This window comes from Peromyscus leucopus, chromosome X (assembly GCF_004664715.2).
Source record: "Peromyscus leucopus breed LL Stock chromosome X, UCI_PerLeu_2.1, whole genome shotgun sequence".
NCBI lineage: Eukaryota > Metazoa > Chordata > Mammalia > Rodentia > Cricetidae > Peromyscus > Peromyscus leucopus.
In genome coordinates, this window is record NC_051083.1 from 11,795,619 (window position 1) to 11,853,776 (window position 58,158).

The following is a 58,158-nucleotide window of genomic DNA, read 5'->3' on the forward strand; positions in this document are numbered from 1 at the left end:
TCTTTCTTTCCAGATTAATATAGTATTTTGCTGCAAGTCATCTCATGTGAGCTGAGGAGAGAGGGAGGCTCTACAGAACCTGTTTTCCAAATTTAGAATACGAGGTGGAAGGAGTGGAGGGGGTCAGAAGGGAGAAGAAACGTGACAATCTCCTCCACTCTGTTTTCTTTTCTTCTTTTCTTTCTCTCATTCTTTTTTTTCCTTCTTTCTTTCATTCCTTCTTTCTTTCTCTCTTTCTCCTCTCTCTCTTTCTGGGGGGGGGCTGGCCTTGAACTCACAGAGATCCGCTTGCCTCTGCTTCCCAAGTGCTGGGATTAAAGGGGTGCGCCACCACTGCCTGACATCCATCCACTCAGTTATAGCACCACAGAGTTATACGTGCAGCCCCTAAAACAGAACTCATTCTGTGTTGTGAAACAAGTAAATCTAGGAGAACTCAAATCAAATGGATTCTTTTTTTTTTTTTTTTTTGGAGAGAGTCTCATGTATCCAAACTGTACTCAAACTCACTGTGTAGGGCAGACAATGACAATGAACTCTGATCCTCCCGAGCTGACCTCCCGAGTGCTGGCATTACAGGTGGCAGGCATCACATTTGTTTTATGGTGTGCTGAGGACTGAACCTGAGGCTGGCTTTGTGCATGCCAGGCAAATGCTCTACCCACTGAGAAATATCCATACCAGCCCAAAATGTATTCTTTATCTACAAGATAAACTAAAAATCAATGGTGTATCTAGAAACCCTCAAGTAGTTATAAATTAAGCTGCACATGTTAAATAATTCATAGGTTACAAAGAAATTGACTGGATATGGTGGCTCATACCGTAGTAGGTCATCCCAATCCTTTGGAGGGTGAGACAGTACAATCACTGTGAGTTTTGAGGCCAGCCTAAGCTATACAGTGAGTTTTAGGCCAGCCTGCGCTATAGTTGAGACACTCTCAAAGAGACAGAGCAAGAATATTGGGTTTATCTTTTGGTTTTTATTACTAGAGATAGCATTCAAGGCCTTACATGTAGTCAGCAAGCACTCAATCTTAGGAAACATTTTGGATTTAATGAAGACAAAAATGTAGTCTACTGAAAATTGCAGGATGCAGTTCAGTGCTGTGCTTTTTTAAATGATTACATTAGAAAAGAAGGAAGGTCGCAATTCAATGACCTTAGCTTCTGTCCAGAAGAGTTTTATGTCAACTTGACACAAGCTAGCGTCATCAGAGAGGAGGGGAACTCAGTTGAGAAAAATGCCTCTCAAGAATGGGTTGTAGGCAAGCCTGGAAGGCATTTTCTTAATTACTGATTAATGGACCCAGCTCATTGTGGGTGGTGCCATCCCTGGGCTGGTGGTCCTGGGTTCCTATCAGAAAGGAGGTTGAGCAAGCCATGGGGAGCAAGCCAGTAAACAGCGCCCTTCCAGGGCCTCTGCATCCATACCTGCCTTGTTCAAATTCCTGTCCTGCCTTTCCTCGGTGGTGGACTACAAGCTGTAAGCTGAAATAAGCCCGCTCTTCCTCAAGTTGCTTTCAACCATGGTGTTTATCACAGCAGTAGAAAGCAAACGAAGACAGCTACTGTGCTGATTAGAAACGGGAATAGAATAAGCCCAAAGCAAGGAGAAGGAAATAATAAAGACAGAAATCGATGACATGGGAACAGAAAGGCAAGAGAGAAAAGCAGCGTGAAAGCAAAAGCTAGCTCTCTGAAAGGATCAATAAAACTGAGGAAACTAACCACATGGAGAGAGAGAGAGAGAGAGAGAGAGAGAGAGAGAGAGAGAGAGAGAGAGAGAGAGAAATGACCAACAGCATAAGGAGTAGCCTCCACAGAGCTCCTGCAGAGGAGTGTATTGCAGACAACTCTGTGGAAGCCACAGACCACCCAAGACATCGAAGTAGTCTAACAGGTGTCTAACAGCTACATTGAAGTTGTTAAAAAAAAAAAAAACCTTCCCATTAAGAAAACGAAACACTGGCTGGGCTGGCAGTGGCACATGCCTTTAATCCCAGCACTCAGGAGGCAGAGGCAGGCGGATCTCTGTGAGTTCAAGGCCAGCCTGGGCTACAGATCGAGATCCAGGACAGCAGGAGTGTTACACAGAGAAACCCTGTCTCCAGAAACCAACAAAACAAAACATAAATTGGGAATGTAAGACACACCCAAACTCGATGTACAAGGGAGGTAGGGTAAGAGGATCAAAGTTCAAGGTCATTCTTGGCTACATATCTAGTTCAAGGCCAGCCTGGGATATGTAGGACCCTGCTTTGAATGAATGAATGTTATATACATAAATAAGAAAAAAATACCACCAACAAAAAATACTGTTTAGAGAATGAAAAATGCTAGGCATATAGTTCAGTGGTAGAGTACTTGACCAGCATGCATGAGGTCCTAGGTTTAACCCCCAGCAAGGATTCTAAGCATGTTGTTGTGTGCCTATAATCCCAGCACTCAGGAGACTAAGGCAGGAGGATTGCTAAAAGTTCTAGAATGCCTGAGCTACATAGCAAACCCTATCTCAAAAAGAGAGAAAGTCTGGGTGGTGGCAACACTTTTAGTCCCAGCACTCAGGAGGCAGAAGCAGGTAGGTCTCTGTGAGTTCGAAGTCAGCCTGGTCCAGAACAGCCAGGACTACACAGAGAAACCCTGTCCCAGAAAAAAAGAAAGAGGAAAAAAACTAAGCTATAGGCAGTGAGTAAAGATGTACAAATTGTGTGTCTAGAAAAAAACTTTCATTCAGAATATATATATATATATATATATATATATATATATTATGTGCATTAGTGTTTTATCTGCATGTATGTCTATGTGAGGGTATTGGGTACCCTGGAACTGGAGTTACAGTTGTGAGCTGCCATGTGGGTGCTGGGAATTGAACCCATGTCCTCTGGAAGAGCAGTTGGTGCTTGTTGCGGTAATGCCCGAGTTACCGATACCCATTCACCATGTCCGAGCGAGGGGCTGTGGATTAGAAAATAAAGACAAGAGACAGCAGTCATTTGCCACGGCAGAAATGCCGAATGCCGTTTATTGAAAGAGGGAGGAAACCTTAAGTACAGGCTTACAGCACAATGGAGGAACCCCAGAGGGCAGAAGTTCGCTACTGAACATTTTTGCATCTAAGCTGTTTACACCAAATGCAGGATACAGGAACAAAGAACCTCCGGAGATCTCTCTGGAGGTGAGAAGGAAACAGGCAGGGAATCTAAATAGGGAGGACATCTGGTCAAGGTCAGCAAGCAAGGCGGCAGCCACTCACAGTGGGGGGCCGGGGCCCACAGGTGCTCTTAATTGCTGAGCCATCTCTCCAGCACCCCCCAATATATATACATATATATTTAAATATATATAAATATAAAATATGTAAATATAAATATAGTAAAAATGATATAGATAAAACCCACCAATTTTAAAAAGAGGAGTTGTTTTTGTTTTGTTTTGTTAATCAGGGTTTTACTCTGTAGGCCTACACTGGCCTAGAACTCATTATGAATCCAGACTGGCCTGAAACTCTTGGTGGTCCTCTCACCTCAGCCTCCCAAGGCATGTACCACCACAAGCAGTTCACAAACTTTTTTTTATACTGAGGACTGAACCTAAGGCCTCGTACTTACTAGGTCAGCAGCCTCTTGATGAATTCCAGACCCAGCCCTACAAGGCATGTGCGCGCTGGTACCATAAGAGGCCAGAAGAGGCTGTCAGATCCCCTAGAGGCAGAGGGTTATGAGCTGCCCAACATGGGTGCTGGAAACCGAACTTGAGTTTTCTGAACAGCAAGTGCTCTTAACCACTGAGCCGTCTCTCAAGGCCCTTCTCTTTAAGCCAAGGTCTTCTTAAATTGTCTAGGTGTAATTTGCAATCTCCTACTTTGACCCAGTAAGATTGTGGCACCAGGCCCAGTTGACTTTGGTAATTTCTTGTAACGTTAATGTTATAACCATGTGACCCAACCTAAGCTATCTTTACAGCCATGCTGAGGCTTGAACTCAGGGCCTTGCACATGCTAGGTGGATACTGTCACTGAGCTTCTGCCCCAGTGAGCATTTGTTTTGTTTCAGTTATGGTTTTTTGTTTCTCTTTTTTTGTCTTTTGACACAGGGTCTCTGTTGTTGGTTGTTTTTTACTCTTTTGGCTCTTTGGTGGGCCCTCCACCCAACTCCCAAATAAATCACACAGAGTCTTATTCTTTCTTATGAAAGCCAAATGTGGTAATGAACATCACTGGTAATTCCAGTATTAGGGAAGTAGAGACAGAAGGATCACCACAAGATTGAGGACAGCTTGTCTGTATTGAGGCCAGCTTGGACTACATAGTGAAACCTGTTGTAGAATATTAGTTGAAGATGTGTTACATTTGTTTATGCTCTGGAACATTTGTTTAATGATGCAAAGATGTGTGGCATTCTTTTATGTTGCATTTGTTTAACTCTGTGAAGCTGTGTTACTTTGTTTGTCTAAAATACCTGATGGTCTCATAAAGAGCTGAATGGCCAATAGCAGGGCAAGAGAAAGGATAGGCAGGGCTAGCAGGCAGAGAGAATAAATAAAAGGAGAAAAAGAGAGAAGAAGAAGGAATGAGAAAAGAGGCCAGCCGCACAGTCACACAGCCAAACAAAGAATAAGAAGGAAAGAAAAGATATACAGAGAAAAGGAAAAGCTCAGAGGCAAAGGATAGATGTTCACTACCACATTTGGCTTTCTGTATTTAAAAAACCAAACAACAAAAAGAAACTGGTACTATAGAGTTTGTTTAATTGGAACATGGAACATGCAACATGCCTAACTTTTCCTTGAGACAGCTCACTCTGACTTTTGGCCAGGTAACAGATTCAAGGTTGAGAACATCAAAGTAGCTGACTTGGTCCCAAGGTTGCTGGAGTATTCCAGGTGAGAGAGACGATGGGGGCCTCAGCTAAGGCTGCTTTGATGGGACAGGAAGAAAGGGTGGGTCTGAGGAAAGCTTAGGTAATGAATGGGTCAACCACAGTCAACCTTTAATCCCAGAGCTCAGGAGGCAGAAGCAGGCAGATCTCTGTGAGTTAAAGGCCAGCATTGTCTACATAGTGAGTTTCAGGCCAGCCAGAGGTATATAGTGAGACACTATCTCAAAACAAAATACCAAATTTTAAAAGGGCTGGGGATGTAGCTTAGCCAGTATAGTACTTACCTAGTGTATGTAAGGTCTTGGGTTCAAATGCCTGTGCTAGGAGGGGGAAAAAAGAAAAAGGGAAAGAAAAGAAAAAGAAGGCAGGAAGAAGTCCTCTTCAAGTAATTGAGCCGGGCTTGGTGGTGCTGAGCTGTAAACCTCAGCACTTGGGAGACAGGAGAATCAGAGGTTCAAACATCTAGCCACATAACAAAATTGAGGCTAGTGGACTACATGAGACCTGTCTCAAGAAACCGCACTGCCATACACCTTTAAACAACCATAATTCCTGATGTCAGGATGTTTGCAAGAACTAACAATTTCAGGGGCTGGAGAGATGGCCCAGTAGTTAAGAGCACTTACTGTTTGTTCTTCTTTAGAGGACTTGGGTTCAGTTCCCAGCACCCACATCATATTGCACACACACACACACACACACACACACACACACACACACACACACACACATTTTTGTTTGTGTTTATTTGTATTCTCAGAACAGAGTCTCACTATGTAGCTCTGGGTGTTCTAGAACTCACTATGTAGATCTGACTGCCTCTGCCTCTGAGTGCTGGAATTAAAGGCGTGCACTACTACACCCAGCTAAAAATAAATAAATCTTTAAAAAAAGAATTTAAATATCTAACTCATAGAGAAATTTTAAATGAAGAATGGTAACAGAAAACAAGCATATGGCTCATGCTTGTACTCCTAGAACTTGAGAGCCTGAAACAGGAAGATTAGTGAGTTCCAGGAGTCTGCAATTCCAGCACTCAGGAGACCAAGACAGTAGAATCGTGAGTTCCAGGCCACTGGGAACTATATAGCAAGACCTTATCTCAAACAATAAAAACCAATAAGTTAGAAAGAAAGAAAAGAAAAGAAAAAGAAAGAGAAAGAACAAGAAAAGAAAGGAGGGCAGAAGGGAGGGAAGAAAAAATGGCAGTAGTAGGAGAGCTGGGGTTGTGCTAAATGACAGAGCACACGTCTCCCCACACAGTCATGGGTTTAATCTCTAACAACAACAACAACAAAATAATATCGATGTTGCAGAGATGACTTAGCAGTTAAAAGCACATACTGACTTTGTAGAGGACCTACAAAGGAACTGAGTTCAGTTCCTAGCACCCACATCAGGCAGCTCACAGCTGCCTGTAACTCCAGCTCCAGGGGGGATCTAATGCCTCTGGTCTCCAAGAGCACCTGTGTAATTGTGGTTTTTTGTTTTTTTAATCTTCTTTTTCTCTTTTGGCTCTTACTCTTTGGGGAGCCTGCCACCCAGCTCCCAAATAAATACATGGAGGCTTATTCTTACTTATGAATGCCTGGCCTTAGCTTGGCTTGTTTCTAGCCAGCTTTTCTTAACTTAAATTATCCCATCCATCTTTTGCCTCTGGGCTTTTACCTTTCTCTATTCTATATATCTTTCTTTCCTTCTTACTCCATGGCTGGCTGTGTGGCTGGCCCCTGGAGTCCTTCTCTCCTCCTTTTCTTGCTCCTCAATCTTCTTTTGTCTTCTCTTTATTCTCTCTGCCTGTCTGCCTGCCTGCCCTGCCTATTATGTCTCCTACCTTGCTATTGGCCATTCAGCTCTTTATTATACCAATTAGGTGTTTTAGAAAGGCAAAGTAACACAGCTTCACAGAATTAAACAGATGCAACATAAAGGAATGCAACACATCTTTGCATCATTAAACAAACGTTCCACAGCATAAACAAATATATCTTTGACTAATATTCTACAACACACCTGCATTAGCATGCACCTACACCCCCACAAACACATACACATAATTTAAAATAAAATTTTTTAAATGGCAAGTGGCACTACTGGGAGGTGAGGCCTTGTTGGAGTAGGTGTGGCCTTGCTGGAGGAAGTTGTCACTGTGGAGGCGGGATTTGAGGTCTCATATATATACACAAGGTACTGCCTAGTGTCTCAGACCACTTCCTATTGCCTGCAAGTCAAGATGTAACCAGCATCATGTCTGCCTGTGTGCCGCCAAGTCGAGCCATTGATAATGGACTAAACCTCTGAAAATGTAAGCCACCCCATTAAATGTTTTCCTTTATAAGAGTTGCTGTGCTCATGGTGTCTCTTCACAGCAATAGAAACCCAAACTAAGACAGTAAGTTATCTTTTTTTTGTTATGTGTGTGTGTAGGCTTGAGTCTGACACTGGGATTCTTCCTCGATTGTTCTCCACCTTACTCATTGAGGAAAGGCCTTTCAATTGTACCTAGAGCTTGCTGATTGGCTGGTCTGGCTTGCCAGTTGGCTCCAGCCATGTCCATCTTCTGAGCTGGAGTGGAAGGTGAGTCACTGCACTCACACAGCATTTATATGGGTTCTTGGGATCTGAAAGGCAGTCTTGGTGCTCTTGGAAAAACTGCTTTAACTATGGGGTCATCTCTGCAACCAGTGATGGGTGTCTTTGAGTTTTGGTTTCCTTTTTTCTCAGTCCTCGGGTACCAGGACCTCATGTACGCTAGGCAAATGCTCTACCACGGAGCTACAGCCTCAGTCCTCTCTTTATTGCTAGTTTCCTAACTTTGAAACTAGATGTCACTAATTTGCCCAGGCTGGCCTTGAATTCACAGGTAGGCCTTGAATTTGCAATTCTCCTGCCTCAGCCTCCTAAGTTAGACCTAACAGACCAGGTTTTTTTTTTTTTTTTTTTTTTTTCAGTAGGGTTTCATTCTGTAGCCCAGGCTGGCCTATAATTGTGTCAATGCTCCTGCCTCAGATACCCAAGTGCTAAGATTATATACATGAACGACACCATTCCAGGCTTATTTTGGAGGGGGGGGGAAGACACTGAGACAGGGTCTCATGTAGCTCAAACTAGCAATTCCCTATGCAGCAGAGGACGATGAATTCCTGATCTTCTGGCAGCCATGTCTTAAGTGCTGGGATTACAGATGTGAGGCACTATGGCTTCTTTGAATCTTCATTGGCTGTTCCTGGCCTTTCCTCATAATGGGTTCTACCCTATCACAACAGTGTTCCGCTGCTGTTGCCAGATGTTGTCCGTATACCTGAGAGGACTGTGTGTACATGTCACACATGTTTTGTCTCAGTGTCTCCCCCCCCAAAAAATAAGCCTGGAATGGTGTCGTTCATGTTCCAGAACAGCCAGAGCTGTTACACAGAGAAACCCTGTCTTTAAAAAAAAAGAATGAAACTTGGCTCAACCCAATTTTATTATAACCGGGGCTGGACCAGGCCTTCTAGAGTCTGGCCCAGATCATTTTGCTTTAGTCATATTTAAGCACAGCACAATCTTGGAAAGAAGTATTCAGATAACAATTAACTCAGTCCCAAGTACACAATTAAAGACATGTTTACACTGAGATGCCTTACAAGGGACATCTGGCTTCTTTCACAAGAATGGGTACTGTTGACTCAGAGATAGTGCCCAAGGGTCTAGGGAGCTTGACTGAGGTAAACATAATGCCTGCCGGTGTCAGGATTGGCCTGGCCCTAACACAACAGAGAAGTCACCTAGGCTGTTGTAAACACAAGTGACCTCACTCCTAAGAGTGGCTTTATGGTCTAAAAACAATGGTCAAGATTTAGGGGGAAAGGTCTGGGAGAAGTAAAAACAAATTCTGGGAGATAAGGCAGAGCCTGTGTCAACAGAGAGCAAAGGCTGGCCAGGGTGTAAACTACACCCTTCTCAGCATTCCGGAAGAGCACCTTGGCGGCTCATCCCATTGAAGAGGTGAGCTGTGTGTTTAACACTTCCCCGGCTTCTCCAGGCCTTATCTGTGTGCACAAGGCTTTTCGCCCTCTACCTAAAGTCAGAATTGACTTTGTGTGAGTGTTTGCACACGTATGTGGAGGCCAGAGGTCAGCCACAGGTGTTGCTCTGAAAGAACTGTCCGCCTTGGGTGTTTTGAGACAAGGTCTCTCACTCCGCTTGGAACTTGCTGTTGTGGTAAGACTGGGCGTCCAGTGAGCCCAGGGGTCCTCCTGTCTCCACTTCCCTAGGGATGGGATTACAAACATATGTCACCATGCCTGGCTTTTTACATGGGTCCTGGTTCCTCACTCTAACATGGCAAGCATTTTACCCAATGAGCTATCCCCTGAGCCAAGTTTACAGTTTTAAAGACAGTTCTTATTTGCAAGGCATTTATCGTCTGGTGGGAAATAAACGTGAAACCATGCATTAGGGCAGATGATTGGGATTGCCTTCTCCCTTGAGTTATTGGTTCTTTTATGCACTAATTTTAATTTAGAGGAGACTGTCTATACCTTTGTATAGACGGGGGGGGGGGGGGGGGTCGTCAAGGGCAGGCCAGCGGATGTGGTCAAGATGCACAGGTGTTTCTTTTTCCATGTACCACGAAATTCAGGGGAAACGAGCTCAGCTGGGTACTGACTTCGCCGTGTGGTTGGTCAGGTGGGCACACACTCAGCTCTCCACCCTTCGGGCTCCGCATGTGGAAAGAGCGTGTTCTCGGGCTCGCAGACAGGCTCTCGCACTCCTGGCCATCAGACTTGATATTCTAGGTGGGAAAGAAAAAAAGTCAAGCCCACAGCCTTTCACGGGGCTTCGCTTAGGAGTCCGTAGCCTTCCTAGGGGCTCCCAGCTGCTTCTCATTACTTCAATCGGGAAACAGAGCCCCCAACTAAGGAGCTGAGTACCTCCAGGCGGCACATTGCCATCCGGAACTAAATAAGGGTTCTGTTGGGAAGGCAGAGGCAGCTGTTCCCACGGTCTGCGTTGAGGCTGCAGGGGGGGAAGAAGCGGTAGATGTGAGCAGTGTTCAGAAAAATGAGGAAAGCAGCTAGCGAGAGAGCCATGCCATGGGAAATCGTGGGAGGGGCTCTCTGCTTACACCCCGGTAGCATGGAAGGTGTGAGGGAAGGGAGAGTTAGTTTCTGTAACAATCTACTAGTATATGTCTATAGGAACCAGGGATCACCAAATGGCACTAAATAGATTATTTCACTGTAACTCCTTAATTTTTTTGGTGGTGGTTGTTGTTTTCAAGATAGGGTTTCTCTGTGTAGTTCAGTCCTGGCTGTCCTGGAACTCACAGAGATCCGCCTGCCTCTGCCTCCTCAGTCCCGGGATTAAAGGCGTGCGCCACCACCGCCCAGCTTAACTCTTTAACTCTTAATTGTTCCCAGATATTCTGACTTCTAGGAAAAGAAAGCAATGAGTCTGAAGGGTGCCAGTCCGTAGGGTATTGCTCTTTTGCTCACGGATGGAGATACTTTCACCTAAAGAAACAAAAAATGGCTTCGAGCTATAGGTCCTTTCAAGCAGGAAGACAGTAGGTGAGGATGGATGATGTTTGCAATATACGTGAGTTGAGGGAACCGAGAAAGACTTGTTTCCCTACCGTGTGCTGCATCCAGTGACCAGGAGAGCGGATACCCTCTGTGACCTATTCCTCCTCATATGCTGCAGTCAGTGGCCAAAGATCAATCCGCCTCAGCTTATGCTTAACTCCCATAGGCAAGGAGATGAATGTCTTTTTTTTTTTTCTTCATTTTTTGAGACAGGGTATCACCGTAGTCCAGGCTGGCATTGAGTTCATGGCAATCCTCCTGCCTCAGCTTACTGTACCACCACACCAGTAAATGTCTTTTCTTTAGCACTTTCTAGGTCCTTTATACTTAGGGTAGCTAGCCAGGAAGGTCAGGGACGTCTCTCTGGAAAGGTAGGTGCTAGAACTGAGTTCTGAATGAGGCTCTGGTTATGTGAAGAAAGGGTCTGGAAGGAAGACCGCTCTCAGCTGGGTTGAGGGACTGAAAGGAGCTTGGTGAACAGGCACACAGAGGATGTGGAAGTCTTGGAAGCCATGGTGGAGACAGAGCCAGCTAATGAGGCTGTTACAGTGCGTCACATGAAAGAGGAAGGGAAGTGGGCTTTTATAGCATTTTATAGCATTTTAGTAGTGGTGATGATCCAGGGGGCATATTTGGGAGTAGGACTTAGATTTTCAGGTAATAGAGGTAGAGAAAACACTGACTTTTAAGTCTCACCTGAGTGATTAAATGATGGTGCCATTAAACAAGATGAGGAAGAAGCCTAGAGAGGGCAGAGAAAGGGAGAATGTCCAAGGATCTGTTGCTATCCATCATCTTTCTTTGGTTTAAGTAGCAAGGAGTACCACATCCCTTGAATATTATAAAGGCTATTAAATGCTTAAATATATTAATACATTTTGGGACAGCCAGGGGTTGCGGCGCACGCCTTTAATCCCAGAGCATTCAGGAAGCAGAGGCAGGTGGATCTCTTCAAGTTCAAGGCCAGTTTGGTCTACAGAGTGAGTTCCAGGACAGGTAGAGGTATATAGAAAGACCCTGCTTCAAAAATAAGAAAGAAATTTTGGGACAAGAACCAATCATTTCTATAGAGACGGGTAAGTCAAATTCAGCCCCCATTCATAATTTTTTTAAAAACTGAAATATAGGGCCCAGAGAGATGGCTTGGTGGGTAAGAGTGTGGACTGCTCTTAGAGAGGAGCTGAGTTCAGTTTCTAGCCCTGGTCAGGTGGCTAGCTCACAACACATGTAGCTCCAGCTTCTGGGGAATCTGACACCCTCTTCTGGATGCCTTAGGTACCTGCACTCACATGCACATACCCACACATAAATGTACATGCATACACACAACTACAATTTTCTTCTTAACTAAATCTTTTTAATTCAAACTATCAACACACTAAGAACCTTAACATATTTGACATTAGTCTTGCGTCATGCTTAATGCAGAAATACTGGAAGAATTCACTAATATTATTTAACATTTTACTGGTGATAATAATAAAGATGAATAGAAAAGCATTAGAGAGGAGAAAATGAATTAGATACACTAACAAATACAATTAGAAAAAACAAGAGCAAATAAATTAGCGCTCCAATAGTGATAGCAAATGAAACTGCATCCTTTGCAGATGGTGTGAACATGGGAAATAACTGTGAACATGGAAAATCAAAGAAGTAACTGAGAAACTACTCTAAAGTGACAATTCAGTAAGGTATCTAAAAATAAAATATATATAATCAATAGATATTATATGTATAATCACTAATTACAAATATGATGGGCCAGGCAGTGGTGGAACACACCTTTAATCCCAGCACTCAGGAGGCAGAGGCAGGCAGATCTCTGAGTTCAAGGCCAGCCTGGTCTACAGAGTGAGTTCCAGGACAGCCAGGACTGTTACGCAAAGAAACCCTGTCTCAAAAAAAAAAAAAAATATGATGGAGGGATAGCTAAATAGCTCAGGAGGTTAAAGGTACTTGACCTGAATTTAATCCTCAGAACCCACTCACATAAAGGTGGAAAAAAAAAACATTCACACATTGTCCTGTGCCCTTACATTACTATGACGTGCATGAGTTCATGAACGCGCACGCACGCGCACACGCGCACGCGCACGCACACGCGCACACACAAACACACACACACACACACACACACACACACACAAACACACACACACAGAGAGAAAGATACCATGTACAAATACATACAATAATAATAATATACAAAATTTATACAAAAATTCTAAAAATATAAAATGGTGCTGAGTGTCATGGTGCATGTACATCTTTTTTTTTTTTTCTTTTTCTTTTTTTCTCTGTGTGGCCCTGGCTGTCCTAGAACTCACTTTGGAGACAAGGCTGGCCTCAAACTCAGAGACCTGCCTGGCTCTGCCTCCCAAGTGCTGAGATTAAAGGTGTGAAACATTAGACCCAGCATTATGGTGCACATCTTTAGTCACAGCACTTAGGAAGCAGAGGAACTCTCTTGAGTTCTAGGCCAGTCTGGTCTATATAGCAAGTTCCAAGGCAGCCAATGCTACACAGTAAGACCCTGTCTCTAAATAAATAAGTACTTTAAATATATAATGGAAGATACCCTAACTATAATACTAAGAAAATTCCCTAAGAATTATCTTTATAGAAAACACAATATATAGAAAGAATTTTTATGTGTGGGACAGTCTCTATCACTTTGCAGCCCAGGCTGGCCTCAAGCTCATAGTAATCCTACTGCCTCAGCCTCCCGAGTGCAGAGTACCATGCCTGGCTTTCAATGGATACACCTGTGTATACAAAGGTGTCATTCAGGGCAGTATTACAGTGACAGAAGAATATGGAATAAAAGAAAAATATGGATAATAACCTCTATGTCCATCAGTAGAGTATTGCATGACACACAATAAAATGTTCAGATCACACAACTGCAGAAAATTCTATGTAACTGATATACAAATATCTCCAATATGTGTTGTTTTGTTTTTTAAGATGGTCTCTCTATGTAGACCAAGCTGGCCTCAAACTCACAGAGATCTGCCTGCCTGTCTCCCGAGTGCTGGGATTAAAGGTGTGCGCCACCTCACTCAACATATGCTTTGTAGTATATTATCTTTTGTATAAAGTGGGAAAATAGATTCTCAGAAACCTCCATTTACATAGGGACACTGTCAGGGCTTCAAGTATCTAATCCTTGGTTACTGATTGGGGTGGGAGTGGGTATGTAGGGAGCAGATGGGAACAAGATGGAGGGAAGGGGGAAGCCAGGGCAATGTGAGCTCATGGAACTCTTGAGACAAGAACATGTCAATAAGGAAGTGTTTGTTCAGAGACAAGTGGTACTGGATGCCTCAGTAAGGCAAAAATTGTTGCTGTGGCTTCCACAAGAGCCACTTCAGTGGATGGTGGCAAGAAAGGCTGATTAGAATAAAAGAAAAATGAGAGGAGAGAAGTAGACTGCAAAGTTGAGGTTTTGCAGGAGTGGAGGAGGGTGGTGCAGAAAAATGGAGAGGCAGCTGGAGAGGGACATGAGGTCAAGAGGGCTTTGAGATGGGTGGAATAAGGGAGTGAGCAGGAAGAGGGAAGAACATGAACGATGCAGTAATGGAGGAGAAATGAACTGAGGTCAAGTTGGTCAGAAAGACACAAATAGATTTTTTGGCCGTACCCGGAAACACTCGCCATTCCCTCTCCGTCTGAGAGCACGGAAGAGGAGGAAAAGGGCAGGTAGCCCGAGAGATGCCACTCTCCGTTCACTTAAGGTCTTGTGTTTCCAAACAGGCGCTCATGTATCCCAGGTTAGTGCTGTGAACATCTAACTATAGAAAGCCGCGTTACGTTTGTTTCTGCTGCATTTGTTTAACTCTGTAAAGATGTGCTGCTGCTTCACCTTGTCTGCCTAAGAGACCTGATTGGTCTAATAAAAAGCTGAATGGTCAATAGCTAAGCAGTAGAGGGATAGGCAGGGTTGGCGGGCAGAGAGAATAACTAGGAGGAGGAATCTAGAGAAGCGGGAGGAGGAGGAGGAAAAGAGAAGAAGAGAATAACGGGGGGGGGGGGGGAGAGGAGGAGAGAGAGAGAGAGAGAGAGAGAGAGAGAGAGAGAGAGACACTCCCGGGGCCAGAAACCTGGCAGCCTCCAGCCAGTCAGACACTGGAGAAAGCAGCAAAGTAAGACATAGGGAAAGAAAGAAAAAAGGCCCCGAGGCAAAAGGTAGCTACACAAATGAGTTAAGTTAAAAGAGCTAGCCACAAACAAGCCTGAGCTAGGCTGAGCATTCATAACTAATAAGTCTCTGTGTCGTGATTGGCAAGCTGGTTGGTGGCCCAAAAGAAAAAGCCTGGTACACTACAACAATTGGCTATCTATGGATTTAAAAACCAAACCTTAAGGCTGTGGTTACTTGCTTTTAATCCCAGCACTTGGGAGAGAGAGGCAGATTTCTGAGAGTTGGAGGCCAGTCTGGCTCACATAATGAGTTCCAGGCCAGGCAGGGCTGCATAATAAAACCCTGTCTCAAGACAAAGAAACAACAACAGCAACAATAAGAATTCAATCTAAGCCTTCTACCATTTTAACAGATTCCAAATTGAGCTGGATGTGGTAACAAGCACTGTCGCTTTCAGTACTCAGGAGGCTGAGGCAGGAGAATGGTGCAACTTTCTTAAACCCACAGGGCTGGAGGACCCCCTTTTGCTGCCCCAGAACCAAAGTGAAAAGACTGGATGTGGCAGTGTTGTGCTGGGGACGGGGGTGGGCAGGGACCAAGAGGATCCTGCACTTTGCTAGCCAGCCAGTCTAACTGAATTGGCAAGTTCCAGGTTCACTGAGCCCCTGTCCAAGACATGGCTTGAGATAAAGGCCATTGCCCCCATAGCAGACAACCTGAGTTTGATTCCTGGACCTCCACAGAGTGGAAGGAGAATTTGTCCTCTGACCTCCACACATGCATAGTGGCTGGCATGCATGCGCGCACACACACCACACACACACACACACACACACACACACACACACACCAGAATAACTATAATTAAAAAAAAAAGTTGGCTGTTTTTTTTTTTTTTTTTTAAGACAGGGTTTCTCTGTGTAAACAGCCCTGGCTGTCCTGGAACTCATTTTGTAGCCTGGCCTCAAACTCACAAAGATCTGCCTTCCTCTGCCTCCCGAGTACTGGGATTAAAGGTGTGTGCCACCATGCCTGACTGATAAACTTTTTAAAGGTGGAGAGCAATTGAAAAAGACACCGGATGGTGAACTCTCGTCTCCACATGTGTATGGTTCATGCATGTGTACACACAATCACACACACCACACATATACAAAAGCACACATACACAGAGTAAATGGGGAAGGGCAAGCATAGACTTCAATATAAAATTACAAAGTTAGAGACTAAAAAAGAAACCAATCTTCATGACACAGGACTAGAGCTCTTAGATACGACTCGGAAAGCATTACCCATCTGATGAAATATGGACAAACTAGACTTCAGAAAACACCAGGTTTCCCCCACATAGATGCTGGGAACAAAGTCAGGTGTCCAGTCCAGGAATTGGCTCTGGCCTCTCTCACACTTTAAGGCACACACTCCTGGATTCTGAGTTCATACTCAGCACAATGAAGACAGCAGCTTTTATTTGCCAGTTAAAATTGGAAAGAAAGCCGGTGGTGGTTGCGGTGGCGGCGGCCGCGGCGGCCAGAGGTGCACACCTATAATCCCAGCACTCGGGAGGCAGAGGCAGGCGGATCTCTGTGAGTTCGAGGTTAACCTCATCCACAAAGTGAGTTCCACAACAGCCAGGGCTGTTACACAGAGAACCCCTGTCTCGAAAAAAGAACAAAACAAAAAAGTAGAAGTAGAGAGGAAGAAGTAGAAGAGGCAGCCAAGGTTGTTCTTTTACTAGCTAGGCAAATACTTTCAGACCCACATTACTAAGTAGTGAGCGTAAAAAGGACCCCTCTGAAACAATCTGATCAAGGATATTACGCTGAGTGAAAATCAGCCAAGCTCAAAAGGGCACATACTTCATTACGTAACAATTGTGAAATGACATTTTAAAGATGTTTAAACAAATGAGAGGATGCCAGAGGTTAGAGACAAGGAAGACGAGAGAGGAAGTAGGCAGATGTGGCTATAAATACAAGAGATACAGAACAAAAAAGATTGTGACATTTAGCAGTCTGTGGAGTCATACAAATGTACGTGTGGAAAACTACATAGAGCTCCACACACTCGTGCAGGTAACACGCACAAAAATGAAGCCAAGGGAATGTTAGGACAGGCTGCTCTGGAATCTTTCCAGGTACTTCTCTTACACTACAAAGTTGAGAACCAAAAGAGGGGAAATTAAGCTCTTTGTAATTGATGAACTAATCTGAATTCACAGCCTTCTCCAATGGGCCAGACAGCAGCAAGTCAATCAATGGACTGTGTCCTCAACCTGTGGGTCTTGACTCCTTAGGAGGGGTTGAACACTCTTTCACATGGGGTCGCATATCAGATACCCTGCATGTTGGATATTTGTTACAATTCCTAACAGCAGCAAAATTAGTTATGACGAAGTAATGAAAAGAATTTCATGGTTGGGGGTCACACCATGAGGAACTGTAGTAGAGGGTCACAGCATTGGGAAGGTTGAGAACCACTGCCCTAAATGAACCTCAGCACTTAAAGACTGTTACGATACTTGGGATGAGAGCGGAAGTTCATCCACACAACTCCAGCCAGGATAGATGTATCACAGTAGTCATGTCACATGCCCATAGAAGATCCTTTAAAAAAGGGAGGATTGAAGGATGGAGAGATGGCTCAGAGGTTCACATCACTGGCTGCTCTTCCAGAGGTCCTGAGTTCAATTCCCAGCACCCACATGGTGGCTCACAACCATCTGTAATGAGATCTGGTGCCGCCTTCTGGCATACAGGCATACATGCAGACAGAACACTGTATACATAATAAAGTTCAGGGGCGGGGGAAGAAATAGACCTTTAAAAGAAGGGTGTGGTGGGGGGAGGATTGGGGAAGTGACTATCCCCCAGAGGATAGTACTCCTCATCTACTAGTTAGTTGTTTCAGCTTCAGGACAATCAATAGTGCTAGTAACTGTCACACAAACTTTATATGCATCTTCACCTGGGGAAACCTTCAGAATTGGAATTAGTTACATGGCAGATAACTCCTCCATTAAAATTCTGGGGACATGTCAAGCTCACAAATTTTGGAATTTTTTTTTTTTATAGGTCACAAAATACCCTTTCCACAATATGCCGTGTACTGACCACAAACTGATATGAGGGCAAGACCTGAAAGTGTGCTTAATCAACCAAGATGAAACAAAGCCAACCCCTTATAGATCTGTATGTAACTGGCACTTCATAGGTGAATGACCACTATGAACATCATGGGGCCATTCAAAATCATTTGTGTAAAGGAAAAGGGAACCAGGCGCAATGTGTACTGTTTAAGCAGTTATTTTCAACATGTGAACACACAGCTTTTAGAAACACTTGGAGCCTTTCTTTCTGCCAGGCAATCTTGGAGGGCACTCTTGGTTGGGGGCTGTCTTATTCCTAAAGCAGGAAGATGGTGGCTGCAAAGACAGAAATGTCTGTAGCCCACCACCTCTAGACTCCAACTTGTTATGAAAATCATAAAGTACACAATGAGATACAGACACTAAAGACAGGGCAAAATGAAACTGATATCCTTGCCACTCTGAAGCAATCTGAACTAGAATAGTCATGCTGATCAAAACTAGTGTCCATCACTACAGTGCTAGCCTTGAATTGAGGACAATATACAAAAATACTCCAGTACGCACACCCAGGAGACTGAGTTTAAAAGCATCTCAGAATAGACTGGTGAAAAGTAAACCAGCAAAGATTTTAATAGAACTTGCTGGGGCTCGTTTAAGAAACAAACATGAGCATGGTGCTGCACACCTGTAACTCAAGCACTCAAAAAAGCTGAGGCCCCGGAGCTGGAGAGAGCTCAGCAGTTAGGAGCACAGGACAAGGGATCAAATCCCAACACCCACATGACAGCTCACAGCCACCTGTGACTCTAAGATCTGACCCCTCACATAGACACACATGCAAGCAAAACATCAATGGATACAAAATAAAAAGAGGCTGAAAATGTCCAGTGTTGGCTGGTGCAGCCTTTAATTCCAGCGCTTGAGGCAGAGGCCTAGTCTAGAGTTCTGTGACAGTCAGGGACACAGAAATACCCAGTCTGGGGGAAAAGGGGGAGCTGAGGCAGGATATTTTCAAGGTTAGCCATGAAGACTAAAAAAATGGTGGGGAGGGAACACTGAGACCTGAGAGCAACATATACTTAGAAACCATAGCAATGTAACACAAACATTCTAGAACGATTTTCTCAAGAATGCTGCTATACCAAGTATCTAGCTGTGCACAATAGAAAAGTAAGTTCTCAAAACTCACATAAAAAGCCCTTTATTCAACTTCAGTTCTCACATTAACTACAGTACTTCTCAATCCTAACCCTTCATACTACAAATTCATTTTCCTACCTACACAACTCAAAACTAGCTTAGGTTCACTACCTTGAAGTTTGAAGTATTTGGAAGCACTACCCAGAACCGTGTTTTTGGTAGACCAGCCTGCCTGTCCAGTGCTGGTAGGGATGCACCACTGTGCCTCACTCTGGAACCGTCTTTCCTTAGTGGCAAAACTCTGTATACTCGAGACTGGACTTGGGGCCAAATATTAACCTCTAACAGTACAGACATTTGAAAGCATTTTAACCAAGAAAATAGGGTTCAACTTTGCAGTTCAGACTCATACCTGCCCCAACTTAATAGCCTCTAACAATTGGACTGTAATGGATCTCGCCAAGTAGAGACTTAACCATGTTAGATGACTACACCTCTTACCTAACTCATCCCTGCACTGTTCAGCGACCTTTCCTATCAAATAATTTTTAAAAATGACTCACATTGGTGGCAGTAATTCTAGCACTTGGGAGAAGATTTCTGTGAATTAAGGCCAGCCTGGTCTAAGAGCTAGTTCTAGGGCAGCCAAGGGTACACAAACCCTGTCTTGAAATACAAAAAAAAAAAAAAAAAAAAAAAAAAAAAAAAAAATGTGTAATAGCACAGCACCATCAGTGGTGGTGCATACCTTTAATCCCAGCATTCAGGAGTTAAGAGGGAAGCTGACTCCAGGGATATATTAAGAAACCCCGTATCAAAAAACCAAAAACAAAAGTATGCTTAACAGATACACGCATCCCCTTCAACTTCCACTTATCACACACACACAAATCCCATCACCCAGTATTCCAACACTGCTTTATCAAATACACAGGGCAGCCCTTCTGTCTGCAAAGGCATTTTTAAAAAAAAGGACAACAATCAATGACACATTACAATTCAGGCAAGAGCACAACTTTATTTTCACCTCTAAAAGTAAACCACAATTGACAACAACAAAGGAGACTGTGCAGTTCAACTTTTTATTTTAATAAAACCAGAATATGCACAGCACATGCAGTGCTAGCATCTAAACTAATACAATAAGCAACTACTAAAGCTACAGTGACTTGAGGGTCAATCTTTACATTCAGCAAGTTTAAACTCATTCTTATTTTGAAACGTAACTGAAAATATTGCTTGCCGATATAACTTGCTCAAATGCTATTGCCGAATGTACAAGTCACTGAATATATGCCAATACAACGAAGATAACCACATGTTTGAGGATTGCAATGTGCCAGACATTCACTGAAAAAAAAAATACAACTAAACAAAACTCACACAACAAACATCTGAGAATCTGGACACTTTGTATCAGTGTTTTGATGTGTTTCATTAATATCTTAAGACAAGTGTATCAAAACCTTGGCATGATTTAGTTTCAAGTCGCCAATTTTGTTTTACTAACATCAGAAAGTTATGGCTACACCGCCAATGCCGGGTCTGCTTAATTTGACTTAAGAGTTTATTATGACTTAACATTAAAAGCTCACACTACCCCGAAATATATAATTTCACGCATACGGTGACATTCAACATTCAAGTGCCAGTGTTTTTGTACTGTCTTTTGGTCAAGTTTCTTTAAACTTTCAAAGAATCACTTTTAGGCTTACAAAAATAAATATTTGTCAAAATGTTCAATAAATATTACATAAAACTAGCAGCAAAAAGTATCTAGAAATCTGTCGTGTGCAAAGTTTTCTTCCCAACTATCATTCCCATGGTCCCAAATAAATTTTAGAATCTAGTCCCATCCCTTTCCTAGACAAGCTGCGTTCAACAATCTCCAAGAGACAAAATAAGATTGGAAGTTTAAGGACACGCACACAAGACATATATATAAAATTCTCTGAATGTGCAATAAAAGAAGTACTTTGTAAAAAGTTATGGGCAAAATGTACAAGGGCCTAAACCTAGACTAATTGAAATAGCACCATAACAAATGACCTCAATACTGTCAAGTGCACCTACTTAATAAAAGTTTTAGAACAAGGCACAATACACTTGAAAATCTATTGCACTTTAGGAAATTTTTGCCGTCTTCCTATGCCACTGTAAAAAGATTGAGCGTTTTGATCACTGCATTCTGGTCACAAAATTTGCCCAGAATTCCGAGTGGCATAGGCATTTTAGTGGTGGACAATGCTCATCTTTGGCCAGATTTAGCATAAACAGACTATAAATACAATGGAAACCTATGCAACTAAAACTGACTAAACTGCACTGTTGAGCAGAATTGACACCTTGTGCAGTTATGTACATATTTCCAACCTGTGTGATCTCAGATTTCAGTTTGTTACTCTTCTGGAGCCACTTTTTACAAAGTCTATAGTAAGCCAGTTTAACATCTCAACGCAGCTTGAACAGAGTAATGTGAATCGGCATTTAAAATAAAGCCTGCTGCATAATTCTTCCTGTTCATCCCCTCTTGACCAAAAAACATCAACACTAGCATGCGTTATTAGACCAAAAATCATCCAGAGCCCTAAGTGAGGGCTGGTCATTGCTGTGGTCAGCCATTCTACCATTTCAATTTCTTTTATGGCAGGCATTTAAAAAGTCTAAGTAGATGAATTCTCCTAAAAACCTATTTCAAGTTATCAGACCTTTAAACTTTCCCTGTAATAACATGCCCACATTTGGCTAGCTCATAGTTAACGATCTGCCTAAACATTGAAAGAGGAATTGCTGTATTTACTTGCATTAACTTTGAGAACAGTGCTTTGAATGTATGCATGTATTCATACATCACCTCATCATGACTGGAATGGCTTGTTTAAAGACTATTATCAGGTTCTAAATACCTATCCAGGATAGAGTGAGCAAATCAGAACTTTAACTTAATACGGTTTGCCACATTAGAAACTAATTCCATTAATATGCTTCAAGACGTTTGTTGTTTGTTTTCCCCCAATCTGCAAGTATTGAAAAGCCCCAATGCAGGCTACCACTTAAGTTTTTTCCTTATATTATTTATGGATGAATCGATGATTCCTGTTAAGTTGTATCACACCTGTGTGCCAAGGTTTGATTTTAGCCCAAGTTCAGTAAATTTATTTTGTCAAAAACAATTGGTATCTTGAGCATTACTGAGCCAACAGGACATCAAAATAAAAAGTTGTCTAAAGTTAAAGGCACAGTACATTAACAAACAAATGATCCTCAGTCACAAAATTATAAATGCAGTTTGGGATAGGGGTAGGCGGGAGGGGAGTTAATCCAAACTACAGCAATGAAGTCTTCAAACCACCTTCGAACAGGGCTGCTGATTGTTCCTTTCATCTTTACTTGTGACCTTGAGCTCCCTTAAAAAAAAAATTTCAGTGGAGAATCACAGCTGGTAATGTACTGCGAGTTCTTGAAGCTACACAAGGTATAGTCTGGCTAAGTTACATGTGGTTTCCATATTAGCTTGTTTGGCAGGGTGACCTACTGCAAAGCAGGCTCAGTTACCCCACCAGTCAACCCCCTGGGAGTTATAATTTCCTCCATATCCATCACTGTTGTAAAAGCCTCCATAGCCACCTAGTGAGAGAGTCAAAAAAAAAAGAAATTAGTTAAGATATCTTTTGTTAGCAACAATCATTTCCTTCAAAAGTCATGAAAAGCAATCTGTAGTGCTGCATCTCCCCTGAATGGTCTTAATTGTGTTTAAGATAGCCTTCCCAACCTCCCATGAGATTTCAAACAAACCTCACCTCCACCAAATCCTCTGCTGCTGCCATGGCCACCTCCACCACTGCGACTGCTGCTTGCACGGCTGCTGCTGAAGCTGGAGCTGCTGGCACCGCTGCTCTGTCGGTAGTCTCTGGCGCCAAAGCCTCCACTGAAGCGGCTGCTGCAAGGGACGGGGAGATTGGGGGGTCACAGAAAGGAAGGCAGGCAGGCAGGCAGGCGTTCCGCCCAACTCCTAAGAATCAACCTGCAACTCTCTCATTCACAAATCCCCCTCCAGCCATACGTTCCCAAGTGTTTTCAAAGGTGTAAGTAAGCATCGACGGGCTGACACTAGCTTATTTATTTTAAACAAATTTTAATAATAACACTGGGAAATAATACACCTCATCATCATGTACACATACACGTATCTCCATACATATACACCTTACCTCTTGGAACGTCCACGACTGCTCCCCTTGTAGTGGTGTTCAAAAGCCATGTTTTCTAACCAAGACGGCACTTCTTGTTTTGCTTCAACAAGCAGATCCAATAAATCCTTAGTAATATTTATGTTCCTTTCATTAAAGAATGAGGTGGCGAGACCTAGAACAGTTCCAAAAGGAAAAAATATAATAAAAGATCTTCCAGAAAGGTAGCGGCCCATTCTTATCAGATAAATAAAATAAACAAAAAACTACTATCAGCTATTTAACCAATATATATGGCCAGTCGGGTCTACACAATCACTGTTTCAAACCAACAAAAACTATAAACATTCTTTCCCATGCATATCACAAGGAAAAATAACAATCGGGATAGATGGTATCAAACACTTACCAAGGTTTCCTACACGCCCTGTACGGCCTATGCGATGTACATATTCTTCAATATCACTAGGCAGGTCAAAATTAATAACATGTTTCACATTTGAAATATCCAGTCCTCTTGCTGCTACCTGAAATATAACTTTTGTTATAATATGGCCCACTAAAATCAAGTATTTGGACACAATAAACTTGAGAATAAAAAATATACATAGCATTATACATACTGCTGTAGCCACTAGAATTGGGCTTTTTCCTGAGCGGAACTGGTGAAGGGCCTCTTCTCTATCTCTCTGAGAACGGTCTCCATGGATACTGGTACAAGCATATCCTTCATGATATAAGAAATCCTCCAGAGAGTCTGCACCCTTTTTGGTCTCCACAAACACTAGGGTCAGGGAATCCTTGCCTGAATTTGAAAATAAGGTGTTGATCACTATTAGTAACTTAGTACTTAAGACAATCAAATGGCCATTTGACAATGTTTTGGTGGATGGGGAGGAAATGATACAAAAGGATTCTTGTTACATTAGCAGTCTGGAGAGCCTGAACTGCTCCTGATCTCACCTGTTGCATTTAGGAGGTCAAGCAGAAACGACCGTTTATCCATTTCTTCCACCCAAACCACTTTCTGTGTGATGTTCTCTGAAGTAGACCCGACTCTTCCTACAGCCAGGAAAATGTACTCATCCAAGAAATCCCGGGCCAGCATCTGAGAAAAAAAGCCACTCTTTAATTCTGCAGTCTTATTACATGTATTTGTGGGTAAGTTCATGTCGAAAGAGGACAACTTGAGGGAATTGGTTGTCCTTTCTCATCCTGGGGGTTCCAGGTACTGAGTTCAGCTAGCGAACAATTTTACTCACTGAGCTGTTTTGCAAGCCCTCCCCAACTTTATTTTACCACTCCCCTCCCCAAATAAACCTGCATTTTTGGTCAAGTGTAGTGACATACCCCTTTAATCCTAGCACCAGGAGGGTCACAGGCCAGCCTGGTCTACATAACAAAACCCTCAAAATATCTATTGAAATAGGAAATCTTTAAGTAAGTGAAAATTGTTTAATAGTACCTGTATCTCCTTAGGAAAAGTAGCACTAAACATCATAGTGTGGCGGACACCTTTTGGAGGCATAGTATCTTGTTCAACTATTCTACGGATCTGAGGTTCAAACCCCATATCTAACATCCGGTCAGCTTCATCTAACACCAAGTATCTGTCATAAAAACATTTTGTTAAGATTTTGGGAGGGGAAAAAAAAAAAACAAGGTAATTTATGGCTTTATCTGTCAATTAACTTAAATGATATAATCAATGTAGTTAATGTTTAACACCGCATTTTAAAAAGTTATGTAGCAAACAAATGATTCTTGCTAAGGTTAAACCACTGAAGATCAAGAGTCAACTAGCTTACTTTTTAAATTATCTTTTTCCACTTCAGTGTGTACACACGTGTATATGGCACACAGAGGACAATCTGCAAGAGTAACTTTTCCTCCACCATGTTGGTTCTGGCAATTAAGTCATGAGGCTTGGCAGCAAGCACCTGCTGAACCATCTTGCTGGTCTCCGCTTTGGCCTTAGAACTAGTTACTAGCCTCTACTAAAACATTAGTTGCCTTTTCAACACTAATTGGAATGATGATGAATTAACTTTCTGTAAGCCACTTCTCATCAACCGTTATATGTATTTAGACAATGATAACAAATACATACTTGCAGAAGTCTAATCCAATCTTTCCCCTCTCCATCATGTCCACTAGACGTCCCGGAGTAGCTACTAACAAGTGGCACCCACGTTCTAAGTCTCGAATCTGTTGACCAATTTCAGCACCGCCATACACCACACAAGGACGAACTCTAGATCGGTATGAAAACTATAAACAAAGAAACTCCATCAAATTCAATGTCAAGATTTTTACATGGCCATAAAATATTTTATTAGAACCAATGGGAAAGCTATGAATTACAAAAATGCACTTACTTTTCTGGCTTCCTCATAGATCTGCACTGCCAATTCTCTCGTTGGTGCCAGTACCAAGGAGATGGGGTATTGTTTGCGGCGCCCGTATCTTCCATTTTCCTAATAAATAGACATGTTAGTCTGCTTTAACTTATCACATAAATTCATCTATAAAAATTTACATTACCTTTTGAAAAGAAAGTTTATTTTCTTTTGTAATTTATATACTATACCATAAAACTTCATTAGACTAGTCTTAAGCACCATTTGGGATGCTCAAGAGCTTCCTACAAGTTTAACAATAACTCAGTTTTTATAAAGAAACATTGTAATTGGACATATAGCTTGATGACAGAGCACGTGTTTAGCATACAAAATCCTATTCCCAGCATTGGGGAATTACCTTCATGGCTCTCAGAGCCTCTCCTGGGCCATCAGCATAAATCTGACTCAAGATGGGCAAGAGAAATGCTGCAGTTTTTCCAGAGCCTGTTAAGAGAAAGCACGTTCAGTTGACCACAGTAAAACCATGCTTACTACATCTGAATCAACACTGCGAGTTAATTAGTAGTTTTACTTTATGACCAAACCTCTCAAAAATTTCATGGAACCTCTTTAGCTGACTAAAACAAGAGTCAGGAAATTTAGGGACAAACCGTTATATTTTAAAAAGGATTCACAGAATGCAGACATAATTATGTATCATGTATGGCTTTGACACTACAAACAATAGAATTGACTGAGTACTGCCAAATGTTCATGGCACACAAGCCACCCACAAATACCTAGTATCTGCTTCTTTTCTTATCCAATGAGCTTACCTGTTTGGGCACAAGCCATCAAGTCTCTTTTCTCTTTGATAATAGGAATAGCATGCTTCTGCACTGGAGTTGGGCGAGTATAACGAGTAAGCTCAATGTTTCCCATAATAATCTCTCCCATCTCAACATCACTGAACTGTCAGGAAATTCAATGGCACAAAGTAAGCAGAAATGTTATCTGAAGGCACCCTGTTTTATACTAATACGTGAATGACAACAAACAGCAAAAGTGTAACTTCCCTACAATTACTTCAGTTGAGCTTCTAGACCTGACACATTTCCTATTCCAGGAAAACAGTGGTAACTAAACTCACCAATGTTTCCCTTTCCACAAACTAACGGATAGCTAGTCATCTTCTCTGCATTTTAAGAAAAGAAATACTTACACTTTCAATATGTGGAGGACAGTTGTTGCCTGTTGCTTCGACTGGAATGTCATCATATTTCTCAAAGTTAATCCCAGTATTGCCTCCAGAAAAGAGTTCCCTAAAATAAAGATTTAGTAAGTGCCCATGCAATCCCAGAGACAAAGACTTCCTCAAAATTGCATACTTCAAAAACTTACTGTTCCAAGCGTTCACTTGGCGGGAGTGGTTTTGACCAGTCATCTTCATCGGATTTGTCACACCAGCGACTGTTTCCACCTCTTTCAAATTTCCCAAAGCCACTTCTGTCTCCACGGCTGCCCATGCCGTCATAGTCTCCCCGTCCACGATCATCAAACCTGAGCATCAAAAGTAATAAATTAGAAACTTACCCATTATCAGATTGTATTACCACTCCAGACAAAAACTGCCTCATATGGAGATGTCAACAGTTCATTCAATTTGTTTTATTCTTAAAGATAAAGGTTAGTTACCAGATTGTATCATTTTTAAGTCAGTATATTCCTTTAGTCTTACAGCCATAGCCCAACTATGCCTTATACATTCTACCATTGAGAATTAAGGCTTTGCTGCCTTTTTCTGAAGAAAGAGTAGCAGTAGTAGATGTGGAGGGAAAGAGGGGAGGTAGAGGGTAAGGACTAGAAGAGGGGAGAGAAACTGCTCAAGATAGAAAAACAAAAAACAAAGATTTAAGGCTTTACTGGTATCACATGCCTTGAATTCCAGCACTCATGAGGCAGAAGCAGGCAGGTCTCTGAGTTCGAGGCCAGCCTGGTCTACAGAGTGATTCCAGGACAATCGGGGCTACACAGAGAAACACTGTCTCGAAAAGCAAAAATAATTATTAAAAGATTTAAAGTGGCATATAGCCCATGTCTTCAAAGTGTTAGTAGTAAAGATTTAAAGATAAGAAAAATACCCAAAACAACAATTGTTTAGGTTATACTATGAAGTCACTTTAAGTGATATTTCATGTGGCAGCCTTTTAAATAAGTTAGAAAAAAAAAAATCCTTACCTGAATAAAGATGTTTAGTTTTAGATCTATTTGTCAAAAATCTGGATACATGAGACTAACCACAGCACATGGGGTCAGCTCACCATACTTGTATAATCAAAAACATGAAGCATTTAAAAAAAACAAAACAAAAACATGCCATTAAGAGTTCAAAAGAGCTCAAGCAAATTAGGCCATTCAATAATATATGAAATTACTTTTTAAACAGACAATATAAAGCTAGAGAAATGGAAAAACTGATTTCATTTTTGGACTTGAACTCATGTATCTAAATTTTTATGTAATAGGTTTAATCTTGCAGCTAAGAAAATGGTAGTAAGTAGATAAAAACTCCCAACATCCACATTTACCCTGACAGTCAGGGGAAAGACATCAAATTAATGATCAATTCTTCAATGACTACTGTATACATGTAAAGTGATTTCACTCACCTTCCCCGTGATCCACTTCCACGGTCACCAAAGAAACTAGACTTCCCTCTTGAATCACCCCGGGATCCAAAACTGCTGTATGCATCCTTATCTTTACTAGAACTCCACCCTGAACTGTCTTTGTCGTAGAATCCTAAAAATAAAAACAAACCAACCACAACTCAAAAGAGTCCTAATAACACACGGACTCAATCTTTCTGAATTTGAAGGCTCATATCTGTGGTATCAGATACCAATATAAACATTCTAATGGTGGCACCAAAAAATAAAGTCTCCAATTCTCTCCACTTGAAAGTACTGTATAGCAGATCATGCAATCTGATACCATCTCTAAGAAGTCAGCAACTTTGCTTTTAGCAAAGTAACTATGGCACTCTCTTCTATCATATAACCATGTCTGAACTTCCACTCGCTTTACAAGTGTAAATGAATTTACAAAGAAACAGCCACCATAGTTTAACTAGCATTGTCAGATTACTTGGTTTAGTTATTTTTCAGTTCCAATAGCAAAAGTAGAACAATGCTTTGTACACATGAATCACTCCAGATGGTATCATTTTAGAGGTTTATTTACAAGCTTAACGATACCAACTCAAAAACCACCAACTCTCTTTCCTATGTGCTCCCAATAATGTCAAATGTAAATATTTAACTAAGTGGGAATCCCCAAGGACAGGTACGTTGAAGACAAGTAGGGTTGACTAGCTTCAATAACATCTTATTAGTCAGACATTTACAAGTTATTTCCTTCTGCCTGGTGCTTTTGCTAGCAATCAAGAATGTAATTGCTTCTGCAGATCTCTTCCAGTTGTAAAATTTAAGATCCTGCTTCTTCTAATTTCTTTCCACAATAGAGTTCTTGTTATTCCATATCAGACAATCACTCCCAAATCACTAGAATTTGCCTGATGGTTTAACTTATCATGCAGTAAGTCCATCTTCATTTAGTCATATATGCTAAGACAAAAACAACTTATTATTTCCATGTTGTTTGTATTACACAGCATGGCATTCATCTATTTTTTCAAATTAAAATCAAGATGTAACTAATTATAACAGATTAAGAGACTAATAAATCATATTTCCATGGTGTGACATCAGAGAAGGGTTTTCAAAGTTATTAAGTCCCAGTATTTTAAATGAATCCTGATAGAAATTTAGATTTCCCAAGCTGCTTTGTTTTCCCTAGGTTTTGACTAATTCCTAAATGAATCAAGAATTAGATTTACCCAAGTCCAAGTTTAGGACTCACCTTTAGTAGCTTCTCTGTTCCTTAAATGAGGAGGAATATAGCGCCCTTCTGAAAGAACATAAAATTAATAAAAATGCCAAATACCTTCACAGAAAAGCTTTCATCAAAATTTCTATTAAAAAAATAAAACAGTAAAACATTCCTAACAAATTTAAAGGGTTGGCGAGCAAGATCTGATTTTAAACCAGGCATATGCCTATAATCCTAGCTAAGGCAGGGCAGGAAGATCACCTCTAGTTTATTAAGGCCAGCCTAGCTACATAAGCTTTGTCCCAAAAGGGGGGGAAAAAATCACTTTAAACCTAGTAGTTAAGACTGGGCGTGGTGGTGTACGCCTTTAATCCCAGCAGAAGCAGGTAGATCTCTGAATGTGAGGCCAGCTTGATCTACATAGTGAATACCAGGATAGCCATGGCTTTGTAGCGGCCCAGTGTCAAAACAAATTGGGGGGGAGAGGTAGTGGGCACTAATAGTTAACTGGCTACTAGCAGCCTTTTAGCCTAATTTTCTTTGTATTTCTGGATTAAGTAGTTGAGAGATTTGTTAGGATGATGATTAAAAAAATTCTCAACCTAGCAAAAAAAAACATTAAATTTAAAACACTTAGTAGCAAGGTGAATTTGCACCAATGCTTACAAATATATTGTTAACTGGTTAGGAAGAAATGTGAACTGAAACATGGTCTGGGAAATCAAGCACAGAAATCCACCTCACTACTTCACCTAACCACAAGTACCAGACTCAAGAGAAACAGTATGCATATGTACATCTAAACATCACTGAGCAGGCACCCTGTACACACACGCATAAACTGTTTCCGCGCCAACTAATAGTCTTTTCGGCAGTGACAGAGATGGAACTTAGGGCCTTGCATATGCTAGTCAAGGGAGAACTTCATCACTGACCTACATACCTTATAACTTCTAGCCAGTGAAAGCACATTCTAATAGTGTTCATTAAATTTAACATTCAAGGACTATTAAGATATCAAGTCCTGATATTCAATATACCCATAAAATGTTTTACTTACTGCTTGCTGTACTTCCTCCAGTCTGATTATCTGAGGAGTTCAGGTCTAGGCCAGCAAACTAGAAGAAAATCAGATTGTTTTTAGTCTTCATGTTGAATGAAACACACTACAGAAGCTAATTGTGCCCTCTCCGTTTTCTGGTCTCATTCAAAGATGCCCCCATGGAGCCACAGCTATTAAGAAAATTCAGAATGTGACCAAAAAGCACATTTTTCTATAGTAAAAGCTCCTTATTTGACCATCTAAACTTAGACTGAATCTCAAAAATTTAGCCAGGCATGGGGGCACTTGTAATCCCAGTATCCAAACTGCATGATCTGCTATACAGTACTTTCAAGTGGAGAGAATTGGAGACTTTAGTTATTTTTGGTGCCACCATTAAAATGTTTATATTGGTATCTGATACCACAGATATGAGCCTTCAAATTCAGAATAATAGTAACTGCAGCTCCAGAGATCCACTGCTCTCTTCTGGCCTCCCAAGGACACCCTGGTGCAACATACATACAGGCAGGCATATATGCAAAATAAAAACACCTTTTTTTTTTTTTTAAAGTTTGTGGTCAGGTAGCCAAACAAAATGGTTTTAAAATAGGTGCTCCAAGCATGGTTCAGTTGGTAGAGTGTTCGCCCACATTGATGTATGTATGAAGCCCAGTTTTAATCCTAGTACCACATAAACCAAGTGTGATGGTTCATGCCTATAGTCCCAGTATCAGAAGTGGAGGCAGGTGGATCAGGACTTCAAAGCCATTCTCAACAATAGAGGGACTTCCAGGCTAGCCTGGGCTACGTAAGACCCTATCCAAAAACAAAAACAAAAAAAAAAAAAAAAAAAAAAAAAAAAAAAAAAACCACGTTAAATGGGTATAGGATTTATTTTAGTCATTTTACAATGTTTCTAAACTCCACCACCTTTCTATTTGGTATTACTTTAAACCTAAAAGCACACATAAAGACAAATATTCAAGCCATCCTTTAGTTCCTTTATTCTCAAATACAGCAAAAATATTAAATTGGATAGCACTGTATAAAAAACAAAATTTTGGCAATACACTCACCACAATGCTATGTTGGAGTAAAACTGAAATAATTCCTATTCTCCCATTTAACCGTAAGTTCACAGAACTAGTCATGAATAGTCTTCGATGTTCTTACTAAAAAACATTTAACTGACTTCAACTTTTCAAGTCTACCCATCTGTTTATTTTGGTAACTCAAAAGCTTCAAGATTCTACAAAAATGCTACATGCTATCTTCATGGGCTTTTAAAAAAGTTTTTAAAAATGTATTTGCATATGTGTGTATGTGTATGCCTGCTAGAGTTCTGGAGTGGGGGTGGACATCAAAATCACTATATAGATCAGGCTGGTCTTGAACTCAAGAGATCCTCCTGCCTATGCTAGCTCCTGGAGCTCCAACTCAGGTCATGAGGCTTGATGGCAGGGGTCTCTACGTGCTGAATCCTATTGTCAATGTAACTAACCTACTTAGGAGCATAAACCGCAAATGAAGAACGACACCCCCCCCAAAAAAAAAAACATTTGAAGGAAGTGTTAATTTATAAATTTGTGCTTAAAGTTCAGCAGTCACTGAAAACTGAAAGGGGATGCACTTTCCATTCGAGCTGTTTTTTAAATTTATCATTTGATAACATTAATCTAAGCAGCAACAAAATTTACAAATGCACAATTGGTACTCATTACAAACTTAGAACCTGAACGACCCGGAATTCCTAATCTATTACAAATTTATGAAAGGCTCTTGGAAATATAATCATTTAGATAAAAAAAATGTTAAAACTGGGGATTAATCTCTGCCCTTGACACCAGGAGGTGCTCTTTTTTTCCTTTTTAATCTATGCACCAATAAAGTTACAAGTGTTAGTGCAGCGGGTCACTGGCCCGAGGCTAAGAGGCAACGATAGATAGCACATCCTGATCTCTTCTGCCTCTAAACCTAGAAAGGGATTCTCTATTAAGGAAATCAGACAATAGGCCTGATCTACATCCCAATTTTACTTCAACGGCGGCAACAAGTCAAAGACAAAACTGTTGCCATATTCTGGGCATTCTGCCCCTATCTAGATGATCCCAAGTGGGCCGTCACTTTCAAGGCGCGCAGTCTTCCCCTGCGCCCAGGAAAGGCCGGTGTGCCGGGTTCGGGGCTACGCGGCCGGTGGTTCACCAAAAGCTGAGCAAGGGCCGGGCCGGGCGGCTCGCGTCACCGCCAAGCCCGGCGCCAGTGCGCACGCAGCGGCCCCGGCCTCCCTCCCTCCTCCCCCCCTTCCCCCCCGCCCAATCCGCCCTGAAATTTCTGCGTCACAAAACTTTCCACTCGGGAACCGCGGCCTCCCATGCCGCGACGCACCGGGCCCGCGGTGGGAAGAAACGCGGCTAAAATGCACAGGAGCCCGCTGGCGGGCAGGCCGCGGAGGGGGGGGGGGATGCGCCGCACAGCCAGCCTGCGTCACACAAAGGAGACGGCCGCCATTAGCCCGCGCTGAGCCCGGGCCCCCTCCCCCCCCGCGCGGCGCCCCTCCCCCGCGCGGCGCCCCCTCCCACATTCCAGCGCGGCGCGGCCACTTAGCTCACCCGCGCGCCGCCGCCGCCGCCGCCCGGGGTTAAAATGCACGGCCACCGGCGCCACGGAGGCCGAAAGCCCCCCGAAACCCGAGACCCAAAGGACCCACCTCCACCAGCCCGCCGCCACGCCGCGCAATCCCTCCCCCCCACCCCCTGCCGGTCACTAATCAACTCGGGTGCGCGCGCGCGCGCCCGAAAGAGCGCGCCCCCTCCCCCTCCGCTCGCCTGCGCACACACACAAAAGCCGCCATTGTGCTCGGGCCGGGGACAATACCGCGCGCCGAGCCGAGCCGGAGGGGCAAGGCGCACTAGCACTCCCCGCAGGCATCCAGTCCCTCCAGAGCCCCTAGAGAGTGCCACCCGGAGGCCCGAGACATCGGGGACACGGGAAGGAAAAAGCAGAACTTAGAGCTGCGCCACAAAGCAGGCTAGGTCGGGAGAGAAATTGATGCACTCAGCACTGCAACTCACCTGCTGGTCCAGCCCGAGCGCATTTTCCACTGCCACATGACTCATCCCTGAAGAGTACCGAGAACTCGGAGTCTTCCGCTGCTGAGCAAATGCTGCCTTTACCGCAAAGGCCCTCTCACGGGAGAACTGCGGCTTTGAAGAGCACCGCGCGGCCACCGATCTTATATACAAACTCCGAGGGCCGCTACGTCAGCACGTAAGACGTATGCCCGCCTCTTAGGAGGTTGTCCCCTGCTGTTAGGAGTTCTGCCTAGCTACGGCGCCCTCCTCCTCCTATTCCCGTGAGATTTCGTAGTCCGCCCAGTTACCCCTTCCTTGTCCGTACCTAGAGAAGCCCCGCATTAAATGATGGTCTGGTTCTCTTGGGTTTGCTTTCCCCTGTTCTCCGCTAATACCCTAGTCTTAGTGTTTTCTCGAGATCTCGCGAGAAATCAACTCGGTCCGTCCTCTAGCAAGGAGCCCTACGATTTAAACTGGGCCTATTTGCTGCTGCTTCTCCCTAGGCACCCAGTTCTCATCTTTCTTTCGACCACTTTTCCTCTGGTCTCAGTGGCCGTGCTTGAAAATGATGTAGTGGGCTTTGTCGGGCCTGATGCGCCTTCTCCTTTGCGGGTGCACCTTTTGCGTATAGCAGTCAACATTAGGACCGGGAGCCGCGGAGGGCGGCGGGTCACGTGATCGTGGGTGTCCAGCTCGGTGGCCATTTTGTGAAGAAGGGAAACGGGCTTGAATAAGTGCTGGGAAAGGGAGGGAGGGGCCAGACGACCAGTGGGGGAGGGGAGAAGGAGGAGGGAAGGAGCGGGGAAGGGGAAAGGAAGCTGAATCGGGGAAGGGGAAAGGCTGGATGGGGACCCCGGTCCGCCTGGGCAGGGAGGGACTGTGGGGGATGTGCGGGTGGCGGGAGGCTTCAGAGCGCCGTTGCCTAGGTAGCGGATACGCCACCCCCACGCGCCCGCTAGGAAGGAACAATGAGACTATCTCACGCGAATGTAGAGCCGGCAATCTGGGACCCTCCTGGGACCCTGAGCCTCCGCTAGTGTGTGGCTGATTGAAGGGCCCTGTATCCTTCCGCGCGGCACTCCCGGATCCAGGCTGCTGGCACAGCTAGGGACCTGGGAGGTTTGGAACAACTTTCCTAGGACCCCGGGGAGTCGAGGGTGTGTGGCTGGGCACAATTGTGCCTGCTGGAGGAGCTGGGACGGGGACACCTGCCTGAGGTGATCCCTCCCCTCTCGGGCTACTACAGTGGACAGGGAATTGGAAGAAAAAAGGGCCTATCATCAGAGGGGCCTCTTCTGGTGGACCCCCTCTTCTAGGCGGGCCATCCCCAAGTCTCAGATTCAAAAACACAGACCCTTAACAACAAAACCAAAAAAAAAATAGTCTTCAGCTTTCAGGCAGTGGCCACACATACAAGTTACCTAAAACCTACCCCCTTCTGACCCCCTGCTTAACAAAACACAGAACTCTCCACCATCCCTCAAGAGGCCTTCTGCTGCCAGAATTCAAATAACTAGTTCTTATCACATACCTTAGAACACACACAATTCCTCTATTTTTCCAGGTTTTTTGTTTGTTTTGTTTGCTTGTTTTGGTTTTTTGAAACAGGGTTTCTCTGTGTACCTTTGCGCCTTTCCTGGATCTCATGCTGTAGTCCAGGCTGGCCTCGAACTCACAGAGATCCGCAGATCCTGGCTCTGCCTCCCCAGTGCTGGAATTAAAGGCGTGGGCCACCACTGCCAGCTACCTTTCCGGTTTTGAAATCACCAAGCAAGTTGCTTTTCAGCTTTGGTTCTCAATTTTTCTGGTCTAGAGAGTCCACTAAAGTACAAAATCCTGTTGTTTTAAAAAATACTCATTTGTGGCCGGGCGGTGGTGGCGCACGCTTTAATCCCAGCACTCGGGAGGCAGAGCCAGGCGGATCTCTGTGAGTTCGAGGCCAGCCTGGGCTACGAAGTGAGTCCCAGGAAAGGCGCAAAGCTACACTGAGAAACCCTGTCTCGAAAAACCAAAAAAAAAAAAAAAAAAATACTCATTTGTATAACAATTGGGGGAGGTTTTTTTGTTCTTGTTGAGGTTGCACTAGAAATATTTTATACTTACAACAAATACTTTGTTTTTTGGTAAACCAATGAATTTATTGGTTTTACTTAGTGGAGCTGTAACTAATTTTTAACACTTTTTTTGGAGGTGGGGGTGGGGAATTGGTTTTTGGAGACAGGGTGTCTCTATATAACAGCCCTGGCTGTCCTGTAACTTGCCTTGTAGACCAGGCCTGCCTCTGCCTCCCAAGTGCTGTAATAAAAGGCTTTGGCCACACTACGAAGGTCCTAAAGCCCTTTAATACAGAGTGGGTTCCAGGACAGCTAGGGCTACACAGAGAAACCCTGTCTGGAAAAGCAAAGACAAAAAATAAAAAATAAAAGAACAATGTAATTTACATATTAAGAGGCAGAGAGAGCCTGGCGGTGGTGGTACACGCCTTTAATCCCAGCACTCGGGAGGCAGAGCCAGGCGGATCTCTGTGAGTTCGAGGCCAGCCTGGGCTACAGAGAGTTCCAGGACAGGCACCAAAGCTACATGGCGAAACCCTGTCTCAAAAAGAGGCAGAGCAATGGTTCAAAAGTTAAGAGCAGGTGATTCATAGCCCTTACAACTCCAACTCCAGGATATCTGATGCCTTCCAGCCTCCTGGGTACCCACACCCTCATGCACATACCCCCACATGAACAGACATACACAGAATTTAAGTTACATATTACAATATGCAAAATTGGGGCATGCTGGAAAGATGGCTCAGAGGTTAAGAAAACTAGATGCTCTTGCAGAGAACCTGGGTTAATTTCCAACACCCAAATGGTGGCTCCCAATCATCCATAACTCCAGTTCCAGGAGATACACTGCCCTTTTCTGACCTCCTCAGACAACAGGCATGCACATAGTAGACATACATGAAGGCGAAACACTCATAATTTTTTTTAATTGAAAGCCTGTTGTGGTGGTGCATTCCTTTAATTCCAGCACTCAAGAGGCAGTGGCAGGGAGATTTCTGTGAGTTCAAGTCCAGCCTGGTGTACATAGTCAGACCCGGACTCAAAAAATAAAGTAAAATATCTAAATTTGGTACTGGAGAGATGACTCAGCAATTGAGAGCACTTACTGCTCTTGCAGAGGACCCGTTGGGATCCCAGAAACCACATCCTGCTGCTCACAACTGTGTACAAGTTTATTTACAGGGGATTCAGTGCTTTCTTCTGGCTTCCAAGAGCACATGCATGTAGTACATGTACAGATCACACACACACACAAATGAGAATCAAAATAAATTCAGTATGTAAATTCTCCTTCTCAAGTGTGTTGCTTCCACAAAAGGACTTCCACTGAAGCCCCATGAACAGCTTGCCACCATGGCATTTTCTCAAATAGTGACCTCTTGGTAATAGTCGAAACAAAACAGCACCATCTTCCTTCAATTAATGACAGCAGCTGCATTTGACAACAGTTTGGTGTACGTGGAAACCACTTAGATGATGATGGAGTTTAGCATTTACATGGATATCCAGTGGCTCAAGTCTCTCTCTCTTGTATGGGACTGATTAGCTTGCATCTAGCATGTCTGGCTCTGCTGACCACATACCAGTAGCCCTTGACAATGGTTTCATCACCCCAAAATACACACATTTGCACAGTGCCCCTTTATGTCCCCCCCCACCCGGAGCTGAGGACCCAACCCAGGGCCTTGCACTTGCTAAGCAAATGCTCTACCACTGAGCTAACTCCCCAACCCCCACAGTGCCCCTTTAAAAACTGTTAGGCTTAGTGATTTCTATGGTCCTGCGGTGATTTGAATGAGAATGGCCCCCATTGGCTCATATGTTTGAATACTTGGTCCTCAGTTGGTAGAACTGTTTGGGAAGGATTAGGAGGTGTGGCCTTGTTGGAGGTGTGTCACTGGGAGTTGGCTTGGAGGTTTCAAAAAAATTCTCCTTATTCCCAGTCTCCCTCTCCCTCTCCCTCTCCCTCTCCCTCTCTCTCTCTCTCTCTCTCTCTCTTTCTCTGCCTTCTGCTTGTGGTTCAAGATGTAAGCTCTCAGCTGTCCCTGCCACCATGCCTTTGCTCTGTCATCCTAGTATACTGTAACCCTTTGAAAGCAGAAGTCCAGTTAAATGCTTCTTTTATAAGTTGCCTTGGTCATGGTGTTTTATCACAGCAACAGAAAAGAAACTAAGATGGGTCCCTTTCTGGTATGAAATTTGAGGACTGACAAAGCATATTAGTGAGATTTGGTCTTAGTTTTTGCTTTAAATTCCTTTCCACATAAATGTAGAAAAATGGGAGTCCACTGTTCAAAAGCTATAAATTCTGAGAGTTACTCATATTGCATGTAACACGGTGAGATTGACTTATTAACCTGCTCCTGGGCTTTGTTTTACTTATGTAGAATATATGTACAGGGCACTGCTATGGAAATACACCCCCCCCCAATCAAATATACAGCAGTTTCTTATTTTCAATTAGTCTTGCTCAGAGGAATGCTTACTTCAAACTACTAGGGTGTTTTGTTAACAAGTTATTATTGGAGTATCAAATGTACAGGAAATGGGGTGCTAGAGAAACGGCTTAGTGGTTTAGAGCATGTGCTGTTCTAGCAAAGGACCGAAGTTGGATTTCCAACACCCACCTCAGGGGGCTCACAACCTCCAGTAACTGCAGCCCCAGGGGATCCCATACCCTGTTCTGGCCTCTGTAGGCACCTATACACATGCACATAAAAATACATGCACACCAAATAAATACAAATCTATTTTAAATGGACACAAAGTGGAGAAACACAAAGATTTGTCTTCAACCATATTTACTCTGGAAAGGAACAGTGTGTGTGCAGGCTTACACGGCTAGAGGGGCTGCCGTCCCCTGCTCCAAAGGACTGGTCCATTAAGGACTAATTTACAAAGTGTACCGTCAGTAGTTATCTTAGTGTTCTGTTACTGTGACGAGATACTATGACAGCAGCAGCTTTTATAAAAGAAAGCATTTAATCAGGAGCTTGCTAACAGTTTCAGAGGTTTAGTCCATCATCCCCATGGTTGGGAGCATGGCAGCATACAGACATGATGCTGGAGAAGGAGCTGAGAGTTCTACATCTGGACCCACAGGCAGCAGGGAGAGAACTGGGCTTGGCATGGGCTTTTGAACCCTCAAAGCCCACCCCCATGACACACTTCCTCCAACAAGACCAAACCTCCTAATCCTTCTAATCCCATCAAAGAGTTCTACTTCCTGGTGACTAAACATTCAAATATATGGGCCTTTGTGGCCATTCTTATTCAAACCACTATAATAGCCTTAGGGTCAGAAATTACTGAAACCAGAGACTTTTTTCCTATTCACTTTCCTACCTTCACAGGCATTTTAACTCAACAGCCTATATTGAAGCAAATATATTATCTGCACCACCCCCTAGACACCCCGACATGAAGGTGTCCTGGGAGGAGAGGACTAGGAGAGCCTGGGAACTGCAGCTCCTAGAACTAGCAGTTAGTTCCCTGTTCCAGGGCTTGCAAGCCATGTGAGTGGGGGCAATTCATTTGGCATCACAATGTTTGGGGAATATCTAGGGTTGGAATAACAGCAGTTTCCAGGGGCTGCAAAGATGGTTCAACTGTCAAGAGTGCTTGCTGTTCTTCCAGAGGAACTTGTTCTTCCAAGTTTGGTTCCCAGCACTCACACTGAATGACTCACAATCACCTCTAACTCCTGCTACAGGGGATCAAATGCCCTCTTATGGCCTCTGCAGACACACACAATTGTAGCATATAATCACACAGAAATACACACATACACATAAATAGAACCAGGAATAAATATTTTTAAAAAGCAGTTTCTACCTCAAACAATGGTTGGGATTCAAGGTCTCACAGAGGACAGGAGACAAAGCTTAGTCTAGGGTAGTCTATGACACCATCCCTGTAACTGGCTTCCCCAGAAGGCTGGGTTGATGTGGGCAGCACACACACACACACAACCTTACTGGTAAAGCTTCCTGCTGCGGGGTGTCTTTCTGTACCCTGTGAATATGTGTTGTGATGATTGGCTGATAAATACAGCTGCACTGGCCCATGGCAAGGCAGCTTTAGAGGCAGGCAGAAATCCAAGCAGACAGAGAGGAAGAGAAAGGAGAGGCAGAGAGATCCCAGCCTGCTGCTCAAGGAACAACATGCCAGCAGACCAGAAAGCCACGGAACACGTGGCAAAACACAGATTAATAGAAATGGGTTAATTTAAGTTATAAGAGCTAGCTAGCAAGAAGCCTTCCATAGGCCATGCAATTGGTAATTAATATAAGATTCTGAGTAATTATTTTATAAGCAGCTGTGAGACCGGAGAAACCGTCTGACAACACCGTCCACTGTAATGCTGCCTGGCATGGCCATTCTTTGTGAACACACAGAGAGGCTGGAACTTGTTACATCTCCCTGGGCAAGGTTCAACACCCAGATGCCCAACAGATGTTGAAAGGGGGATAGACAGTGCGAGTACCTGCCATGGGCCAGTCATAATGTAGGGCCTGGGCAGAGGCATCCATCCATTGTTTGGCTTCCACAGATGACCTTTAAACAAACTTTATTGCCATTCTTTGCACCCAAGTAACCGAAAACCCAAGGCAGAACTAACTGGACTATTGTGAAGCTGGAAGTTCGTTAAGCAGTAATCAAGGGATTTCCAGAGCCAGACACTTCAAGGCCTTTCATGAACACTTCATTTTAGCTCAAACTGGGGATAAAGTTCAAGGAAAGTGCAACATCGCTAAAGTTGAAGGAGTGTGTGTGTGTGTGTGTGTGTGTGTGTGTGTGTGTGTGTGTGTGTGGCTGAGGATCAAACCCAGAGCCTTGTACATGCTAGGCCAGGACCCTACCACTTAGTTACTTCCCCAGCCCCCCCCTCTGTTTTGTTTGTTTATTTGTTTTGAGACAGGCTCGTACTATGTAGCCCAAGCTGGCCTCCCTCAGTCTCCCAAGTGCTAGGATTACAGGCCTGAGCTACCACTCCTGGCTCAGAGGGATAATTAGAGGTATGGGGGTAAAAGTAGTTGCCTACTGAGTACCTTTTTATGGCGCTGTTCATGGCAAGGTCTTACGTAGCTGAGGTCTTGAACTCCAGGGGACTTGCCTTTGCCTTCCAAGTGCTAGGATTCCAGTGCAGACCACCTTGCCAACCTGGCTCTCCTCTTTATTGGTTTTTGCTGTTGTTTTGTTCTTAGGTTTTAAAAATAGGGTCTCACTAAGTCGACCAGGCTGACCTCGAACTCACAGAGTTACCTGTTTCTGCCCCTCAAGTGCTGGGATTAAAGATGTGCACCACTATGCCCAACCGTCCTCTTATGTTTTAAAATTATAATCGTCTTTTGTGGTTTTGTTTGATTGGTGCTTCAAGAAAGCCAGATTTGTTTCCAATGCTGGGTTACAATACTTAGGAGAATGTGACTTCAGAAGGCTGATAACCGTCTAAAGGGGAAGGAGATCTTGGGGCCAGCAATTACGGTACTGACCTGGAATCCTGGCCCTTGGGAGGCAAGGAAGAAGGATCTTGAGTTTGAGGCCAGCCTGGGCTACATAACGAGACTGATGGAGTAGAAGGTCTCAACTAGTATAGCTCTTGCCCCAGAAACCTGTCTCAGTTTAATCCCTGGAACCCAAGGTGAAAGGAGGGAACCAACTCCACAAAACTGCCCTCTGACCTCCACATGGAGTCCGTGGCACTCATGCCCCCTCCTGTCACACACACGCACGCACGCACGCACGCACGCACGCACTAATAATAACAAATTAAGGGAAGGTCCTGAACTCCAATATAGACTAGCTCTTCCTCCTTATTCAAGGGTAGAGGCTGGTTCGTATAGAACCAGGAATGTTGTAGGCAGTTCTGAAAACACTGATCCGAAACCTGCCTTCCTTCTGCAAACTTGGCAAGGCCAAACCAAAATTAGATTAAAGGCTATCTTCTCTGCCATTTAAACTGCTAAAAATATTTTCAGACAGACGAACCCAGTGACTTCTCCCTTCCTATGTGCAAAGTGACTGGGCAGCCTGAGGAGTAACAGCAGAGAAGCCATGGACAGCCGCTCTCAATGGAAGCAAAGGGTAGCCTGGGGACGTGGAGTATAGATAGCTCAGGGATTCACCTGCCTGGAGGAGGCCATGGACCTTTTTAGCAGATCTTCCCGGGTGTTGTAGAACTTGAAAACTGACCATGCCTGGACTGTCAATCTTCTGTTGGAATTACGCAGTCTGTCCTTCGGTCAAACTAACTCACTCTTTCTCCTTCTTCCTCCTTAGCGATTATTGCTGTCATTAGCCTACAAACCTTGATGCCTAATGGGGTGTGATCACTTTGAAATTTTAAAAAACCTGTTCAATGTTTTAACTTTCAATTCTTTGACATGTGGATTCAACATTAAGCTGGAAAATCTTTAAATCCTTTATAAACTCAAGTCTACTTAATGGTTCTTGCAGAATAAATGAAAGCTTGTGGCTGTACACTTTACACTTTCACTTGAATAATAATTAGATTAGTTAAGTGTTACTTTATGCAAAAAATAGAAAAGTCAGCAATGCTATTTCTTCCACAAGAATTGTTTTATGAAAGGAAAAATGCTGCAGCTCACCAGCTGCCGCCCACTCTTCCTTCTCTGCAATGTTTTTGAGTCTATTTTAGGTTACCTTTCACACAGCTTGACCTTGAGTATAATAAGAAATGTTACTTACTGTGTGAACCAAATTTGTACTTTAAATGTTTGTGTTCCACTTCAAAGTTTTGATCATCCATATACAATAGCTTGTGTGTTGGAAGCTTAATCCCTACAGTCATAATGTTAATGGTATTTGGAGGTGAGGCCTTTGGAGGCAATTGGTGTTAGATAAGGTCACAAAGGTGGCCAGGCCTTCCGCTGATGGCATTGTGGCTTTATGAGAAGAGAACCAGCACATTCTGTTTCCGAACAGGATGTCTCTACCATTTTACGATGTAGCAGAAGGCCCTCGCCAGAGACCTGGCAGATGGGGGTGCCTTGCTCTTGGATTTCCCAGACTCTACAACTGTGAGCCAACAGAGTTCTATGGTTTTATGAATTAGAATTACCCAGTCTCAGGTATTTTGGTATAGCAACACAAAACAGTTATACTAGGGCATGGTTTGTACCTAAGAGAGATCTAGAAATGTTGGCACCGTGGACACAAAGTAGTTGGCTCTAAAGCTGTTCTACACACACACACACACACACACACACACACACACACACACACACAGCGCGCGCGCGTTTTAAAAACATGGTCTCACGTAGCCAGGCTGTGCTTAAACTACTGATTCTTCTGGGATTACAAGCATGCCAGCACACCTGCCCTCTACCATATCTTGGATGACTCAACTATGATTCTCTTGCAGTCTAAAGCAGGTTATTCCAGCAGTCTGTGCCTCAGCTTTTAATTTATAAAGTAAAAGGCATACATGGTGGTACATGCCTGTAATCCCAGCACTCGAGGTGTTGAAACAGGAGGACTGGAAGTCTAAAGTCAGCCTGGCCTTTAGAGTGACATTCTATCTTGAAAAAACAAAACAGATGCACTAGCACTCAGGGGACAGAGGCAGGAAGATTAGGAGCTAAGACCAGCTTTGGCCACACACTGAGTCCAGACAAGTCTGGACTGCATGAGGCTCTGTCTTAAAACAAAACCTTAGCTAGGAGTGGTGGTGCACATCTTTAGTCCCAGCACTCAGAAGGCAGAGGCAAGTGGGTCTCTGTGAGTTCAAGGCCAGCCTGGTCTACAGAGTGAGTTCCAGGATGACCAGAGCTACATAGTGAGATCCTGTTTCAAAAATAACAAAAAATATATAATAGTAATAATTAAGTTTTTAAAACCCATAATATAACAACTAAGTACATAAGTAAATAAATAAAATGAGATCCCCTTGAAGTCAAGAGACATTAGTTGAACAACATACTAAGTTAGGGCCAAAAGAAAGACAGATAAGCTTAAAAGATGATTTGTGCTGTCCCAGAAGTGGAGAGATAAGACATATATATATATATATATATATATATATATATATATATATATATACAAAGATCATAACACAGCATGAAGCCATATGTGATATTGTCCACCTAGACCCTGAGCTCCTCTAAAGCTCATGTTTGTAAATGTGGAGAAAATGAATGAATGAACGATACCAAAAATGTGATAGCTGTTCTGAGGAGGAGCAGATGGAGTGAGCTTATAAGTTCAGGAAGCTGGGGCTGGAGCAGTTTAAAAGCACTTGATACTTTTACAGATAACCGAGTTCAATGCCCAGGCTCACAACTGTATGTAATTCCAGTTCCAAGGGATATAATGCTCTCTTCTGATCTCTGTAGATCCCTGCATGTATGTGGTGCACATACATACATTCACACACACACACACACACACACACACACACACACACAAACACATAAAATAAGTATGTCTTTTTAAAAAGCTCAGAAAGCCTTCAGACCTAGAGTTTGAGTTAAAGCTGGGAATATGGACAGGATTTGGATAGGAAAGAGAAGGGAAGAGGCTATTTCTGGTAAGGGCAGCTATGGAGATGAAGGGAAAGATACCTCATGTGCAGAAACTTGATCGGCTAAGAGGAAGGATAGGCTGTGGAGCTCTGGAAAGCAGTGAGTTCAGAAGAAAGTGCTTGAAAGGAATGAGTCATTAGTTCATTTGGCAATGAAAACCCACAAACACTGCCCTAATAGTTGGGAATACATTTCCTGTAGTGGTGTGAATGAGAGTGCCCTCCAAAGGCTCGTATATTTGAAGGCTTGGTCCCCAGTTTGTGGAACTATTTGAGAAGGATTAGGAGGTGTGGCCTTGTTAGAGCTGTGTCACTGGGGGTAGACTTTGAGGTTGGAAAAGTCCACACCATTCTCAGGTAGCTCTGTCTCTCCGCCTCATGACTGAATCAGGATGTAAGCTCTCAGCTACTTCTCCAGCACCATGCTTGCCTGCCTGTTGGTTTGCTCTCCTCCAGGATGGTTATGGACTTTAACCCTTTGGAACCGTGAGCCCCAATAAACATTGTATTTTCTAAGTTGCCTTAGTTACGGCAATAGAAAATTAACTGAGACAGTGACAAAGAAGAAAGCATGTCCTTATCTCCTAGGAATGACTATCGATTGGCCATAGTGTTTATTTTATAGGTATTTATTGAGATAAGATCTCATTATGTTGCCTATATTGGCTTTGAATTCCTAGGCACAAGAAGTCTTCCTACCTCAGCCTCACTAGTAGCTAGGACTACAGGTAGTGCCACTGGGCCTAGCTGGCTGAAGTAATTAGAAAGTGTGGGAGCTAGTAAGGTAAACTGAGGCTGACCTATGAGAAGGAAGTATTTGGGCTTTATTTTAGAAACAGCAGAAAGTGAGGAGCAGACAGGCATTCCCTAAAAGGGACAGTTGAGGGACAGACATTCTCCAGGGCAATAAAACTGTATCTTCATTAGACACAGGAACAAAAAGCATTGTCATGCTGAGCCTGTGACATAGGCCTGTAATCTCATCTTTCCAGGAAGATGAAACAGGAGGATCACAATTTCAAGTCATACTTGGGCTACAGAGCTAGGTCAAGGCCAGCCTAGGCTACTTAGTCAGACCCTGTCTGAAAGTTAAAAGGGGACTTGGTTTATAGATTACCTACCATGTACAAGGCCCTAAGTTCCACCCCCAGCATGTTGGGAACATTCTTACATTTTGAAGCTCAAATATTATTTTGAAAATAATATTTTGTATAATGCTAACCATGGAACCTAGAGCTTCATACATGCTAGGTAAGCACTGCCACTGAGCTACACCTCCAGCCTTTATAAATTATTTAATACATGTGGAGATCAGAATTTTCAGGAGTCACTTCTCTCCTTCCTCCTAGGAATCGAACTCAGGTCTTCAGGCTTGGCAGCAAGCACTTTTATCCACTGAGCCATCTTGCCAGCCCCACCCCAAACCTTTAAGCAGCCTTCTGTATAAGCATTCTCAGGCCTTACACTTTCAAAACTTCTTGGAAGACCATCAGGCCTAAATCAAAGGTTCAGTCCCATCTTCTCAGTTATTAATCCATGGGCTCCTCCCCAGTGTGTCACTTGATAGGCTTTTCTAGGTGCTTAGGTAAGGAAGGAGCAGCCTTCTCTACTTGAATATAGGCCACTGCATATTCAATCTCATCTTGCTTTCCTCGAAGAGTCGCTGTGAAAATGAGGCAGCCTGTCATGTGAGGCGAGTCCTTCAGGCGTCCCAGATGAACATTGCTATATTAGGACCAAGGACTGTTATGCAAGGAGGCCTATCTCCACCTTTTCTTCATGCCAGCACTTCGCAGCGAAGAGTACCTGGGGAACTAATAGTTTTTAAAAGATCACTTCTGAAAATAGCTGAGTTCTGCTTTCATCTCATAGCATCTCCATCTTGGTAATAGCTATTTGGGGACGTAGGAAAATAATATTATAATTAAGATGAAAAGAATAGATGGAAATGTTTTTATAGAATATCACATGTGTTCACACACACACACACACACACACACACACACACACACACACACACACACCTGTAATCCTGGCGTGGTCTTAGGCAAAGGCAGAAGGATTGCTAGTTCCACACCAGCCTGGCTACATAGTGAGCTGCTGTCTCCACAGTGAATACACACGTGAAAAAGTCTCTTAGAATACACTCTGACCTATATCTAGCTAGAACAATCATACTAGGGTTTCAAATGGTTCGTAACTGACTATGAACAACCTTCAGCAACTATCCCAGCCACAGCAGGTCTCTGGTCTGGGCCTGATTTACATCTTTCACCATACCCCAATGGGAGGCATATGCTTACACATCCCTGTCCCTACAAGATTGTGGCTACTCTGAGTGCAATTGTAGTATATTCATTTTCAGTTCACTGGCATCTGATACTAAATTTATAGTCAATAAATTAAGTGGATGAGTGGATAGATGGATGGGTGGAATATGTACACGTCATGACAGTGCATGGATTTCAGGACAGGCTAGAAGATCACTTTTTTAAAAACAATTTTAAGATTGAACCATTTTTTTTTGGTCAGTTTTCCATGGCTGTGACAAAACACCTGAGAGAAACACTTAAAAGAGGAAAGACTGGATTTTAGCTTCATTGTTTCTGGGCTATGGTGAGGCAGAACATCACGGTGGGGAGCACATGGTGGATAAAAAGCCAAGGACAGAGAGAGCAAGAGGAAGGAGACAGAACATATATCCTTCAAAGGCATGCGGCCAGTGACTTACTTCCTCCAACTAGGCCATACTTCCAATAGCCCATTCATCTGTGAACTCATCAATGAATGAATGAAATCATTGACTAACCGGGCACCCTTGGATATAATCACTTCACCAAAGCTTTACCTCTGAACATTGCCACGTGGAGACCAAACCTTTAACACATGAGTCTTTGGGGAATACTTCATATCTAAATCAAAATTTTGCTTGTCAAAGGCTCATTTAGAAGTATGAAAAATAGCTGGGCGCACTTTAATCAGCACTGGAGCAGACAGCATCTTTGTGAGTTCGAGCCAGCTGGTACCAAGTGAGCTCCAGAAAGCGCAAACTACACAGAAAACTGTCGAAAAAAAAAAAAAAAAAAAAAAAGAAGTATGAAAAATAAAAACTGGAGAAAATATTTGACAAAGGACTGATATCTAGAAAATATAAAAAACTCTCAAATTAGGGCGTAGTTCTAGGTAGCTCGCTTGCCAAGCATGAACAAGGCCCAGGGCTCCATCCCCAGCACCATGGAAGAGAGAAGGAAGGCTCAAAACTCAACAGTAATAAACTCTCTGATTAGAAAATGGCCAACAGGATGGTGACAGTGCACACCTTTGATCCCAGCACTCAGGAGGCAGAGACAGGCGGATCTCTGTGAGTTCGAGAGCCAGCCTGGGCTACAGATGATGGAAGTTCACAAGCTCCAGTCCAGGACTAACTACATATAGTTGAGACCAGCGCACTATGCTGCTAAAAATTTAAAAAGCAAAAAAAGGTGGAGACACTTGTAATCCAAGCACTTGGGAGCAGACACAGAAGGATCAGTAGTCTGAGGCCAGCCTCAGCTGTGTGAGCCCCTGTTTCAACATCAAAACAACTACAATGCGCTACGACAATCAGCCCATTAGACTGACGAAAATGAGAAAGACTGACAACACTAAATGCTGGAGAGACTGGAGAGAAACTGGGTCATTTGCTGGAGGGAATGTAAATCGATACTGACACTTTGGAAAAATTTGGCACTTCTGTTTAAGACTGGAAATAGACTTAGCCTGTGACCCGGCATTTGTGCTTTTTGGCATTTATCCCAGAGAAATAAAAACTTATTCACACAGATCCTTTTACACAAATGTTTGTAATAGCATTATCTGTAATAGCCAAAAACTCCAAGAACCCTTATAATGTCCTCCAATGGACAAATGGTTACAGCCCACCCCACCTCCCACCACCTCCCTGGCACATCCATATCATGGATGGATGTGCAATAAAAAGCAAAGAACTGTGGAACTGGGAGTGGTAATTATTTCTGTAATGTCAACACTGAGGCAGGAGGATTGCCCCAAGTTCAAGACCAGACTGCAATACAGAGTGAAAATGAGATCCAGGCTTAAAAAAAAAAAAGTGGTCGCCTTTAATCCCAGTACTCAGGAGGCAGAGGCGGTCAGATCTCTGTGAGTTCAAGGCCAGTTTTTGGACAGTCCGGGTAACATGATAACATGAGCCCCAGAGCTCACATGGTAGGAGGAGAGAACCCACTTCCACAAGTTATTCTCTGCCCTCAGCACTCATGCCCATGGAATGCACTCCCACACATATACACTAAAAAAAAAAAAAAAAAAAAAGGTAAAAATTTAACACTCTTTTTAGATTGATTGATTGATTGATTTTATTTCATGTGCATGGTTATTTTGTCTAAGTCTGTATGGGTACGTGTAGGTGCCTGGCACCTGTGGAGATCAGAAGAGGGCATTGGATTCCTGGGACTGGAGTTAAGGATGGTTGTGGGTACCATGTGGGTGCTGGAACTGAACCTAAATCCTCTGTAAGAACAAGTGCTCTTAACCACTGAGCCATCTCTCTGGCCCTCATTGCTATTAATACATACAATACTATGGATGGATCTCCAAGGAGTCAAGCCGAGTCGGGGAAACAAGGCCAACCAGTCTCCAAGGGATACCTGTCACACCATCCCACTTCTGTAAGGTTCCCAGATTAGCAGAGCTCTGGAGATGGAGACCAGCTTCAGACAGGCTAGGGTTGGGAGGGGAGCGGCCTAGGGAGCAGTGACAGAGGGATGGCCTGAGGGAGCCTTGTGACAGACAGAACTCTAGCTCTGATGTACTACAAGCTACTCTTGACAAAATGACCTGGAGATAATCTTATCTCCCGCTTTTGCCTCCTCCCACACCCAGAGCTGTGTAAGCGGTTCCTCTGAATTGAAACACCCCCCAGTTTGAGGAGGGGAGGTCCCTGAGGTTCAGGAGGTATACAAACTTCACCTGTCTGAGAAGGCTGGAGATTGAAGGTTCTCAAAAGCCCCTTCCCGGCTTTCTAGAAACAGCAAACAACTACTTGGGGGAGGAGACTGTGGCCAGGGGAGCTGCAGAGATCTCTCAGACCTGTGTGGATAGATGTCTGCAGTTGTGGAGAGAGCACAGGGATACAGCTGTCACGAGCCATCTCTGGTGGATGGACTTTTCAGTGATGCAGGTGTCTGCTCCTTTAACCCCCCACCATACTCCCGTTAGCAACTCAAGTAAAAATACACTGGTTCATGCTGGGTGGTGCTGGCACACGCCTTTGATCCCAGCACTCGGGAGGCAGAGGCAGGCGGATCTCTGTGAGTTCGAGGTCAGCCTGGCTACCAAGTGAGCTCCAGGAAAGGTGCAAAGCTACACAGAGAAACCCTGTCTCGAAAAACCAAAAAAAAACACCAGTGGTTCACCAAATTGTACAACCATTACTTTGGTCTGTTCTGGGTTCTCTTTCTGGGTGAGTCTCTCTCTCTCTCTCTCTCTCTCTCTCTCTCTCTCTCTCTCTCTCTCTCTCTCTCTTTCTCTGTGTGTGTGTGTGTGTGTGTGTGTGTGTGTGTGTGTGTGAGTGTTACGTCCTCCCAGGAAGTCACTCACACTTTTTTAAAACTTAAGTTTGCAAACATAAAACCACTCAACATTTTCTGACTTGCAATTATATTTAAAAATATTTTTATGTTTATTCATTTATCAGGGGTGGGGGCATGCTCATGCCATCATGCCAGCGTGGAGGTTAGAGGACAATTTTTGGGAGTCAGAGATCTTCTTCCAGTATTTGGTGACCCTGGGATGAACTTCGGTAGTCCGGCTTGGCAGCAAGCACCTCTACCCACTTGAGCCATCTCACTGGCCCTCTTTTTCGCTTTTTTTGGTTTTTCAAGACAGGGTTTCTCTGTGTAGCTTTGTACCTTTCCTGGAACTCACTCTGGAGACCAGGCTGGCCTCAAACTCACAGAGATCCACCTGTCTCTGCCTCCCAAGTGCTGGGATTAAAGGTGTTCACCACCCCTCCAAAAAAAGCCTCTTTTTGTTTTCTAAATACACTCTCTACTCTTTTTTAAAAACGTCTCTCATCACCAGGCATGCTAATGCATGCCTTTAGTGCCAACACTCAGGAGGCAGAGGCAGGTGGATCTCTGAGTTTGAGGCCAGCCTGGTCTACATAGTTCCAGGAAAGCCAGAGCTATACAGAGAAAACCTGTCTCAAAAAAAAAAAAAAAAAGACATAATGAAATGTGGGAACCTCAAGTATCTTATTCACTATTCTATTACTATGAAGACACACTATGACCATGGCAACTCCTATAAGAGAAAGCATTTAATTTTGAGGACTTGCTTACAGTTTCATAGGTGAGTCCATTATCATTATGGCAGGGAACATGGCACACAGGCAGGCATGGTGCTGGAGAAGGAGCCGAGAGTTCTATATCTCCATCTGAACAGAGAGAGATTGGGCATAAACTTTTGAAACCTCAAAGCCCACCCCCAGTGACACACTTCCTCCAACAAGGCCACACCTCCTAATCCTTCTAATCCTTTCAAAGAGTTCCACTCCATGGTGACTTAGCATTCAAATATATGAGTCTATGGGGCCATTCTTATTCAAGCCACCACATCAAGGCAATTCAGATCTCTCCAGAGGGCTGAGATGTCTGTAGCCCAGTTGGTGGAATGCTTGCCTAGCATTTGGAAGCCCTGAATTCCATCCCAGCACCTCGTTGACTAGAAGCAGTGGCATTTGCCTACAGTCCCAGGGGAGTGTAAACAGGAAGGTCAGGAGTTCAAGGGCATCTTCTGATACACAGGGAGTTGGAGGCTAGCCTGGGATAGCAGATACTGTCACAGAACTAAACATTATCCAGGCCTGGAGTAGTGGCGCACGCTTTTAATCCCATCCTGGGAGGCAGAGGCAGGAGGATTTCTGTGAACTTGAAGCCAACCTAGTCTATATAGTATAGGGCGTTCCAAGGAAGCCAGGGCTACATAGTGAGACCCTGTCTCCAAATAAATAAATAGCAAAAATTATCCAGAGCCTTTCAATGCCTTTCAAAATGCCTTCTGTGGTTGTTTTGTGAAGAGTAGTAGGAACAGATTTTTTTCATTTTATTTTTTTTTAAATTTGTGTTTGTGTGTGTTCACATAGGGAGGGGTCTGTTAACCTGCTTTTAATGGCAGGAAAGGCTCCTTGCTTGGTAGTTAATTGACCATCATAAACTCCTTGTCTTATTTCTTGACCTCATCACAAGGACAAGTAGAAAATAAATATTCCTCCAGGGTCCTTCAGTTTGAGATACTAGAAACAGTTCCTCCCATGTGGAGCCCCTAGGCAGAGTTGATATTACACTTGGTTTTACAGAAAGCCTTAGGGAAGGCAGGGGGAAGGATTTTGTTGTCATTTTTAAAACAGGATTTCCCTTACCCAAGGCTGCTCTTGAACTCCTGATCTCCCTGATTCTACCTTCTGGGTGGTGGCATAAGACATATGTGCCAATATACTCATCCAAGAAATATACTTCTTTCGTTCTTTATTCTGTTTGTTTGTTTGGAGACAGGCTCTCACAGGGTGGTCCTGCTGGCCTGCAATTCCTGATCTTCTACCCCATCCTCCAGAGTGCTGGGGTGACAGGCCTGTGCTACCACACCTGACTAACAAAAACAATTTGTTATATCCTCTGAGACCAGCCAGATACAGATCAGGACTACCTGATGTTAACATTGAGGGTATCGGTAAAGCCTGGAGGTGAACACGTGGTAGGTAGTGTGCATGGTCATCCATTCCCCACCCCCAGCCCCTGTCAGGTCGGCTCTGATGGCGTTCTATATTTTTCACCTTTTTCCAGACAGGATAGGACATCCTGTCTAGTTAGCTAGAGTGGAACTCAATACAGCATGAATAGCGCTCGCTCTTTTCAATCTCACGGTTCATAGGAGCCCTGCGGGCTACCTGACTCCAGGCTACTCAGGTTCAGGACTTCAAAGTCATCACTTCACTCATCAGATAAACTGTCTGAGGACTTTTGCTCAAGCAGTCCAGGTGAGAGAGGAAACATCCTGTTATCAGTCTTTTAGGAAGCCTGCCTTCCCCCGGGACAAATTCTGTCTATCTTGTTGGCCTTTCTAAGTAATCACCTGTTGTTTTCTTCTGAGAAACAGGAATAAAGGAGACTCTCTGGAATGCCTTTGTTGTATATTTTTGTGTGTGACTGTGTGACCCTGACTCATTTCTCCTGTGTGACTGTTCAGCCACGAGCCTTCCGGCCATGTCATAAGAAACACCACAGCGTACTGAAGACTCACCAAGAATGTGATGGCTCTGTTCCGGTCACCTTTGTAGCTCAAGGAATCTCAGGCAGCAAGCCCAGAAGGTCTCTTCGCACCATTCCATAAGTGAGTGTCTGGAAAAACACGTGACTGCTCTAGGCCTCCAGAAGCAACTGGTTCTTGGAAAGGGATTATAGAGAAATATCTAAAAGATTTTAACTAATAGCAGTTAAACTGTAGACACACAAAACACTGCGAAATGTCAGCTGGAACATTCACTGGCTGGGAAGCACTTCTGAGGTTCAGTCAGTGCTGCCTTCTAGAATGCTACAAGGTGCTAATTGCTACCTTGGTTACCTTACAGGGTGACTGTTTTTCAAGGATCATGTTCCTTATCGCTTTTTTCTTTATCACTGCTTTCACTGTATTCTCCGGACTTGTAACCAAAGACCTTGTGGTGGTTTGAATGAGAAAGGCCCCCATGGGCTCATATGTTTGAATACTTGACCCCCAGTTGGTAGAACTGTTTGGGAAGGATTAGGAGGTGTGGCCTTGTTGGAGGAGACATGTCACTGGAAACGGGCTTTGGGGTTTCCAAAGACTGGCACCATTCCCAGAATCTCTCTCTGCCCTCTGCTTGCAGATCCAGATGTGAGCTCTCAGCTGTTCCTGCCACCATGCCTTTATTCTGCCGTCATGGACTCTGACCCTCGGACAGTGTAAGCCCAGTTAGCTCCCTGCTTTTTTGTTTGTTTGGTTTTGGTTTTTGAGACAAGATTTCTCTGTATAACAGCCTGGCTGTCCTCGAACTTGATTTCTAGACCGGGCTGGCCTCAAACTCAAAGATCCCCCTGCCTCTGCCTCCACTCTCAGCTAAACACTTTCTTTTATAAGCTGCATTGGTTATGGCACTTTATTACAGCAATAGAAAGAAACGGATACAGGCCTCACGGATACAGGCCTCAAGTTCTAAAAGCTGGGCATGTTAAGGGCTTTTTTTTTTTTTTTTTGAGACAGGATCTTACTATGTAACCCTGGCTAGCCTGGAACTAAGAGATCTCCCTGCCTCTATCTCCTGATGGCTGAAATGAAAAGCACGTCACTGTGCCTGGCCTGTGTTCAGAGAGTGCTGATGCTCCTTCAGGCTGAGCAGCTTGAGATGGAGCAGCACATCCTCATGGAAGTAGGTGTTCGCTTGGAACTGGTGGGGGGGGTGTTTGCAAGCGCATTTGGGATTGAACTGGATCCCGGTTATCTATTTCTAGGTAACAATCCCTCTGTATTAGTTCCGTTTCTACCGCTGTGATAAAACATAAGGATGGGTCCAGAGGAAGAAGAGTCCCTCGCCATGGCGTAGCATACATGGCAGCAGGCAGGCATGGTGGCTGGGCAGCAAGCTGGGAGCTCCCATCTTAAATCACAAGCTCAAAACAGAGAGCTGACCTGCAATGGCACATGGCCTTTAAAACCTCCAAGCCAGCTAGCTCCTAGTCCTGCGTCTGCTTCCTCCAGCAAGGCCACACCTCCTAAACCTCCCCGACTGAGAACTGCCAACTGAGAACAAAGAATTGAAATGCCCGAGACTAGAGACTATGGGGGGCATCTCAGGTGATCCACCACACCCTCCCAAACTGTGGTAGTTTAGAGCAATTGATTTACTATCTTCACAGTTTGGGGGTGCTATGAGGCCCAGCTGAGCTCCTAAACTTGTCTGCAGTCAGATAGCGGGTGAGGCTGGGTTCTATGGGACTCTGTGTCACTTAAGCTGGACTGGCTGGAAAACAGCTGTGGGATTCCTAGAAGCATGGCAGCAGTGTGTGTCTCCCCAATCCCACCCCACCTCCCCTCTCAGTCTCCTTGGTTCTGATTTTTTGTTTTGTTTTTTCAAGGCAAGGTCTCACCGGGCTGGTCCCACATTCATATAGCAATCCTTCGGCCTCAGTTCGGAGTGATTACAGGTGTGAAGCACCATGCCCAGCTTGAGGAATTCTTCCCAGCCAGCATGTAGTTCTTCACAAAACGTTGCTCTTTGTTGAAATCCCAGTCTATCCTCGGTCATGTCTTACCTTCAGCCACGGCGATGTTAGTGGCGTAGCTGTCATTAAAAAGGTCACAGATTGTGAAGTAAACAGAAAGAAGTGCTGATTGCCAGCACTGGACTTTGAGCGCTCCCTGTAATAGCCATTGAAATCTTCCCAAGCCAGCTGGGTGGCCACCAGGCCTCGGCTGATGATAGTACTTGGAAGGCTGAAACAGGACTGCAAACTCCAGGCCAGCCTGAGCTACACAAGATGCCCTCGCTGCTCCCCAAGAGAAGGGTCTTTGTCTTATTTTCTGTCCTAAAATTGTTTCATTTCTTTTTTAGATTTATTTTATTTTATGTGTATGAGCATTTGCCTGTATGTATATCTATACACCACATGTGAGCTTGGTGCCCTCAGAGTTCAGGAGAGGGCACTGGATCACCTGGAGCTGGAGTTTGGGAAATGGATAGCTATGAGCCACCATGTGGGTGCTGGGAATTGAACCCAGGTCCTCTGCCAGAACAAGTGCTCTTAAATGCTGAGCTATGTCTCCAGTCTCTATTTATTTTTTAAATTATTATTGCAAAATAATATCTCTCTTTTATTAAAAAGTTTGTGAGAACAGGATGCCAAGATACAGCTCAGTTGGTCAGTGCTTCCGTAGTACACACAAAGCCCTAGGTTCCATTCCCAGCACAGCATAGACTAGATGCTGTGGTGCTTGCATCAAAAGTTCAAGGTCCCCCTTGGCTACATAATCAAGTCTGAGACCAGCCTAGGCTACACAACACCCTGTCTCAAAGCGAGAGAGACGGATGAGCCAGCAAGATGGCGCAGTAGATCAAAGCACTGACTACCTAAATCAGTCTCTGGGACCCACAAGGTAGAAGGAGAGAACTGACTCCCCCAAATTGTCCTCTGACTTCTACATGTGAACCCACCACACCCAGATAAATAAATAAATGTAATTTTAAAAGATTTAAAGAGGAAGAGAGCTAGATTTGGTGGCTGGGTATCGCTAATCCCTGTTGTTGGGAAGCTGGGTGGGACAGGAGGATTCCTGGGAATTCAAGGCTAGTCGGGTCTATATAGTGAGACCTTGATTCAAAGAGAGAGAGAGTTAGCTATGCTATGGATTTTAAAGAATTTTGAGAACGAACTTAGAAATACAACACTGAGGCCATGCGGTGGTGGCACACACCTTTAATTCCAGCACTCGGAGGCAGAGCCAGGCGGATCTCTGTGAGTTCAAGGCCAGCCTGGGCTACAGAATGAGTTCCAGGAAAGGTGCAAAGCTACACAGAGAAACCCTGTCTCGGAAAACAAAACAAAAAAAAGAAGAAGAAAAAGAAATACAATACTGTTCTGGTTTTCTCCAAGGGGGAAAAACCAAGAGTCCAGGCTCCAAAGCACAAAATTAGAACAACATTTACAGACTTACCTGGTATATATATATCCGACTCTTGCCTGTTCGTTGGCTTCTTTTTCTGTTTGTTTTTAATTTTTAATCTTTAATTTTATGAGCATGTGTATTTTGCCTGGGTATATGTCTGTGTGCCACATGCATGCCTGGTGCCTGTAGAGGTCAGAAAAGGGTGTTGGACCCTCTAGAACTGGAGTTACAGACAACTGTTACCTATCATGTGGGTCCTGGGAATGCAACCCTGGTCCTCTGGAAGAGCAGCCAGTGCTCTTAACCATTGAACCTTCTCTTCAACCCTTCATTGGTATTTTCTTTTCCCATGAGACAGGGTTTGTCTGTATAGCCTTGGCTGTTCTGGATCTCTGTCTGTAGACCAGGCTGGCCTTGAACTCACAAAGATCTGCATGGCTCTGCCTCCCGAGTGCTGGGATTAAAGGCAAGCGCCGACACGGCCACCTCCACTGCCACCTGGCTTTCATTGGTATGTTTTTATTGAATTCTATCAAGCTTGAATTGTGTTATATGATACTGAAATATTGATGTTGATGTTGATGGGGCTTTCCATAATGTTCTGTGTGGGTTCAGGACTGTGCTGTTCTCCCTAGGCCATGCTGTCTACATCAGTTGAAACCTGTAACCTGAGGGTCAGCCAGACAAAGTGAAAATTCCCTATAAGAAATTTTCTACTTAAAAACCAAAACCACTGATCCCACCTGGCTGTGGTGACGCACACCTTTAATCCCAGCACTGAAGGCAGAGGCAGGCAGATCTCTGATCTAAATTCAGGCCTAGCTTGATCTACAGAGCAAGTTCCTGAACAGCCAGAGCTACGCAGAGAAACCCAGTCTCAAAACAAACAAACGAAAACAATAAAAAAAAAAATCCCACTGACCCACAGCAATGGCCAGTCTAGCAGCACTGCTGACAGAGTTGGTGACCTCTGGAGTCATCGTCTACATACATCTGCGTTCACTCTGTCCTGTCCTTTCAGAAGGTGGTACCCAAAGGCAGAGAAGACACTGGGAAGAGTTGTCATAGCAGCTGTGCTCCGGGGAGGGAGGAAGGCGAATAGGACCAGCCTGTGATCCCCACTGGTCCACAGCCGTAGCATCATAGCAGCATGACTACCTCTGCTGCACTCCTCAGTAAGGCCAGGGGACTGAGACTCCTCCTACCCCCACCCTGATGAAAAGCCAAAGCCCTTCCGTGGCTCCTAACATAATGGTAGACACATGTGTGAGGGACAATACTAGGAAAGCACATTAATTAGGAAGCAATTCCAGCCGGGAACACGGCATCTGGTGACACGTGTTATTAGTGACTGTTTAGAAAGAACCACTCTAGTCCCCATCTTCCTGTTCCTTCCTTCCTTTCTGGTGCTGGAACAGAATCTAGGGCCTCACACATGCTAGGCAAGCACTGAGCCATCAGCCACCTTTTCTTTTTTCTTATAATTATTATTAGAGAGAGTATGTGTGTACACCACCGCACGCGTGTTGAGATCAGAGGACAACTTTAGGGAGTCAGTTTTTTCTTCCAGACTCACATCATTAGACCAAATGCCTTTACCTGCTGAGCCATCTCACAGGCTCTCTTTTCTTTTTTGCCCTTGTTTGTTTGTTTGTTTGTTTGTTTGTTTTTGAGACAGGGTTTCTCTGTGTAGCCGTGGCTGTCCTGGATCTGTGTAGCCCAGGCTGACCTGGAACTCACAGAGATCTGCCTGCTTCTGCCTCCTGGGTGCTGGGATCAAAGGCGTGCGCCACCACACCGGGCTCAGGCTCTCTTTTCTTTTTCTTTCTTTTCATGATTGAAGTTGATGTGGGAGCACCCCTTTAATCCCAGCACTCCTAGGCAGAGACAGATGGATCTCTGTGAGTACCAGATCCTGTTTTAAAATAAATAAATAAATAAGAATATCATAGCAAAAACAAAAAGGAAAAGAAGCATTTAAATGATTGATTATTATGAAGTCATTAAAATTGAAGAAAGCTGTTTAATGCCTTGGGGAAATGCCTGTGGTATCTTAAGTAAAAAGAAACAGATCACAGGGGAGCATTGCCTGCAGTCTTCAAGGGATCCTGTGCAAATATTTGCACAGGATATATGCTGGAGGGACAGTGTCAACATGGTGCCATGTGCAGAGACCCTGAGTTAAGAAGCCCTCACCCCTAGTCTGGGTGGTCTCTACCCTGGGGACTTCATCACTTCCTTGCATATGCTCTTGTGACCCTGAGGTCCTTAACCTTCTCCTCTGGCCCTTGGACCGCTCTCAGGACAGACAGACTGTTCCCAGTGGACCAATGGACCCATGTGGGTGTTTAAATGTGTCCCAGTTTAGATTCTCAGAACATCACCAACTGAGAGATGTGGGCAGAGGAAGATCACAGTGTTCTGGAATGCTCTCTTCAAAGCCGAGCTACTAAGAGCGGGGCACACAGGCCACTTCCGTAGCTTCCCAATGG

At 43.8% G+C, this 58,158-nt stretch overlaps 1 protein-coding gene across 3 annotated transcripts; it reads right to left on the minus strand.

Annotated features, from left to right (window-relative positions):
• Positions 1-19,829: 19,829 nt before the first annotated feature.
• Positions 19,830-33,517, minus strand: Ddx3x (DEAD-box helicase 3 X-linked). 3 transcript variants are annotated; one of them, XM_028875918.2, is made up of 17 exons: positions 33,371-33,517; positions 30,315-30,372; positions 29,285-29,329; positions 28,033-28,165; positions 26,765-26,923; positions 26,586-26,685; positions 26,200-26,335; positions 25,782-25,867; positions 25,400-25,498; positions 25,132-25,292; positions 24,487-24,631; positions 23,985-24,129; positions 23,645-23,826; positions 23,431-23,548; positions 23,043-23,196; positions 22,632-22,771; positions 19,830-22,458 (listed from the first exon to the last, which is right to left on the minus strand). In XM_028875918.2, exons 1-17 carry the CDS (start codon positions 33,413-33,415, stop codon positions 22,379-22,381), a joined length of 1,986 nt encoding a protein of 661 aa, XP_028731751.1. In that variant the 5' UTR covers positions 33,416-33,517; the 3' UTR covers positions 19,830-22,378. The 3 variants fall into 3 exon arrangements, with proteins under 3 accessions (XP_028731751.1, XP_028731752.1, XP_028731750.1); XM_028875919.2 differs by having other exon boundaries at positions 29,285-29,332; positions 33,371-33,500; XM_028875917.1 differs by having other exon boundaries at positions 22,632-22,768; positions 29,285-29,332; positions 33,371-33,498.
• Positions 33,518-58,158: the final 24,641 nt, after the last annotated feature.

Excerpts from the sequence above, each read along its gene's own strand:
- Ddx3x (XM_028875919.2), bottom strand. The coding sequence starts at position 33,415 with ATGAGTCATGTGGCAGTGGAAAATGCGCTCGGGCTGGACCAGCAG. Across the intron at positions 26,686-26,764 it reads CCAAGTGAACGCTTGGAACA|GGAACTCTTTTCTGGAGGCA; the intron begins GTAAGTTTTTGA and ends TCTTTATTTTAG. Across the intron at positions 25,868-26,199 it reads GATGGCTTGTGCCCAAACAG|GCTCTGGAAAAACTGCAGCA; the intron begins GTAAGCTCATTG and ends TTCTCTTAACAG.